The 58,914-nt window shown below is 29.5% G+C and overlaps 4 protein-coding genes and 1 long non-coding RNA gene across 9 annotated transcripts; 2 read left to right on the plus strand and 3 right to left on the minus strand.

Moving 5' to 3' along the window:
- Positions 1 to 7,330: 7,330 nt before the first annotated feature.
- Positions 7,331 to 11,442, minus strand: LOC108326359 (BEL1-like homeodomain protein 1). 4 transcript variants are annotated; one of them, XM_017559825.2, is made up of 7 exons: positions 11,289 to 11,442; positions 10,923 to 11,032; positions 10,417 to 10,513; positions 9,222 to 9,975; positions 8,648 to 9,021; positions 8,496 to 8,556; positions 7,331 to 8,393 (listed from the first exon to the last, which is right to left on the minus strand). In XM_017559825.2, exons 4-7 carry the CDS (start codon positions 9,936 to 9,938, stop codon positions 7,593 to 7,595), a joined length of 1,953 nt encoding a protein of 650 aa, XP_017415314.1. In that variant the 5' UTR covers positions 9,939 to 9,975; positions 10,417 to 10,513; positions 10,923 to 11,032; positions 11,289 to 11,442; the 3' UTR covers positions 7,331 to 7,592. The 4 variants fall into 4 exon arrangements, with proteins under 4 accessions (XP_017415314.1, XP_052730418.1, XP_017415315.1 ...); XM_052874458.1 differs by lacking the exon at positions 11,289 to 11,442 and adding an exon at positions 10,616 to 10,785 and having other exon boundaries at positions 10,923 to 11,148; XM_017559826.2 differs by lacking the exon at positions 11,289 to 11,442 and having other exon boundaries at positions 10,923 to 11,148.
- An 18,842-nt stretch (positions 11,443 to 30,284) lies between these two features.
- LOC108324884 (protein LEAD-SENSITIVE 1) lies at positions 30,285 to 32,254 on the plus strand. Its single transcript, XM_017557821.1, has 3 exons — positions 30,285 to 30,489; positions 30,638 to 30,711; positions 31,375 to 32,254. Exons 1-3 carry the CDS (start codon positions 30,470 to 30,472, stop codon positions 32,073 to 32,075), a joined length of 795 nt encoding a protein of 264 aa, XP_017413310.1. The 5' UTR covers positions 30,285 to 30,469; the 3' UTR covers positions 32,076 to 32,254.
- Positions 32,255 to 34,286: 2,032 nt separating this feature from the next.
- Positions 34,287 to 36,778, minus strand: LOC108325152 (uncharacterized). Its single transcript, XM_017558166.2, has 9 exons — positions 36,638 to 36,778; positions 36,434 to 36,553; positions 36,233 to 36,300; positions 35,927 to 36,035; positions 35,779 to 35,847; positions 35,631 to 35,688; positions 34,900 to 35,135; positions 34,704 to 34,755; positions 34,287 to 34,626 (listed from the first exon to the last, which is right to left on the minus strand). Exons 1-9 carry the CDS (start codon positions 36,638 to 36,640, stop codon positions 34,559 to 34,561), a joined length of 783 nt encoding a protein of 260 aa, XP_017413655.1. The 5' UTR covers positions 36,641 to 36,778; the 3' UTR covers positions 34,287 to 34,558.
- Positions 36,779 to 46,616: 9,838 nt separating this feature from the next.
- Positions 46,617 to 49,152, minus strand: LOC108325801 (uncharacterized). Of its 2 annotated transcripts, XR_008247749.1 has the most exons (5): positions 49,099 to 49,152; positions 48,937 to 48,999; positions 48,715 to 48,787; positions 47,021 to 47,375; positions 46,617 to 46,853 (listed from the first exon to the last, which is right to left on the minus strand). It is a non-coding gene; the product is annotated as an uncharacterized LOC108325801 (long non-coding RNA). The 2 variants fall into 2 exon arrangements; XR_008247748.1 differs by having other exon boundaries at positions 48,937 to 49,115.
- Positions 49,153 to 50,927: 1,775 nt separating this feature from the next.
- Positions 50,928 to 54,822, plus strand: LOC108326248 (receptor protein kinase TMK1). The gene is made up of 2 exons (XM_017559631.2): positions 50,928 to 53,423; positions 53,794 to 54,822. Exons 1-2 carry the CDS (start codon positions 51,053 to 51,055, stop codon positions 54,300 to 54,302), a joined length of 2,880 nt encoding a protein of 959 aa, XP_017415120.1. The 5' UTR covers positions 50,928 to 51,052; the 3' UTR covers positions 54,303 to 54,822.
- Positions 54,823 to 58,914: the final 4,092 nt, after the last annotated feature.

The raw sequence follows: 58,914 nt of genomic DNA on the forward strand, positions 1-58,914 counted from the left end.
GTTTAAATAAAATAAATAGGTATTCGATTAAAAAAAATAAGAGAAACTCAAGTTTTATATCCTTTGTTATTCCTAAGTTTTCTTTTTAAATTTAAAATACAATATTTTAATTTTAATGAAATATTTATAGGATATTTTATTTTACAATTAAATAAACTATCAAAATATAAATAACACGGGAATATAGCTATTGTCGTATTAAATTTTGGAAGTAATAATAATTAAATATAAATAAAAAAATTAAAAATGTGTTACTTAATGAGTAACCGATGAATAGTATTAGGGTTTAAGTGATGAAGTTGCTCACAGAATTTTCCAGCAAAATTTCCTCAACCGATTTACCGAATAATTGCTATAATACAATTTGTTGCCGTCACGAGATTTGAAAAAGTTTGCGTGTTTTTCAATGGGATTCATGATGGTCTTTTCCAATAGTCATACAAACTTCGTTGAAAATTTAGTCTTTCTCGCAACATTAATTCAAGTAATACAATCTCAAATTACACAAAATAATAATTATAAAATTATAGTTGGGTTCACTTTCTCTAAGAAACCATGTACAATCACTTAATATTAATCTTAATATTTTATTTCAAATTATTTTTTTAAATTTATTAAATAATTAGTACATTTCTTCTTATTTTTTTCATAAAAAATCATTAATAATTTTGTTGAAGTCTCACCTCGACTAGAGATAAGACCAACAACTTCTTTATTGTAAAAATTGAGTGATACCATATTAGAAGGTGGGTTTAAAGTCTAACTCAACTCTACAAAATCAGTTTATAAGGTAAGGTTTGCACTCACTTATAAACTATGAATTAGTCTTATATCTAGTCGACGTGGGACTTCTAACAAACATTAATGACAATATTTTTAAGAAAATCTTCTTCGACAGATTCAGAAACATTTTTCAAAAAGCCCTACTTTATGTGCATTAATTAGACATGGTTACAGTATAATCGTTTGAAAATTTAATTATAATAATATTATATTTGGATACTATTTCAATATATATAATAGTTTCAGTCGTAAAATAATCTAAATGCATATTTATCTTTTAATAGTCTAAAGTGTCTTTTAAAATAAAATTATGAGAAAGTTCTAAACTTCAAAATAATAATACTATGTCGTAATTAAGCAAAATGTTGTTTTAATAAACTTGAAACCCAAACATTAATGCGATGAAAACTCTCTTACTTTTTAACTGTGAAATTGTTTCAATATATTTAATAGTCTGATATTATAAAAATACAAAATGAATAATATTTTATATATGCTTTTTCTTTGAACCTTCTAAAATACTTTTAAAAAGTAAAACCGAGACAATAACATTGGTCTCGAAATAAAAACATATATATTTAAATATATTTGTAGATGTAATTAGTATTATAACTGATGTAAAATTTGGGTTTTGGTATATGAGAGAAGCGAAATGGTCTTGCTTATAAGAAGATTTGAGATGTATGAGTGTACTAAAAAGTTAAAATATATATTTAAATAGAAAATGGATGGATAAGATGGAATTAGGAATAGTATGATAATAATTAATGAAAAGTAAGAGAGTTGAGAGTTGACTAATAAGAAAGTAGAAATGGCGTGGCGAATGGAATAGTTATTTGATTGAAGCCGGCAAGGTGTTTGAACAAATGACTCATCGCATAATTCACTCCAAATACAACTCCACTTTCTTCTTCTTCTTCTTCTTTCAAAACTTCTCTTCTTCAACACATTCTTATCTTTTTCATACTACTTAACACTGCAATTTCCCCCCTTCAAGAATCAAAACTATAATAATTATTGCTAATTTTCTTATTATTTTTATTATTTGTACTTGAAAGTATTAAGGACTATTTCTAATAAAAAAAAACACGTTTGGCTGAATTTTATTTATTTAAATTTTTGTAGCAAGTTTAGTAATATTAAAATATTTGAGAATGGTTTTTCTTCACATAAAAAATATTACTTTTAATACAATTAGTGCTTATTATGGTGTATTGAAATAAACTAATGATTAATAATTTAAATTAGTATGCACTTAATTAACATGTTTTGGGTCTTGTTTTTATTTTCCTTGCTTATAAAAATTATATATTTTTTCTTTTTCGAGTTGTTTATTTCAAAAGTTTAAAATAACTTCAATCTGGAAATTATTTTTTATTTTCAAATTACACAATTCAAAATTATTTTTAGTTTCGGACTGTATAATTAAAATCACCTTTTATTTATAGAAATGAGTTCTAAATTGCACAATTTTAAAAAGATGATAATGAAAATTTTTATATGGAGGTGCAGAAGTGATATTTTAGAGGTGCAGGAAGAAACAGCCCTCTATTGGGTCGTTGAAAGGTTATTAAACCTAACACTGGTATGCATATCGGATTTTTATTTTTTTGTTGCGTTTTGTTTAATATGTAACTTTACAGTTTCTATTATAAAGTGTCATATGAGTTTGAATATTATCTTAAATAAAAAATTAAAAGTTTAAACAATAAATCAAAAATATCATAAACTTATTTTTAAAATTTTTTCAGTTGAAATCAATAATATAATTTCTTATACGAGTTGCTCGTGACTTATTATTATTGAATATGTTTTGTAAATTTTCATCTAAAAGACTCAATAGTAATATCAAAAGTGATTATTGGACGATTAATTAACTCACACGAGTATATGGACCAATGATCACCTCACAAATAGTTTAAATACAATTCAAGATATGAAGTAAGATTTATTATTTTAATTTATGCATAATATTAGAGCAACTCTAACCTACTCATTCATCATCTAAAACAAAATAAGAATTAAGAAACTCACTTGCATGATCTCCCATATTTCCATTGACCAAGATGCACTACAAAAGTATAGTTAGTATTAGTAATGAATGTTTAACCAATCCATTTAAATATTTTCAATGACATCGGTACCATCAAATCACTCCTTACTAAATTAAGAAAATTAAATATAAGTTTCATAATATATTTAACAATATATTTTGAATTACAACAATTAATCAAATGTGCATTTTGACACAAACTAACACCATGCAGCAAAGTAACACAAATTCCTCAAATTCAAACATCATCTACCAAATCAAAAAGACTTTAAAGTAAAGTCATTCATCATCATCACCATGTCCATTTCCAAGATCATTAGAGGCACATTTAGAATAACTCGCCTTCACCATTCCATCTTTTTTACTTTCTTTATCATCTTCCACTATACAACATCAAATTAAAAGAAAAATCCAAATTATAAATATTGTTTATGAAAATAAAAAAATAATAATGATATTTAAATTAGATAATTTATTATCACAAAAACCATGTTTGGATATCGAAGTATTGTTTTTGCATGTTCTGGCAAAAGGCGATTTTTTAATTTATTAAGAGTCTTTGAACCAATATTGAATGTAGATTCATAAACAATTATGATAATCGGAATTCATAGATTTACTATGCGGTAACAAAGAGAAAGGCGTATTAAGGAGAGAAAAAAGAAGAAAAAAGCTAAAGAACATAGGTTGAGTAAGCAGTAAATCTTATTCATAGTTCAAAAGTGATACAGGAGAAGAAATATATAAGAAGGAAGAACAGAAACAGAAGAAACAGAATAATAGAAAAAGGGTAGGCCCAATGCAGACCCAAAAGCAAACTGAGCGATTCAGGTCAATAAGACCGAACGATTCACTGAACAACACATTGAGACCGAACGGTCCATTGAACACCACAATGAAACCGAACGGTTCACTAAACAACACAGTGAGATCGAACGGTATACTGAACATTATAAGACCGTTCGGTATAGCCCCGTCGAACAGTAGTATAACCAAACGATATATCTGTTATCAGCCCCCCTTAAGCTAGGCGTAAATATTTTGAAGACCCAGCTTGGAACGCAAAAGTTGAAAAGTAGGAGGGGGTAAAGGTTTAGTTAATATGCCAGCTATCTGCATGGTTGTGGAGATATGAAGTAATTTGATCAATCCACCAGCAACCTTTTCACGAACAAGGTGGCAGTCAATATCAACATGCTTTGTGCGTTCATGGAAAACTTGATTAGAGGCGATTTGTATTGCAGATTGATTGTCACAATAGACAAGAGCAGGAGAGATGTAAGGAACGTGTAGATCATGAAGCAAGTAAGTGAGCCACTAGAGTTCACACATTGTGCTGACTAGCGAGCAGTATTCAGCCTCAAAAGAGCTACAAGAAACGATTGGTTGTTTCTTGGAACGCCATGGAATGAGGGAACTTTTGAGGTAGATAGTGAATCCAGTGACCGAACGGCGAGTATCGGGACAGGTGGCCTAATCAGAGTCACATAAGGCTTTTAGCTGAACGGTAGAATTGTGTGGGAGAAAAATTCCAGCGCTAGGGGTACCTTTGAGATATTGTAGAATATGAGTAGTAGCTTGTTGATGGACAAAGGTCGGAGCAGACATGAACTGACTGAGGTGATTGACAGCAAAAGTAATATCCGGACGTGTGCTTGTAAGGTAGATGAGTTTTCCAATGAGTCGACGATAGGAAGCAGCGACAGCATCATCAAGTGACCGATTGGTATGTATAGATGGTTGTTTGTGAACCATGGGAGTAGGGACAGGGGAGAAGTCAAGCAGGCCGGTTTCAGTAAGGAGATCCAGAACATACTTTCGTTGGCTAAGATGAATTCCTTTGGAGTTGTGTGCGACCTCAAGACCGAGAAAGTAAGTTAAATCACCAAGATTCTTTATGCGAAAGGTAGAATGGAGGAGGTCAGTAATACATTGTATTTCTCCATTATTGTTGCTAGTTATGATGATATCATCAACATAAATAAGAAGTGTCGTAATGTAATTATCATCATGTTGCAGAAAAAGAGAATTGTCAGAAGTGGAACAAGTATAATTATTTGAAAGTAAGAAATTATGTAGCTTAGCATACCATTGTCGGCTAGCTTGTTTAAGACCATATAAAGACCTTTGTAGTTTGCAAACCTGATTCGTGGTTGAAGTGGTAAGGCCAGGAGGAACTTTCATATAGACATCTTCATGAAAGTCACCATGTAGGAAAGCATTGTTAACATCCAATAGTTTGAGTGACCAACTCTTGAAAGCAACTATGGCAAGGAGAAGCCGAACGGTAGTGAGTTTGGCGACAGGTACAAAAGTATCGAAGAAATCTAACCCTTCAATCTGGTTATATCCTTTGGTGACCAGGCATGCTTTATACCAGTCGACCGAGCCATCAGAGTTGTATTTGATTTTTTAAACCCAACGACAACCAATAGCAGTTTTATTAGGTCGTAAAGTGGTTAGGACCCAAGTATTGTTAGCCTGTAGAGCATCATGCTCGGCACACATGGTAGTAACCCATTAGGGTTGTTTAGAAGCAGCAGAATAAGATGTTGGTTCAATATTAGATGTTGGTTCAACAGAAAAAGGGCAGGCGCAATGCAGGCCGAAAAGGAAACCGAGCGGTTCAGGTCAGTAAGACCGAACGATCCACTGAACAACACAGTGAGACCGAACAGTCCACTGAACACCACAATGAAACCGAACGGTTCACTAAACAACATAGTGAGATCGAACGGCATACTAAACAGTACAATACCGTTCGGTATAGCGCCACCGAACAGTAGTATAACCGAACAGTATATCTGTTATTAGAAATATTTAGCAAGTCCTAGCCATCATGACAAATATGAAAAATGTTGAGAATTAATCTTCCACTATATGATAAGCAATTCCCATTTTAACATCAATTTGAAGTTTACGCTTTTTAATATCCTATATGATAAGCCCAAAAAAAAAAGATTATTATAAATGAAAAATAAGAATTAAATTAAAATAAAGTAAACATTAATGACTTGGTAAATAAATTATAGTAAAATGGCTTGGCTTGGTGGATGTAGTAGAGGAAGATAGATCATTATGCTTATGCTTTAGAACATCTAAATTTGAACTTTTTCTAGCGTATTGAGATAAAAGCTTGTACAAATTTTTCTTTATCTTTTCTAATTTTATCTAAAAAAAATCAATCTTTTCATAAAAGAATCCCAATGTTTCCAACTTCAATCAATAAGTCAAAATTGCCCTAAATACAAGAATAATGCAATATTCTTCTCAATATTTGTCAAATTTCACCATCATCTTTCAACCATACCTCTTATAACTTCATGTTGATCTTGTATACTATCCATTTAAATACATTAGATTTTTCAAACTTGAGAAAAGTACAAGTTGGACGTAGATAAGATAAGGTAGAAATTGAATTTTGTAATTTCATCAAGTGTTTGACACAAAAACACTTATCTTTTATGTTCTTTTCCATTTCTTTTTAGATGAGCTTGTAATTGTTATCAATTAGACATAAACTTGCAAACCCTTGTTCATAAAAAAAGTTGAGTTTTCGTCTTGAACAAACATCTATAGAAAAAACACTTTATGCATCAATGTTCCTTATTTTTTTAATGCATTGTTTAAATTTAATAATTCTATTCTCATATCCCATAACATATTCTCTCTAATTTGATCTAAAGCATCACTAAGTACTTTTTAAAGTACAACACCGAAAATGAAAAAAATCTCCATCACAAATCAAAGAATTTTCTAAAACATGCTGACTTTTTATAGTTTTGAACAAAACATCATTAGTAGAAACATTATCCAAAGTAATAGAAAATATATTTTTTTCAATGCCTGATGCAAAAATTGCATTATATTGTTAAGACAATTCAAACCTAGTGTGAGGTGGAGGCAAATGGCAAAAGTTGAGAACTTTGCGCACAAATTCCAATTTGAGTCAACATAATACACAATCAAACTTATATGACCATCACTTGTGCAAGATGTCCATAAATAAAAAGTTAAACAAATCCTATTTTAAATGTTCTTCAAATCTTCTTTCAAAATGTTTTTTTTTTCTCTCATAAATATTTTCAATATGTTACTTCAAAGAGTATTTCTAGAACAAGAGTTGCATCAGGATTCAAATAACTAATCCAACTACGGAATTCTTCGTACTCAACAAACTTTGTCTTTGAAATTTCAAAAATAAAAATAATATAATATATATCATATTATGTCTAAGTTAATGCCACATAAAAATATGATAAAAAGGAGAAAAATAGAAAAAATGAATGTAACAAATTGGAAAAATTAATAATAGAAATAATATGATACATATGATCTCATAAATAAAGTTATGAAAATGATAAATGGGAACTTTTATATATAAAAGAAAAGGGTAAGTATAAGTTTTCATCCATAACAATCTACCATATTGCTCCACTTGTACCTTTTTCTTTGATTTATGTAATCCACCCAAAGAAAAGTAGGTTAAGACTTAAAAAAAGAAAGGTAATTCATGACATATACTCTCAAATCAAAGATATACTATCTTTACCAATTGAAATTTTATGACACCAACCCATCTATCCCATTTTCAAAAATTACAAAATTAATATACAACTCAAGTAAGCATATATTTTTAAAATCACCAAGCTATATCTAAGAACTCAAATGGTTCTATGCAAGGTATACACCTATACTAGAGTAAAATTCCTTCTTTCTTTACACTAACCATAATCTGTCCCCTTCAATGTCCTGTTTATGCCACAAAGTCCAGTACCAATTGTGCAGCAAACCTCTTTGGGTTCTGCATGTTGATACTCTCAAATGCTGCTGAAGAGTGAGAAGTGGAATTGTTCAACACACCAAACTGATTCGGTTGACCAATGTCCAACCCTCTTCCTAGCTGAATGTTCTGGTTTGGGAGAAAGGTTTGATGTGTTCCTGACAATGTGTCACAGTGAGGAAGACCAAGAGTGAGGGAAACACCATTACCTGAAAACCTTGGTGTGAATTCTTCAGCATCAAACCTACCAATTTCCTCCATTGGGTATTGCCCAAAACCACCTGTGAAGTTTGTTTGGCTCCCCATGAAAGAGTACCCATCCCTGCTCTGTCTCTCCTCCATTGAAAGCTGTTGCTCATTGTTGGCCTCATTGCTTTTAACATCCATGCTCATTGAAGAAGCACGATTTGGAGAGAGTAGGATTTCAGGGTTCCTTGGCTTCTTGGGGCTTCCTTGTGTGATTCCATCTAACTCTGATGACCCCATGAAACTGAATCCTGATTGATTCTTCACATTACCCACTACAGGTGCTGATGTTGATGGTGAAGTTGAAACTATTGAATTAGAAACATCTTGTTTAGAACTAGAACCTTTTGATTCAATCTCAGAGGTAGGACGTTTCTCTCGTTTCATCGCGGGATCTTCACCACTCTTGCTTGATTTCTCCTCAGACCCATTTCCATTTAGTTCGTGTTCTTTCATCTCCTCCAAATACATTTCCTCCACCATTGGCTTCCAAAGCCGAACTCGAGCATTTATGAACCAATTTGAAACCTGTTCCATTCCAATATTCCAATCAATCTTCATACACGCTCTCATTGAATCTTATTCATTCTTTTACACAATTGAACAGTTGTTGAGTAGCAGTGGTGTTACCTGACTCCTGGTAAGCCCTGTTTGTTTTGCAAGCATGTGTTTGTCGGAGTCCTTGGGGTAGCTGAAACCAGATAAGCTCAACTTGTTTCAAGAGCAAGAACCATGGAAGTGGAAATAAAGAGTTTGAAAGATTGAATTTTGAAAGTTCTTACGGGTGGAGAAAGTGTTCAAAGAGCCAAGCACGTAAGACAGAAACCGATCTCTCTGGCAATCCTCTCTGGGGTCTCCAAGCATTGTGATGGATCATACCCAACTGTTGAATAGCTCTCTGTTGGCGTAGATGATGGTCCACGTATTTCAGCCTAGAACCTTCAACTTTAGCCCCAAAACAATCCTCTTCTCCCAAACTCTTATTTGCAGCTCTGATTTGACCTGTTATAGCATCCTTCAAACATCGAAATTGCTTTGAAATTGTTTGCAATGCAAGTGCTGTGTACGTCCTCGCAGAACCAATCCCTGCAACTTGCTCAAAGGAGGATGTCACAATCTGCATCTGGTTGTGGTACTGCCTGTACCTTTGCTCCACCTTCAATTCCAGAGATCAAATCAACAAAACAATGCTACAAACCATGTCATAAAAACAAAGAAATTTTACTTGGAAGAAAGAATATTATCTCAATGATTAAAATGGAATTTTGAGTTCAATTGGAAACAAAAGGACATCAAAATTTTGTGGTTTTATTTATGCAGTCATTGATCAAATACAGAAGAAATAAAAGAGATTACCTCGTCAAGCATGTTGATTAGCTTTGCTTTCTTCATCTGAATTTCTTGTCTCTCTGTAGTAGACAGTTCAGAGCTACGTTTCCCACATGCCTCTCCGCCGTCACCACTAGCAGCGGTTGATGATTCTCCAACCGCCTTAGTTTTCTCGAAGCTTTGCTTCCCTTGTTCAACCTTAATTCCGCTGTTAACATTCACAATCTCGTCCAGAAGTTCTTGCGTGACCCTCAAGAACTTGGAACTCAAGAGAACACTCTGAATCCCCGCCATACCGCCGCCGTTGGAGGCCCCAGGGGCGGAGGATGACCTTGGACGCACCTCCTCACCGTGAAGGCTAAGTGACAGTCCCTGGGAAGCGCGTGTGGCATCACGCGCCGCCGTGCTGGGGTCAATTGTGTTCCAAAGGTTGTACTGCATGCGTGGCAGGAAGCCATGCAAGGCGGAGACGTCATGGGGCATGGACGGCGGCGGCTCCTGCGCTGCTGCGGAGAGAGGCACGCCGACGAATTGCTGAGTGTGAGGGGACGGCGCGTGAGGGAGATTCAGTAGGGAGGAGTTGTTGGCAACGGTGGCGGCGGAGTTGAGAAACAAGTGGTTTCCGCCGTGGGGTGGCGGCGGCGCGTCGGAGTATTGGACATAGTCAGGGTTCATTAGTACGAGAGTTTGAAGACCGTCAGCACCTGCTTGAATTTTGGGGTTACTTTGAAAATATGTCGCCATTGGAGAAAACTTTCTTCTGCTTTGTCACTTATTCACACTGAAAAACCGAAAACAAAACCTAGTTAGTGTCGGACTTTCATGTTTTTCAATCACATCCCAAAAAGAAAAATAAAAATAAAGATAGAAACTTCGCTCCGTAATAATAATAATAATAATAATCCCATAATAAGAACACATCACAACACAACGTAATACAGTAAAAAATAGCTAAGATAACGATCCCACAAGAACGCATCACAACACAGAAAGAAACAAAAATAACTAAGATTTTGATTAATACAGTGTCTGATTGCGATTTTGACTGTATTTAACTCATGGCACAACCGTAAGCGTAATCGTATCAACAATTTCTATCTGTAATTTTTCATAACATCAAAAATCATGACAACGATGACCAGAATTTAAAACCTCGTAATAGTATTATAGTACTCTTCCCCACATACGAAAATTAACATTCTAAGACTTGAGTTAGCTGTACCTTTCAGTGCTGCGAATCTGGTTTGGAGTGTGAATTTTGGATCAACCCATCAAACAATTCTTGGTAACGGAAGCTAACTTTTTAGCCTTCTAAGATCCTGAGAAAGTGAAGACATGGAGAAATGATGAATTACGCAGAAAACTTAACACACTTGACATATTAAGGTGTACATGAAACTGGTTTTTGGCCATGTGCATACTCTTTTTATGGCATGGTGAAGAACTTGAAAATGAAAGTGGTGAAAAAGCTTAGAAGAGATTCGGTGAGAGAGAAAAGGGTAAGGGATGGATTTGATTATTTGTATAAAGAAATTAATGAGGTTATGTGTGCACGTGGTTCATGATCGTCTCTGAACTACTTCTACTACTGCTGAAAAAAAAAAGGAAGAATTTTCAATCATAATGAACAGAGAGAAAGAGAGACACAGGACAGACGCACACATAGTCTTCACCAAAGCAAACACAGTAGAAAACATCATTAGCAGATATATGCATCAAGTTACCCACTTGTCACAATATGTGTGTCCGATCTATGTTTGTTTGGGATTTATGAGTCCCTTCACTTGCAAGAGGTAAAGCTCTGTGTCAGACTCAGATCACCTGCACTTCCACCACAGCTGAAAGTGGAATAAAAAGGAGTTAAAGAAGAGAGATGGGGTTAAAAAGACATGAGGGAAAAGATACCCATCTTTATTCATCTCATTATCCACTCATTTATTCACATTTTTCTTGAAAAAATATATTCTTTTTTAAATTTTGAAATTGAAATTAATTTCTGGGCAGCAAGGGTTATTGTCATTATTAAAGAAAACAGTGAAGTGAAACATTTTAGTATCTCTTTATCTCTGTGTGGCCTTTTATCGGGAGAAGTACCTGCGAACAAATCAAAACAGGGGAAGTTCTATTGATTTGACCCTCTCTTTTCAAATCACCTAATGCAGCCCTTGATGAGAAGCTAAGGAACTTTTGAAGGTAGAGAGAGAGAAACAGAGAGAAAGAAACTTGTTTGGGTTGGGATAAGAAATAAAGTATCTGTATATAATGAATAATGTAAACAAGGTTTGCAAAAAGTCACCACCAGCTGAAAAACGAGGAAACGTCTTCTTCTACAAAGCTTAATTAATTAATCCATTCATTGTTTAATAGTAATAATAAAATAATAATTAGAAAAAAAAAAGGAAGAAGAAGAAGATGATGGACAACAGGGTGGTGGATGGATCCAATTGCTTATTTCTCCATTAAATATCTTCTTGTCGTTTTCACAATTTCCATGTTTTTTTCTTTTCAACTTATGTGTGCATTTTTTGTGGTTGGATGACTGAGTTTGAAGATAAAGCAATTAAATTGCCAAGGAACATAAAACCAACCACCATAACACCTACTTTAATGCTTTAAAAGCTGAAAACATATATATATATATATATATATATATATATATATATATATATATATATATATATATATATATATGTATGTATGTATGTATCTGTGCAAGGTTTTTATTTTCAGAAATATTCTAAGCAAATTCACTAGTAAATTCAGAAAGAAGATCATAGAAGAAGGAGAAAAAAAGAGAGGAAAAACTAAAGCAGAGTTTGGAAAAGTAATGGGGTCAAATTGAGTGCATGCATGATGTGTGTAAGAATCATGACCATCAGCGATTGGTCCCACTTTGGCTTTTCATGCATCAAACGACCTATATCACGCCTCATCAACAGGTCTTAAGAGAACAACTGGTGTAAAAAAATGTCATATTTTTATATTATTCAATGCTGATATAATTGTTAGGAATATTTTGAGTTATTCGTGGAAATTAATCATTAATTTTCTATGCAAATCTGTCCAAATTCATCAGTGAGTATGTCTTTTTCAACTTTCTTTTACATTATCAGCAAAATTGTAATCTAAACTTAATAATTTACTTTTTTTTATGTATTTTTTATTCTCTCTATCTTTTCTAAAGGAAGAAAAAATAAGCAGAAAACCCCTTATTTCAAAATCTGTCGTACTTTTCTCAATAATCTTTGATGACTCCCAAAGACTTAAAAATTTTAAATGACATAAGCACATAGTAATTCGATCGTACACTTCTTCTCTTGGATTATATTGACTAGAATTGAAGATAAATAATTAGTAATTAATAACCCTTTGAAGTGTGAGTGAGGTAATCCCATGATTTACATAGAAAGACAGAGAGAATGAAGATATTAATTAAATAAATAAATCCAGCAAAGACAGCAAGAAAGCATTATTTTCGACATCCCAGAAAAGTTCTCAATCTCCATCACTAACTATTATTGTGCTAATGAGCAGTGACAGATGAAAGGCCTGTGATGTTAATAAGACTAAAAATTTTACAAGTTTGGGACACTCATTCATGAAGTTTATTATATTATGTAGCATATGATATAGAAAGGAAAAAGCAGTGGTAGGTGGTATTAATATGCTATATAGAGTTGGTTCTATGAATGGCCCTTTTGTAATCAAGTTGTCATTCTCGTAGAGATCAATGTCAATATATTTAGTATTAATTTACTCATTGCTTATTTCACATTTTCATACACTTGTCTTGGATTCTTTCACAAAACCTAGTATTACAACTTTTTGTTCTCACTCAACTGGGAATTAAAGAAACAGGTTAGTTTTCATCATGTACATTTTATGCAGCATGTTGGATCTTCCTAGGACACATGTTACAACCACAACAATAGGGTCTGCATGTCCTGTTTCTTACGAAATAATGAATATTCACATGTCAGAAGCATATATAGTTATCAAGCTGTACTTCAATGTACAGAATGCATATGATAAGAATCTTTCTTTAGTAGATTAGAGCAAGAGATATATATGCATCATGCCTTCATGTGCTCTTCTTTTCTTTTGCTTCTTCCTTATATATATATATATATATATATATATATATATATATATATATATATATATATATATATATATATATATATATATATATATATATGTATATATAAACAAAAAGAAAAAAAAAGTAGGTTTATTTTATTCTGTGGAAGACTCAATGAAGTTGACTGGTTTTATAATTTATGGAATATATTATTCTACTTTAAAAGTTTTCTATTTTACTTTTTCTTTCATTTCCACAATTAATATGATGGTTTTGAAAATAAGAATAAAAATGAAAATCTCTTCAATTTCAAATGTATATATCATAATTAATGAATTTATACCCTTACCCTAATGGAAATGCATCTCCTTTAAAATTAAATTGCTTTTTTTCAGCTTCACACTTTAATCTCACGTTAATTTTGTTAATAAATAAATTTTAAATCTAATTCAATCTCACGAAATCGATTTATAAAATAAGATTTGTATCTATTCATATAGTATAAATTAACCTTATCTTTAGTCAAGATAAAACTTTCAATAAATTTTTGACAAAGCTAAAAAAGTAAAAATAAAAAAAAATACTATAAAAAAAAGATATTTTAAGGTGGTACAATAATGTAATAGTTGAATTCACCAAGATTTGTGGGCGTGTATGAGTGTTTTTTCAAAGTGAGAATTAATGCAAAAGGAAACTTGGAAGGTTCAAATTCCACCCTTTGGATTAAGCAATCACTTATGCTGTATAATTGGATGCATGTCCCTTAGTGTATGATTTAGAAAAGTAAAGGCATTATAGAATCCAAGAATAGACTAAGGTGGAGGTTATCATCATGATGATAGTGACACGGAATTCAAAATGCTTTGGATATGATATGATATTCCCTAGAGAAAAAAACAATCCAGAACTATGACATGATATATTAGATAATTAAACAACTATAATTAACCCCAGATTGAAAAATAATCTAATTTGCGTCATAATCAGGTCATTGAATATTTAACCTATATCAGACACAACTCAGCCAATAAATCTCAAAAAACATGTACAACTCCTATATTGTTGTCCCCTATAAGGATTTCGATTCTGTTGATTTTTAAGTATCCACATAAATATACGTGTTACTCATCATTCATAGTATATAATATAATCTCATGCAACATAAAATATTAAACGAGCATTTTTTTTTATGTTTTTTCTAGGGTATGGTCCCTTTTGTGTGTGTCCATCAATTTCAATATTGTTATCATGAGATGGTTTTGTCCTATTCTTTTCTTACTACAAGTTCTTCTCTGAAGAAAATGACCTGAAAAGAATAGAAAACAGATAAAAAAAAGGACTGAGATTTCCTGCATAAACAATTGCATGTTGTTAGAATGTGTGGAAAAGAGACCAGGAAAAAGATAGCAAAGGTGAAATGAAACCGATATGTGTAAATAGTACGAACATAACTCATACATGTACCAATCATCAAAACCAAGATCTAGCCAGTTGCATCATCATGAAAAAATATAAAATAGGTCAATACAAAGAATGTTCTATTGAAAGCTTAAAAAAGGGACAATACATAATATTGTCAAATTCTATGTGAAATGTTGAAACAATGAAACTGTTTTTTTTTATAAAAAAAAAAACATGAGTATAGCCAAGATTTTTGCTTTTTCCTTTTGAAAAAAAAATATTATAACAAATGGTACTACAAGTTTTTTTTTCAGAAAAAAGAAAATCAAAACAAATAATAATACTAGAAATGTCACAATCCATTTACAAAGACTTAAATGAGTTAAAAAAAATAGAATATATCAGCAATCTTTTTGAAATTCAAATATAAATATAAGTTTTACATTAAGAAAAATACAAAAATTGAATGATATATAAAAGAAAGAAAATACATAAATTGAGATGTTCTTAAAGTTTTTTATTTGAATACTTCATAAAACTATATCTTAATAGTGGTGTTATATATCTTTGATTTCTCAAAAGATTTATGACCTCTCACAAATGATAGTTGAATTTAGTTGAGTATAAAATGTGTTTTCCACCAAAGAATTATAAGAAAGAAAAAGGTAGAGATTGGTGGACCCATTTTTGTGAAGGTAGAAAAGAAAAGAGTATTTGAGGTTATCTTTGGTGGAAGGGAATAGCCATTAGAAGACGTAACTATTATGATTTGGAGTGTGAGATGAAGGAGTAAAGAAAAGAACCCTAATTTTGCTACAAAAAGTTGTGGGGTCAGTTTGTACCTACCTATAACCCCACTTCTATATACCTCCAACAAAGCCCTTCTTTCACACCCACATGTCAAGAATAAAACCTCCTACTACTACTTACCCACACATTAATGTTCCAACATCACCACGTAACTCCACTAAAAGACACCTCTTTCTATTCATTTCTACATGTCTATCAAAAAAACCACATCATTTCCATCTATCACAACATTTAATCTTTCATAATATCACAAAAACATGCTTCTATCTCGTTACATACTCTTTTTCTATAATTACTTCTAGAAAAAAAATTTAAAAAAATTAGTTTTTTCCATAAAAAAAAATTAGCCTAGACAAATTTAAAAAAAAAAAGGTTATGTATAGGTCTTTCACAACTTAGGTTATACATAAACTAAACTTTGCTTATACACATCATTTCATTTTTTTTTCATTTTAGTTTTCTACCGTGTAAATGTTTATGAAAATATTTATTAAACAAACTCAATTTTGTATTGAGAATTTGTTTATATATGTATGTGTTTATGAATATCATTATTATTATTTATTATTATTATTATTATTCATGATTTAAGTCTAATTTAATATTATAAAATTAATTTGTAAAATTATGTTTTCAAATATTATATATATTTATTATCCATAATTTTGTCATACTAAAGGATAGAAACCAGATCCATGTCAAAGTTCATTGTACATAGTTTTCTCGTGGTTATTGCCCTCCATTTCTTCTTTTTCTTTTTCTTTTTCTTTTTCCTTAACTTATATGTTTCGCTTCAAGAATAAATGAAGATACATTATTTGGCCACACGAATGCATATATTTTTTCAATATACATATCTTACATAAATAATGATTAACCATGTTCAATACACAAAAGGAAAGATTAAATATAACTTTGATCCTAACATTATACTTTCACACCTATTGTTAACAAAGAGAAAAAAATGAACATTTTACTTTAAATAACTTTTAAAATAGTCTCTGAAATAATCGATTATATTATAACTTTTAAAATAATTTCTAGAGTAACCAATTACATAATTAATTATGAATAACAGTTGCGAAAAGACTATTTAATTTCTCACCTAATTTTCAAAATACACGTTTATAAATATTTAACTTAAATATAATTTCAATAAAACCTTTTGTAGATTTAAAAAAAGAATTTTTAGTTTTTGACCTAGTCTTTTACACTTTTATTTTTGTAGATTTCGTAATGTTTACCTCTGTGTATAAATTATTGTTTGTGTATTTTTTTCATCTTATTGAATAAAAAAAGTTATGATTATTTTATTTGATTAAAATAAGAAATGCATTAGTAAATATTAATAGCTAAATTAAACCCCTAAATAAATGTTGTCTTGTTAAATACTATTTCTTCCTATTAAACATACTTAATTAATAAGTTATTAACATTTTTTTTTCAATTTTTATTTTTATTGAACCCCTACTTTCTTTTACCTATAATTTTTCTAGTGTGGAATTTTGATTTTACTTTTCATTTATAACTTCGATTGTTGAAACATCAATGTGAAAACCCAATTATCTCTTCCATTTATATCTTCCTCCATATCTGTATTTCTATAACCTCATTTTCCTCTTGTTTTGATACCAAATATCTCTCGTTGTCACTGTTATTCATGTAACAACTTCCATTTCCAACTATGTTTATTGTATTATCTGCATCTGTTGCCTCTTTTTTTTGTTATTTTGTTTTCAATATATATATTGATTCTACAATTGATATAAAATAATCAAAACAAATAATTTAGAAAAAAAATATTTTCTGGTAGTATTATTATAGTAATTATATTTATTATAATATAATATCAAAGTCCATAGAAAAACCACTACTTAATAATTTACTACACTGTATATGTACTATTTTTTACACATGGTCTTATTTTGGTTTATAAATTAATAATCTTAATGAAGCAATTTAGTTATTGGTGGAGTTAGTTTCCGCTTTAGTCTATATGTTAATATTTTTATCTCTAAAAGCAATTTTCCTTAAAACGTGGAATCAACCTTAATACAAGAAAGTCAGTTATGTTAATTAATAGAATAGAATGATTGTAAAGTTAAACTTAATGCGACATAATATTACAAACTTGGTGAATTTTGGAGTCAAATCTATAAGACTGACTCAACCAAAATACTGAATTTTATAATAAATAAGATTTTAAACAACCTTTAGATTTATCCTATAACGCACCTTTGAACTTTTTTGACCATATATAGATTAACCTTTTAATTTCCTAACTTGTATAAGCTACATTTTGCAAATCTTGACTATAAATTAGATTAAAAACTTAAAAAATTTGAAATTTTTTTCACCAACAAAGCACAATTGTATTACGTTTTGTTCGGAAAAGCAGTGGACAAGTTCCGGTTATCTAGTCTTTGGTGGTGAGAACATGTGATGTGTTCTTCAATTTGGACAATAATAACTTCACATATGCTTCAATATCACACAATCACAATAACAAAATCTACCAAATTGCATCTTTCACTCTCATAATTATAGTCAGTGCCACTGCTACACACCATCCATATTTTAATTTCAATTATTTTCCCTTGTTTCCTGTAGAAGAAAAAGGAATCCCAGCCATTAATTTCATTAAGGGCATTATATAAAGTGGATACAATATCTAAGTTTAGAAATATTTTGCATCATAAGTCTTATTAAGTAGGCTTTTAGGGATGATTAAATTAGTTTTTAGAGGAAATGTATCTTGTTATATTTAGGGATAACAAAAATACTAGTATACGTGGATTAATTTACGATTTGCGGATATTTATTATGTAAATATCATGGTTAACAAGGATTTTAATATCTATTTATAAACAAATCAGATGTACTATTATATTTCTTGTACGGGTTGGTATCTATTCTTTTGTAAAAGATAAAAATAAAATTTAATTTATATTTTATTAAATTAAATTTAAAAATTTAAAATATAATTTATATTTTATTATATTAATTTAATCAAAATGAATATTTAATTTATATTATATTTTATAGTTTTTTTAATTTTATTTTAAACATTTATAAAATACTTTTTCTAATTATTCGCGAGTATATATATATATATATATATATATATATATATATATATTTAAAAAAAATTCAAGAATATTTTTTTAAAAGAGTATTTGACTGATCACGGAACGAATGTGTTAGATTTTTCTTTTGGATCGGATAATATATATAACTCAATTCATTATTATCCCTAATTATATTAAACAATAATATAAATATGAACTATTACTTAGATACTCATGATTAAAATATGTTTTCGCTCAATAAAAAAAAGTGTATCAATAGAATAAATTTACTTGAAACTATTCAAATTTAATCTAAATTAGAATTTCATATTATGTAAAAATGGACAAAAAATATATTGAGATAATTGAAATATTATGATTATCGTTATTTATTTTATAGGAATATATTCTTAACTATATATATGGCCTATGAATAAAAGGGACTATCAGTTTTTTTCTCTAAAATTTATGAAAAAAATTTAAAAATCTGCAAAACCGATTTAAAATTTTGGATTAAAAATTATGTATTGATATTTTATATAATTTTATAACTTAATGATGTTAAATCCCTTTTTAAGTAAAATATTGAGAGAGAAAACTACGAATAAGGACTTTGTAGGTCTATTCTCAAGGATAAATTTGTTCAATCTATTTGGTTTTAAAGCATGTTTGAATAAACTTTTATATTTTAGGAGTAGGATACAAGAATATGAAATGTTAGAAATAACATTCTTTTTAAAAAACTTCCATGTTTAAATGTGTATATGAACTAATTTTTTTATAAAATAATTTTATTTTTTTCATACAAAATTCCTCAAAGATTTTTAAAGTAAATGAAAAAGGTAGGTTCTTGGAGCAAAAGCCTTTGAATAAGGCACGCGTGGTTATATGCATGCATTTAAAGAGGAAAATAATTAACGATAAGTCTGCATCGTACACTGCACTTTCACACCTGACCATTATTTTTTCGTTTCACTCCCTCAAATTTCTTTTAAGTTGTCCCTCTTAAATTATAAATCAATTTTAATAATTGTTAGACACTTTTTAACGCGTATTAATATTTTATTTTTGAGTAAACTAATAAATAATAAATATATACAGTAGTAATTTTATCATATAGGTAATATATTTTCAAACAAAATGAATAATCTAATAAGGACATTGTGGCTATAGAAGTTTGAAGCTGACATCCCATTAATCATAAAGTGAAGACAATAGAAGTAAAGTGTTAAGTAACCAAAAAAAGGAAAACGAAAACAAAAGGAAGAATAAAAACTTTAACTAAACCTAAAAGAAGGTAAAACATTCTTATTTTTTAAGATAAGCTGAGACAGAAACGTGGGAGAAGAGTCTTCCACCAACAAAAACCTCATACATTGTTATATCCCCCGATAAATATCAATAATAAGAACAAATTCATAGATTTTATGGATTTTTCAGTCAACTATATATATATATATATATATATATAAACCTATATAAAAAAAATTAAGTTACACTAAAGTTATTATAGATGAGTTAAGAGATTTAAAGATCATTTAATAAAAGAGAAACAAATTGTTTCCTCTGATAGCAAGTTGAATTCAAAATCTATTGTGTCATGAAATAACTTATTATTACTATCTTTTTCTAGTTGACTTTGGACTTTTATTGTAATTTGCCATCCTCCAAAAATCTTCGATATAATTTTTATTTCTTCTTTGCTATTTCTTCTCATGAAATAATGTCCTTTTTTCTTTTAGTTGTGTTCCGTTGATTTAATATATTAGATATATTACTAATATTTTTTCAAAGTGGTTTCTTTCCATTTTGTCAACTTAATCTTAAGATTTTTTTTTATTTTTACTTTGGTTTTTCCCTTTTAGTGCAAATTTATCAATTGGGTATAATTAAATGACACAAACAGTTTGCAGAGATGTTGAATAAAGACTCTCACGGATGGAAGAAACTATAACATAATTCACCTCTTCATTGTATGTTACCTTAATATTTTGGAGCATAGCATAAGTAGAGGGTCTTTTATGTGTAATTTTTCTTTAGGTCCCTTGAAGACTACAACTTGGACATGACTGATAAATTGGTAATCATAATGTCCATTTTAAGCTACCTTGATGGGATTGCTAATTAATAAAGGATTTTTTTTCTTATATTTTCATATTTCTTTATTTATAAGTTGGGAAATTTTTTTATTCCTATTTGATATCTTTATTTTTTATAATAAAAAAATAATTACTATTTTAATTTTTATATTTTCAGCTTTGGTTCTAAAATTTATTTTTGTTTCAATCAAATCTCATTATGTGTTAAATCAATTTAATGTAGTTTTTTTCGTTAAATTTATATTAACATCATTTGAGAGGTGATTATGTGTTATACTAATAAAATAGTTAATTGTTAATTTTGTCCTCTGTTTTTTTTTTTACACAAGTGGGTCTTTATATATTGCTTAAATATAAATAATGTGATTTCTTTTGTGAAATCAATGTTAATATCGTTATGAGTGACCACGTGAGTCTAAATCGTTTTTTCTCTCTCTAATCCTTTCTTCTCTATCGAGACAATTTCACTAAAATCACCTCATTTAGATCTAAGATCGTTTACTTTGAACTCAAGATCACAATTTCAAGATCTTCAATTTTGTCTACTGCGTTATTAAAGATAAACATATGAATCTAATTATAGCTTTTGAATTAATTTATATGACCTGCAAAAACGAAAAAGAAACTACATTATCTCTATATGAAAAATATTATAACTTAATTGAATTAAAAGATAAATATACAAAAATAGTAATTAAGCATTTTATCGATTGACACGTAATCATTTTCAAACATTTTTAACATCAATTTAATTTAAAGAATCACATTGAATCAATCTAACACTGAGTAAAACTTGATTAAACCAAAAAAAAATATTACCAAAAAAATCAAAACCCAAAATATAAGAAATAAGATAAGAATTAAACCTTAAAAAAAACATATATCCTTACCTTTAAACAATCAATTTTCTCAGAGATAATTTACAAATTGTTTAAAATTCTTAGCTTTTATTATCATTCAAAGTTCTAATAGATTTGAATATCAATGAAGGATTCCATTTGTTAAAAAAAAGTATAATAAATTGATATCTTTCTATTTAACAACTATATTACATTTTTCACTTCACTCATAAATTAAACATAAATAACAACATTAAAGAACAAACTCTTAAAGCCTCAACATTTTTATTTGTTTTTGTAAGTTTAGAATTTATCATACTTTTTACATGTACAATGCAAGTTTTTAGTTTGGTTGTTATCAATACAATCTGATACACATGTCATGTATTTAAAAACCCTAAAAAATAGCAAAGTATGGAAGAGGTTAATGAGGGTATTTGGTGAGTAAAAGAAAGCTGAAGGCGAGAACATAACTTTAACACATCATATAGGACAAGGTTCCATATTTAAATTTTAATCTTTGTTTCTTGTCCGACTAAAATTGTTGTGATCGTTTTTATTTGGTCTTTGAAGTTGTAATCATAATCTTATATTATATATCTTTCTTTCCTTTAATTTTGGTTATTTCCACTTAGTACATAAAAACTCACATTTATAATTGACAAACAAATAACAATATTCTAAATTCTAAAATTAATCATGTTATCTCAACAAATTAAGATTAAAACATTATAGTTCCTAACTACCAAGTCTAAGGGATCTATACATGAAATTATACTTAAAATCCTTTTAAAAAAAGAATAACCGGCTTTGTTTTAATAATAGAATAATATATATTAATACTTTAAGTTCAAAACAACATTATTAAAATCTTAATATAATTATCAAAGTTCTGCCATTTAGAAAGGAAAATTTTAAATGTTAAAAATTTGAATTTTCAGTTTCACTACTCCATTTTCAGTTTCAAGAAAATTGTAAAACTTGTCCAATATCAATTATCCGAGAAACCAAAGAACGTGGGTTTGAGAGGATTTTCGATTAGAATATCATCCCATATAATTTAAATTTATTTTTCCGTAATCTCCACTCTCTATTTTTCAAAATATTTATTAACCTAATTTTAAAACATTTATCAGGTTAATATATAATTTTCAAGAAAAATTAAAAGCCACGTGGCAAACTGGCGTGGGCCGATCAGTTGTTATTCTCAAATCACGGATGTTAGAAGTGTGGCGAGACACACGGTAAACTCGTGTTTTTAAATTTAAAAAATATATATAAGCAAATTTTTTATATTATATTATTTAAAGAAAAAAAAGTGTAGTAATATTACTTAAATAATTAAGATTTTTAAACAAGTTTTTAACTATTAATTATAATAAAATAGTGAATGTAGTAATCGTTCAGTTTTATTTAATTAGAAAGTTCTCACTTAATAGTCGAAACTAAGATCAATTTAAAATATATTTATCTTCTTCAATTTTATAAGTATTTTTTTAATAACAAAATTGTAATAATACTTTTAGATTTCAAAGGAAATAATACTTTTGTAACATTGTTTATAAGAACAAAATCGAAATAAAAATTTATAAAGAAACGACCAACTAAATTTTATTTAATGAATATTAATTATTGAGACAGTTGATAAATATTTCACATAAATATCCTGTTGAAAAAGAGAAAGGAAGAAAGGAGAAAAAAGCGCCAGAAAATACAAAGCAGTTGGGGCCAGTGAGCGGGGTTAGGCAGCGATAAGGGCAAGGGGTCCTACGCTATGACCCCACGTGCCAACCCTTCTCCCACGCATGACATTAAAATAATGTTAAATTTATTATTAAATAAATTTCTTAAAATATAAATTTGGATGAAGGTTGTTTTGGACAGTTGTGGGAGAAAGTGGGGCCCACTGGCACTGTACACGCGTCAACCGAATAGACCACTGCGCCCTCAGGAAGATTCGCGCCCTTTTAAATTTTTCTCCGAGGTGGGACCCACCGTGGGATCCTTTGATTTCGTGTGAAGCGTGTAGCGAATAGAAGTGTCCCACTTGCGACCCAGAAGTCAATAAAGTAACCAATCAAAGGAGAGATGGCTCTATGGGTAACTTCCTTTTCTTTTCTCCTTTATTTTTTAAATATAAGTAATAAATGTTGATAAATCGACAAGTATAATATTTCAAACATCTTTAATGCCGTGGGCAGAGTAAATTATTATTTGAAGTATTATTCCTTTTTTAAAAAATATTTTTTTAAAAAATGTTTCTGTAGATTACGGGAAAAAGGTGTACATAAATAATTTTAGTTTTAATATTGCGTACCAGAACAAACTTCTAATTAAAGATTAAATAGTAAATATATTTTTGTTTCCATTTTTTTTTCTAAAATAAAATTATTTTATTATAAAAAGAAAACATTACGAAGAATAATATTTGACGAAATTGAATTTTTTATGTTTCTCTTGAAATATATAAATGAATAAATGCGGGTATATCCATAAACTTGACCCTGTCGGTTTCCATTATTAAACACGTGTCTCTCTTTGCTCCTCTGACTAACTGCCCCCTCTCCTTTCCTTTTTGTCTTTTACTCTTTTCGTTTTCTTCAATGTGGTAAGTGACAGCAGTATAGTTTGCTTTGCATAAAACTTTACTATATATTCTAGTACATATTTTATAATTAATTAAAATTTATTTAAAATACAAAGCTAAAAAGTCAATAAATGAGAGGTAAAACTCGTTAACTTTTATGATTTTCAATAAATTTTTAAATGAATGTGTTAAAAAGTTATATTGCTAACATTTTTCACATTCAAATTTTCCATAAAATAGTATTGAGTGTAACAGGGTGAATTAACTTGGAGATAATATGATCAATATATATTTAACATCACTACATTTATATTGATTTCTTCCCTAATTCAATATATTATTGACTTTCGCACTTTTTATTAATTCAAACTATTTTTGTGTTTTAAAGTTTTTTTTATTTATCTTTTATTGTTATAATTTTTGTTATTGTACCTCACATTCCTCTCGTATATATTGATATAATTTTATGTTAACCTTTTTTATATACATATAAATTAGGTCTTTTATCTTTGTATTAATATTTTGTGTTTTTTCTTAATTTTATAATTCTCTTACATAAGAAAATCTTAATCTCGTCAAAGATTATCACAGTTTTTTCAACAAACAATTTTCTTGTTTTTTTTTAATTATAAATTCTTATTTAAGTCTTTGATTTCTTTTAAACTTTACATGTATTTTTAATTTAATTTAATTTTTAGTTTTGTAAAAAGTATTCAACATGATTCCTTAGGTTAAATTGGAGCTAATATTGTTTAGAAGTGTTACAAATTCATGTAGGTATGTCATATGTATCACATCTTTTACCTTAGAACTACTCACATGTGACATGTGACATTTTAAAATAGAACATGATTCAGATTTTGACACATGATAAACTCATAATTTTGTCCATAATATTTCTAAACGACGTTAACACCAATTTAATACCAATTTAATGAAAGATATCACATTAAGTCTTTTTTTCAGAAAAATAGGAACTCAGTTGAGTAACAAAAAATATATAAAAACTAAAATAAATTAAAGACCTAAATATAATAACCAAATTACTAATTAAGCTATTTCCTTTAATATCACAATTTGTTTTATAATGTTCTATAACTTTTTAGATTGTAGAACTTGTGATAGTGTGAAACAAATCTTTTCTCCTTATAAATAGATGTCTTTTCTCTATTCCAAAATACACCTCAATTATTTATCTATTTTTTCTATATTTTTTTATTCTATGTTCTTTTCTCTTATGAGCTTGTTTGATAATACTGAATTTCTTACCAAATTTTTTTTTTTATCCTAGAGTGTTTACGCGACACATTGAAATTAAGTCCTTAATATTATAATAAATTTGGATGAGAACATGATTTTAAAAACATCAAGAGAAAATAGACTCAAGTCACTTGCAAACGAACAAGTGTTGAAAATTCAATCACTTAGAGATCCTATAAGAAAGGTTTATATGGATAAAAACATGTCACGTATTAGTTATATATGCTAACATTAAAATTGATTTTAAATCAGGTTTATTCATAAGTATGTTGTGTGAAAGTGTTAGATATAACATCACAGAGGTTACACTTTGTAGTTAAAGTTTTATGCGGTTTAAGAATTTTAGTTTCTAACAAAGTTTTTAATAATTTTCATATCTTTTATAAGTGGTTGCGTATGATTGTATAATTTGCAACATAAAATTTATGAAATAACCTGTATGAGTGATGAGTGAGGTCACTTGCATAAGCTATTGACAAAATCTTTAAAACATTCATGAATAATCAACACGTGCATATCCTATTGAACATAGTATAACAATAACAACAAGAATCGTGGAGTTGTATTATAATAAACCTCTAACACATATTTTTCGTTTATATAATTTATTATATTAACTACATTATGTTTTTAATTTCAATCTAGATCAGTTAATATAATTTTTCATACCATCTTTAATGTATTATATCTTATATAAGACCATGGGGAATGTTGTAAAAACTTGTATTGCAAAATATCACCGCGTGATCTTATTTTTTCGATGAAACATTACACCTACACTTCCAAGATCACGGAACTTGTGGTCATGCGTAATAACTATAAATTCTTCGTTTATATATACAAAAAAAATATATTTTGAAGGCAATTAATGAATATTTGAAAGTAGTTATAATTAAGTAATGTAGTTATGAGAATATTAAATTCATAATTCGGTTGTTGAAACTTCTAATTGTGTCAACAGACATATGATTATAGGTTGTAAATGGAGAATTAAGTTAGGTTTGCACTGGAACAGTTGTTGAGAGATTCCATTTCCATTATCCTTCTGCTACCAAACACTGGGCCTGTTACAAGGTCGAAATACTTATTATGATTTTCGGAAGCTTCATTGTGATATTTTTTTATGAGAAAAATCTACTAGTAAGTAAAATCTAGCCATGGATTATTTTCCTCAAGATCCAATTTATTAGCATTTAACAGTTTTACTAAACTATTTAACATTAAAATGGTGTTTAAATAAAATTCGAAACGAAAAAACATGCACAAACACATTAAATGAAATTTTAAAAAATAAATAAAACTAATATAAACATAAAATTTAAGAAAATAATAAATATTTTTAAAACAGCTCTCTTTTTTTTAGTAGAGCATGTTTGACCTATAAAAAACATGTTAGCGAAACTAACAGTTAAGTTAGTTAACATAGAACCTTTAAATTGCTAGCTTGATGTTAAAAGTTTACTAAAGTTAGTTTTCTTGTTGTGTAAAGTTTATATGTAAAACATCTGTTTCATATATATAATTATTCATTACTATTTTATATTTAAACAGTTTTTTTTAATTTAAAGATATAACAACATGCAAAATTAAAATCATAAACTTAACACGTAGAAGTAAAGAGTAATTACAATGTATATAAAGTTTAACAATTATACATATAATTGAAACACACACAATATATACATATATATATATATATATATATATATATTTTTTTTTTTTTTTAATTTTCTAACAACTGTTCTTAAGTTAGGCTCTAGACCTTAGGCCAGTTTGGCAGTTTCTAATTGACCTGGTTTTTTTTTTTTTTTTCTGTTTTTTCATTTATTTTCTTTCTTTGTTGGTGAGATAAGATAAGGACATGTGTTTTGTAGGGTTAACAGTTAAAGGTGACATTTTTTATGGAACCCCACCACCCCATCATATGACTCTATAACCTATTTCTTCTGATCTTTTAGAAAGTTGGACTTCACTAAGAAAAGTTATGAGCACCAAGATGGAAAGAAAAGAGAAAGAAAAGAACATAGAGAGAGAGAGAGACAAAGAGAGAAGGAGTCGCCTAACTATTCCAACTCCAAACTACTTTATGCTACATCTTTCTTTATTTCCACATTCTCCAAATTTTTAATTCTTGCTAAAGACAAAGGCAATTAGTGTCAAAGATTAGAAATTTATAAAAGGGTTAGATGGTGACAATATTGAAGATGTTATGAACTAGGTAATGGGAGAGTATTATAATCAAAAGATAGACAACACTATAAGATTAATTAATATTTCATATTAGAATTGAAGAACGAAATTAGGGTTCCATGAAAGATACATGAGTAGTTTGCTTTATGTCATTGGATTATGGTAAACATATCTCCAAGCATGATGAAACCAATAAACAAAAAGGGTTTTGAATCACAGTAAAGCTATGACAGGTTTCATGTTGGTGAATTTTGGTGGAGAATTGACTAAAATCCCAATATTAAAATTGAACTTGCTGCCTTTATATATGTCTTTTGTTTTTTATATATTTGGGTTTGCAGCATCTTTCATGTATGTGTATAATAAACTGTTTTATGGAATAGTGCCTCAGAAAGTATAGACAAATCCATGTCCTGCTTAAATAATATATTTAATTATTTCTTTCTATTTCCTAGCTACTTCACTATCAAGATCATGTAAATTCCTATTTCTTTTTCATTGGAAGCAAATCCTTTTACGAAGATATATTTCTATAAAAGTTAAATATTTTTTAGCCTATAATCTTTAAAGAAAAATTAAAATTTAATTTTTTATCTCAAATTTTGATACAATTTAATCCTTAAACTTTCAAAAGAAAGAAATATAGTCTTTTTAATTTAATTACGTTAAATCTTTTTTACGTGTCAAATGGTATTTCAAACTACCATAAGCTATTTATATAATTTGACAGGTTCATGTTAAATGTCAAATATCATTTATATATAATTTTAAGATTTGAAGATTAAAATATATCAAAATTTAAAAACAGAACCAGTTTCAATTTCGTATCTAAATTCAGAAATTAAAAACATTATAGATATAAACTCTTTAGAATTTCTTTTGTTTACCTTCTAACTCTATTGCAAGCTTTTTTTTTTTTCTTTTGAATGAGCATTGTTTAGCAATATCTTGGTGATTGATAGATTAACTTTTTAAAGTGATGGTCACAAGTAAAGAAAATGCATTAAAGTATAGGGTTTGGTAGAAAAGCAATATAAATCTAGAATTGTGTGTGATGGAGAATGAGGAAAACAACCAAGACAATTGTGTGGTTGGGCCATGAATCAAGTTGCTCAATTTTGAAACAATAATTGAGAAGAGAAATGGGCCCTCTGTTCCTCCTATGATTGTTTGTGTTTTTGTTGGTCAATGATGAGATTCCCACATACATGTTAGGGCAATGCTATCCTACATACTTCACACTATATCTTTCCAAATACCCATAACAAAATCATTTCCCACTTTCACCTTTTCTTCCAAAGCATAAAGCCTATCAATCACTATATTTCAATAGATAATCAATAGTCGAACCATAATAAATTAATTATATGTTTTCATTGATTATTAGAGAAGAGTTTCATGAAAATGATATTACCAAAAGTGTATTTTCTAACAGGACAAAATAAATCTTATTGGATTTAAAACCAATATACTGTATACAGTTGTTCTTATTTTCCACATAACACCGACAAAAATAGTCAAGAAAAAGCCAAATATAATAAGAAATAAATTGGCATTTGGTATAATAGGTTAAAACAAAAGAAAATATGTATTCTCGAGTAGTTCTTTAAAATATTGAATACAAACATGTACGTCAACTTCACACAAGTTTTTCCATTGCTAAAAACATAATTCTTGAATTTGTGATTGAATGTTGTTCTTGGTTTAACTTGTTTCATTATTTTTTCTTCAGTGTTTTATATCAAATTCAATATAGAACATGTTCGGAAAATTTAATAGGAAAGAAATTCGTTAATGGATGAGACGACTTATAGAAATTATGTTTTAATTAATTATTATTGAAATATATTGTATTGGCAAAATAAAAATCAAAATACATTTTTTTAAAAAAAAATTGACAAACTAGTTATTAATATTATTTACTTGCATTACTCATTATTCAAATTTGAAAATATAATAATTATTTTATGCAAATTAACAAATTTATTATTAATTTTATTTGTTTATATTAATCACAAATTTTGAAAATCTAATGATTATTCCGTTTAAATTTAATTATATGATTATTTTTAAATTGACCAAATTTAAAATGTCTGTAGTTAAATTCAACGAATAATTATTTGATTTTTGAAATTTAATTATGATTAATATAAATAAATAGCATTAATAATCAATTTATCAAAGTTAATTATTTAAGAGGATTTTATGGTTTAATTATTTTGTCAACACATAGATTTTAATCATTATTAATTATAACTGAAGTCAAATCTTAACATTTTTTCTCAATAAAATCACATCGTACAGCAGACCTGACTTATTTACCTCTATAACTTTTTCAAAAAAAATATTTTTTTATTTTGAAATTGCACTATATTGGTAAATTATAAATATATTCAACGTCATTGTCAAGTGTTACACACATGAATTAACTACTCAGATATGCCACTTTCATGATGATGCTAAGTAATGTTTGGTAAAAAAAATGTTTTAATTTTACATTTGAAAAAATATATATAAATATATGTTGTTTAATTTATAAATTACTTAAATTTTGTTTCACTCTCAGTTCCCATGTTGCCATCATTGATTTGCGTGATATTGGGCTGAAAAACCCATCCTTAAAGCCCACCTTATTGGACCTTACGCAAACAGCAAGTTGGCACATGTTGCTAATCTCAATGTTTTCCATCACTACACACGTGGACAAGTTGCACAGGTGTACAACTTCCAATAAATGAAAGCGTTATATTAGCGTGTTGTTGTTTCAAGTTTCAGCGTCTTCAACGCCATTTCAACCCTCACATTCCTTAACAGCGAAGCCATCGCCGAAGGGCACAATCGTCATTGCATCACCGTCCGTTTCTTCGGTTCCTTTCACTGTTAAGGATAAGAATCGAAGCCTCTCCCCTTCTGCTCGGAAAGGGAACAACGGTAACGGACATGGGGCTTCTCTCGAACAGGTACGCTTAATTTCGATCTCTACTACTTTGCTTCAATTGATAAACACCGTTTGGGTGCTTTTAAGGTTTCTTTATTCCGCCTTTGTTGTTGTCTGGAAAAACACGATCGGAAAATTTGTTGAATTGAAATTTGAAACTGTGGATGCAGAGTAACCAGAGAGAGCCTGAAACCAGGGGATCATATCTACTCTTGGAGGACTGCGTACATTTATGCTCATCACGGTTCTCCCTCTTCCCTTTTCTGTTTTGTTTTGGTTCAGTAGAAAATTAAGTAGGATTTTTTCAAAGTTGTTCATGATTGGGATTGTTTTACCGTCAACTTTTTGTCTGTACTTGTCCATGGGATTAAATATTATACATAACTATTCATTTTACTGTCATGATCACGGACATTGAAAACTATATGATGAGAGAATAAGGTGAAGAAGATTGTAGCATTAGATAGAGCTGATCTTAATGATGGAGATACAATTTTGAAGGTATATGGCTGTTGGACATTGCTCTTACATTAATACCATTGTATCATTAACAATGAGTGCATAAACCTTAAGTTTATTGAAAGACAATTGGGAGCCATGTAGGTAATGCAATCCAACATAATGGCGTTATTATAATTTATATGATAGTTTTGTCTTAGACCGGTGTTCCTAAAAATCTGTTTGATGATTTATGTATGATGTACTGGTTGGACAAGCCACCTAACTCTTACACTTTCCCTCCTCCTTTCCATTGTGCTCTTGTGAGAATCTCACTTCGTCATATAATATATTGGCTGTTGAGGAATAACCAATACAAAGAAATACTAAGATTGAGTTATCTTTCATCTATAAATCAAAGTGTGTGATGATGAAGAATTCTCTTGTTGTGTGTCTGAATTAATGGCAGGCATTTATGTGGGTGATGACAAAGTCATTCACTTCACCAGGCGTGGGCAAGAAGTAGGTACTGGTACTGCACTAGATCTTCTCCTCGTTAGTTCAGGACCAGCCAGGGCTAGAGAAAGTTGCCCAACATGTACAGCACCCCAAGAGGAACATGGTGTTATCTCCTCCTGCCTGAATTGTTTCCTAGCCGGTGGCGTCCTGTATCGGTTTGAGTATGCCGTTTCCCCTGCCCTCTTCCTTGCAAAAGCTCGCGGTGGAACGTGTACTCTTGCAGTCTCCGATGAAGATGATATCGTGGTCCACCGGGCAAAACATCTACTTGAAAATGGCTTTGGGTGCTATAATGTTTTCAAGAACAACTGTGAAGACTTTGCTATCTATTGCAAAACTGAACTCCTGGTTGCTGAGCAAGGAAGAATTGGACAAAGTGGCCAAGCTATTTCCATCATTGGGGGCCCTCTTGCTGCTGTTCTATCCTCGCCTCTACGAATGGTTACTACCAACGTATATGGAATGGCAGTGACAGCCGTTGGAGTGTACTGTGCCAGTAGATATGCTACAGACATTGGAATGAGGGGTGATGTGGTGAAGGTTCCAGTTGAAGAGTTAACAAGGAGATTGGCCACTGGCCTTCTGCAGGTGGTTGAATCCCAAATGCCAATGAACCTTGCTCATCAATCTCCTCAACTTGTCACTCACTGATCGAGCATCGTCTCTGTTTAAATATTCGGCTAAGATTAAAAAGCTTAATTGAATGGTATTGTGGAATTGCATAAATTATTTTGCTGGTTGAACTTGTCTTTTGTGTCTCACTAATTTATACAATTAGGACATAAATGGTGATGGGAGGGGATATCTATGAATATGGTTTGTTATTTACACATCTCATCTTAAATTCCAGTACAATTTTGGCGTTATGATGCACCAAAACTATAAGCCATATTATGACCAAGAATTTTGGGGTCAGAATGATGCACACAATTCAGAGACTTAAAAACATGTGTATATGTATCGTTGTCATTAATGTGACAAAAAAAATCATTATCATTAGTACAATATATAATTTCATATTATTGCGACTATATTAAAGTACTATTTGAAACATGTTGATCGTCAATGACGTACAAAATTATCCATAAACCTTAAAAAATGTTGTATGTAAAACAAAATGTCCTCTTCAACACTTCTCGTATATCTTTGTGTCTAAAGCTATATCTCCCAATATTTTTATGGATTTTATGGATGAATATTTGACGTAATTTTTCAAAGATAACAATTTACATAAATTAATCTATTTACATAAACATATATATTTCAATAATTCCAAAATTTTAATGAACACAACATATATTGGTATATAATAGTTGATATCACGATAATAAATAATAAATAATAATAATATGAGATGCTCTTAAGAATCTTCACGCGTATTACTGTAGAAGAATAGGAGGGGTGGAAGTTAATTGTTTATTTTTGTAGTTTTGAGGTGATTTATATAAACGACAACTATGGAGGGTGAGTTATGAAATTGTCTAAATTCTTATGAACATACATTTGATAAAACATTTGGATTTAGTTTGTCCTTATACATTTTGGTTTCCTAAGAGTTGATAAGTTTTTTTAATTGGTGTAAACAATTATTTAAGTTTACAGAATTAGTTAATAGCATTCAATACTTAATACATCAATTACAATATATTGTGCACCACTTAAATGTCTCTATTAGTGCAAAACTCTCCTTTTAATATTTTTGTAAATCTGATATGGAAATTTCAGAAAATATCATAAAATTAATATGAACATTAGATTTAATAAGAAAAATGGCACATAAAAATATTTTGGTACAAATAGTTATAATGAAATTTAATATATACACACACACACACACACATATATATATATAAATAACTAATATTTTTATTTATTGGTGACTAAAATTAATCTTAAAGTTTATAATCATTTTATTTTTTATTTTAATTGAAATAGTTAATTTTAATTGAATATTAATCACATACAAGTTATTTTGATTTTATTGTTTTACAAAAAATATTAACAAAATAAGCTAAAATTAAATAGAATTTTAAAATCATATTTGATTTTATTTAAAATTCATATAATTTATAGAATGTTATTAAACAGGGAGAAAATTTTCAAAATTAAAAACATCTTGATGTTTTAATTTTAGTTTTTAATAGACTTATGCATCAACTAAATTAGGTAAACGTTACACTTTTCAATAGTGTCTAATTTGAACTAAATATATATTCATTGAAATTAGAAAAGAATTTGTTTTATTGTTTTAATTGAAAATTAATTACATTTCATAGTTGCATATGTATTATGCTTATATACACATCTTCAAGAATTATGCAAAACAAAAAAATGATATTCTGAAATTTGTAATATTAAATATGCTTTTAAATATTACTTGTAGTTAGTCTAACAAATTCTATTATCGATTTAAAAAAGTTTTTAAGGAAAATGAATTTATATTTAATTTGAATTTAATTAAAAAATGTCACAAGATTAACATGAAAACTATATAAAAAATGTGATGCAATTTTTTTTTTATATAATATATTTATTCGCTGCTAATTCAAACAGATTTTATAATTTTTAATCACTCTAATTATTTTTATTTGAATTGAAATAGAAATAAGTTCAAATTAATTTAATGTTAATAATTATATTTTGCTTTCTTTTAAAAATAAATTATAATTATAAAATAAAACATAGATGTATGAAAATTATAATTATCAATGAGTCAATTGGTTTGTTGGGATCAGAAAACCCAAACAAATTCGAAATTTCTTATATTTTTTTTTTAAATGTACTGGTTCATTGATATGACATAATATTTCAACCGTAATATACAAATACAGCTACTCAAAATACTGTGTCTAACAAATGGACTATACAAATTTATGTGACTTCTTTTTCTAACTCTTGAACAATGATTAGTTAACCTTAAACATCATGCGCTAGATTAGATCATTGCATGCGGCTATCCAAACAAGATGAATTATAGAAACTTCCTGCTAGTATTACACTCAGAAAACAAAAATACTTCATAATTTTCTCAGACATTACTTTTAAGATTGGGGTTGGCGACCAAAAAATTCATAGGAGAGAGTGTTGACCACTACCTTTGAAATCTAGTTGGAACAATGTTCCTTGCTATGGCCTTAAACAAGCAAGACAGCATTTATACAACCATCATTTTCTGGGTTATTTGTCACCTGAGCATATTTACCTGCATCCGAGCAAAACAATATTTCAACACATTGATTTCAGTTAAAATTTCAGTCAATAATTGACAAATAATCTTACCCCACACAACTTTCCCAGCTGGTGTGACAAGACCAAGTTCACTAACATTCACCTGAAATTGCAATGTGCAAAGAAGTAAGTATCAAATTTTGATCATGCTTCATATTACAGTTATATTATATATCAGCAAATAAAAAGGGGAAGTTAGGAACATCTCAAATGCTCATATAATTGTGAATATGAAAAATATAAATACCTCAATTATAGTTCCCTTGGTCATGACACCAAGAGAAGTGTACATAGGGCCATTGGGGTTTTTCTTAACTCCAATTATTTCTAGATTGAACGTGCATTTAAGTTCTGGATGGGTGACATGAGCTTTAGTGAACCGCAGTCCTGTAGGACGAATGAATCGCTCGTACTTTGGAGGCTTTCTGGTAAAACCAGGTCCAACAAACGTAGCTTTTGTAACCATCCTCTTCCACTGCTTGGCTGAAAAATGGTGAGCCACAAACTATCAATCGTTTTTCTAGGAAGGATACGTGTACGTTTTGTCTAATACTAAAGAAATGCTTACAGTGAACAACCAGTAAGGCACATTCACAAACAACAAGAATATTCAATGATACAACTAGACTAACATGATTTAAGAGTTAGTATTTTGACTTAAGACTTAGCGACCAACAATACAAGCATCCAACCTACTCAAGCAAAGATATAGGGATTGTTTGTCTGTGTCCGTAATCAACCAAAGAAGGGAAACCGAGAAGAAAGAATTGCAAACAAGCATGACTTGCAGAAAGATGCGGACAATCATGCAAGATAACTAGTACTTGAAATGGATACTTTTAACAAATTTCACCATATAGCACCAATTAATTAACATCATAAAATCACAAGTTTGAAAAGTGAAGTTAACAATTAACATTAGCTAAATACTTGACTGAATAACCAAGGAAAGTGTAATGTAAATACTCAGTTACTTACTCTTTCTTTTACCAGTCCGGACCACTTTGAACATCTCATCTTCAGCCACGGGACGTACCTGACAAAGTGAGAAAATTTACATTGTTTAATTCCCCAAGAACGCCTTTTCCATCCACTGGAAAACAAAGAAGTATCGATGGCAATTCACCTTAGGTAGAGGAACATCCCATTTGCCAGCCTTCTCTTTCCTCTTTTGCTTAATTGTGTTGCTAAGAACCTAAAAATAGAAATCAATAAGATTACTTCCAAAACTTACAAAGCAAAACACAAAACAATCTTTCAAGACATGAACATGCCTTTGCCCTGGTCGTGTTATCACGATCCAGAAGATACGCGGGGACAGCTCCATCCTGGACATTATCATCACTCTTGCGCCTAGATGTTGACTCTTCATGCATAGCCAAACTGTTGACACAGAACAGTGATGTAACTAAAAATTTATCTCATTAATCTCTCACTCCAGAAACAAATTCAGAGATGAAAAACTACTATCCTAATCCAATTATTTAAAACTCAAAAACTAACACACAACATTTAAGGAGGAAAAACAGAAGCTAAAACTCAAAAAACAAAAATGGAAAATAAAACAAAACAAGACTCACGTCTTCTTCATCTGAGCCTTTTCAGCGTAATTTTTCTTGGCAATGATTTTTCCCTTGATACCCAGAGCCTGTTCAATTGGAATTAACAAAAATTCAAACATTAAATTGAATCATGAGTCATGGCAATACAACTACGTGAAAGTTAGCGAAATCCATTTTTTTTTTAAAAAAAAAGAAAAACAGATTAAAGGTGAAGGCAACCTTTTGGGCCATTGCAGAGCGCTTGTGAACTTGACGCGCCTCTTTCTTGCGCTTACGCTCGAAGTGATCGAGACGGTAGCCATAGTCTCTTCTGTGACGTTCTATGTAGTCTCCTTGAGGCTGCAATTACACAAACCACAACGTAAGAAGCAAAAACGAATGCAAAGGACAAAAAGAGTGTGAAATCCCAGTTGCAGAACGAACCATGGTGACGACGGGACAGTGTTTTCAGAATCTGAAAAATGTTTGACGTTAGAAAACGAGTCGCTTATAAACCCTAGGCCTACCTTAGGAGTGGTAAGCCCAATAGGTTTTTAGTTTGGCCCAATTTCAGCTGGGCTTCTTCACCAGACCACACTAATTGTCTCGAAGAAAACAGTTGTATATAAAAGTAATGTATCTATTTTATTTTAAAAAGGAAAAATATTAAACAATATCCCCTATCAAAAAGACTAATTAGTAAAACTCATGTTTAGTAAAATTCTAATCATATTGATCTAACAATAATGAAATTCAGGTGATCATTTATCAAACAACTCATCATTTAAAAGATACAAATAAATGCAGAGACCAAAATTAAAAAAAAATTACTAAGGACTAAAATGAAAAAAACTTAATTAGGAAGCATTTTAACTAATAGAGTTAATTTGTTTTTAAAACAACAAATGTAGGTCCCCTTCAAAAAAAAATTATCAATCATGGATATGTTTTCAAAATACATCTTTGTTTTGAATAAGTCATCATGTGCATGAATGATTTTATACTATGAAAATAAAGTCGTCAAAACAAGTTTAGACTTTTCGATAAATGAAAGTTTGAACTGAAGTCGTTATCTTCTTTGTTGACTTTAATGTAATTGTTTTTGAATTAAAGTGGTAATTTCTTGTGACGATTTCAGTTTAAAAATAATTACATTGAAGTTGTTAAAGAGAATAACGACTTCAGTTCAAAATCAATTATACTTAATTTATCACAAGAAATAAAGATTTAAGTTCAAAATCAATTATACTAAAGTCACCATAAGGAATGACGACTTCAGTTCCAAATCAATTATACTAAAATCGTAACGATGACTTCAGTTCAAATTCAATTATATTAAATTTCGTCATAAAAGATAATAACTTCAATTCAAAACTTTAATTTACATAGAAAACATTGCATGTTCTAACGACTTCATTTCAAAAATCTTCTACAAACAACACGACTTGACCTGAGTAGTAATATCTTTTAAAGGGAATCCATATTGATAATTTTAAAAATAAATTCACTTCATTTGGTTAAAAGAACTTAATTAAGGATCATAAGTAACAAGACAAAAATATTTGGAAAACTAATGAATATTTGGCAAGTGTACCAATCGTTATTGTAGTAACAAAATATCATCCTTTGAAATTGAATGAGTTAAGTACTAGATTATTATTCACGTAATTTTGACCAACAGAAAATCAAGTAAAATGATGAAGATAAACGAATGACGAGAATTCAATTAATATAAACAATGTTAGAGAACTGATTTCGTACACTTTCATATAAATTCCTACCTTTTTCATTTGATGTGCAAATTGTAATTATCCACTTGAGTTTATTAAGAACTTGTTTATCCCAAATTCATTAGATAGACAAACTTATCCATTGAATATTAACCCTCAGATCCTTAAGCCAGTTACAAAATTCAATAAAATAATGAAGAAACAATTATTATCTTAGTGGCAAACTAATTAGTTATGTCCAATTTCCCAATTGTGACAACATCTAATCTATTCTATTTATAATTGCAAATAATCTGCAATTTACCAATTGTGAAACTGCTCGTAGAATAAACATTAGAACATAAATAGAATACTAAAAGAATTAAAATTAACTAAACATCAATTGGAAAAGTTTAGAATTATAAACCAAAGTATAACTACATCAATCCTCTAACAAAAGGAAAATTATTTTTGCATAATGTAAAATTCACAAGAAACTAAAGGAAGGAGTGTAGAATCCATTTTGTGCTCCTCTGATCTCCGTTGTCGCTCCAATTGTCTAGTTCTCCCCATTTTTCTCTAATTCCCCTGCTTATGGAAAAATCCACAATTTGCTTATGCACTTCTCTGGTTTCAATTTCGCTCTTCTAAAGTAAATCCACAAGTTGTGAAAAAAGCCACAACTCAATTGTAGAAATTTTTGGTTTGCCTTATGTTTCTCTCGAGACAAATCCACAGGTTGTGGAAACGTTTGCAACTTAGTTGTGAAACTTTCTGGTTTCGACTCTGCATTTTGAAGCAAAATCCAAACGTGGAAACATTCACAGCTAGGTTATGAAATTCTCTGGTTTTAACTTTGCATCTTGAACATCAATTCTTTTCTAAATTGTGATTTTAATACTTAAAAATATCTACGTATAAGAAAAACACAAAACTCAAATATATAATATGAAACAAAGATAATTCAATTAGTGAAATTATGTATGCAAATTACTTAAACTAAGTCACAAATGCAATTACATTTTATTAAAAACCTCAAATAAAAAAAATGCATTTATTGGTTTTACTTAACTGTTGACCTGTCATTTAAAAGATCGCTCATCACTTAATATGTGTGAGTCAACTATAAGAATCTAACCAACAAAATAAATGATCAAACACCATATACAAAATTTTTAAATTAACGAAACACAGAAAAATTATTTAAACTTAATTCATATATCACATCTTGTATTCAAAAGGTGAAATTATTTTTATTGATACGACTTAAATTTTATAAATACATATTTACTTTAAGTTTTTTTCTATAAAATTATATTTATCTTTTAAAAGCAGAAAATAATTATTCATTAACCTACTTAATTATAAATACTGAAAAGTCTATATTATTTTACCATTTAATTTAAAAGGTTATTTAGAGAGAGGAAGATATTATTTTAATAGAAACTTATATTGAGTAGGATAATCCAAATTCAATATAAATAAATTCCGTTGAGTTCAATCCAATTTTCCAATGGACTGAATGGTGAAGATTGTTGATTCATAAACTCAATCCAACCTTACCAATATCATTAAATTATAATAATAATTATTATAATAATAATATTAATACATATTATTTATTCTACTAAATAAATATAATTTTAAAATATTAACTTATTTAACTCTTCAAACATTAAACGATATTATTTTTTTAAAGTAGTCCATGAAAATCTAAAAAGTATTTTTAAATTACATTTTTTTTATCCAATTGATTCAATTGGATCTAACTCAAATAAGGAAAAGTTAAATTGCATTATATATAAAGAAAATTTAGAAACTCAACCTAATTCAGTCCAAGAAATATTTATTGGATTTTAGGATGAATTTTTCCAAAATCCAACTCAATTTGGTATCTACACAATTATATGTGTTATATCAGTATGCTGATAAAAAACAAGTGTTATGTATCTGTATATTTCTGCAAGAGCAAATTAAAAGTTTTCTTATCTGCATAACTGCTGCACGAAAGAGGTCCCACGACATTAAAGAACCTGTCGTGTTCTTATCATTTTATTATCATTTTATTCGATTTGGATATCACATGCTGCACTCACCACACGTTTGAGAATTATAACAGGAATCTAAAGTCCAAGTAAAAATTAACCAAATAATTGTTTTTGTTTTTTTGCATGTGTCAATGTTTCTAATATCCTCAGAGAGTGTTCTTCCTTTAATTTAGAATTATATTTTTAGTATATTTGAAAACCCTTGAAATAAATTATCAAAGTATATCTAGTCACCTTTTTATGGATCTCTAAGTCATTAATTGGTAGGGTACATGAAAAGAGACTTAATACCAAAACTTAAAATAATAAGCTACTTGTTCTCATGCATGTTAAAATGAGAAAAATAAATAAAAATTATGAATGAAATTTAACTTAACTGCTATGTGTTTTAATCAATCTATATTAAATTAATGTTATGTGCCAAATGACTCTCTTTCATGGCATACCAAAAATATCTAAGTGGATGTAGTAGGAGACTCTTGCGTTCAAACTTTGGAGTTTTGTAGTAACAACCAATGATAACATGCACACACAACAGTTTCTAACATGTTACTCTTTCTCTGTTCCTTTCAGTTTGCACAACCCAATGTTATGTTATTCCACATTGTACAACTACGAGACCGTACCATTTGATTCTCTTTGGTTAGAAATTCTCTTCTTCCTAGATATTTTTAGTTTGCCTTTAATCGATACTAAATTTAAATGGCCAATTTGTCATATATGTTTGGAATTTGTTTTCATAATGGGACAAATGTAATTTTCATTATAAGTTTTGTTATTTTTCATGTAGAAATATGTATTTAAATTTATATACTATATTTAGAAATGTCAAAATAGATTTCAATTCATGAATCAAACCGATTTATCACTTATTCAAACTGAATTAAATTAAAAAAAAATTGAATATGAATCAAGTTGAATCTGATTCACTTAACTTAAAAATTATACTAACAACAACTCTTTAATACTTTTATATTGATGTTTCATAAGTTAAAAAAAAAAGCCACATGTCTCATTGCACTTGTGAATGATTGTATTGTTGAAATGCAAAAAGAAGGGCAAATAAGTTAATTAATGAAAGAAAGATGAAAAGGGACAACGAAAAATCTAGATAAGAAAACTTGGTATGAACACCTCAACCAAAGGTGGTAAGCCACAAAAAAAGGTAATTTTTTTCATAATTAAATACTCATCCAAGAATGGGAAGTGCAAGCTATATACATAATCCATTAGAAGAGGGTTTCATAACCAGAGACTTGTCTTTTTGTTCATAATTAGCCACTCAATTCATCTTTCTGGAAAGGATGATTACAACCCATTTGATGAAAGTCCAATACCAAACATTTTTCACGACCTCAACCAGGATTGGGTGCATCTAGATTAGAGAAAAGGGCAAAATGAATCAATTTTGATCTCTTTGGTCCTAATAAGTGCACTCTTAAATTCACCAGACACTACAAACAAAACAAAAAACATTGCACCAGACGATGGGTCCAACTTTGTCTGTGTTCTACCCCACACTCAAACCCACCTCAGAAGCCTATCTATTCTTTAGAATCATGATAATAATAATTGAGTTTCTGATTTATCTCCCACAATAGAATCTGTGGTATAATCTAAGAACTTCAATATAAAAAATAGACATGGTGATAAGTTGAAAATGGAAATGGACCCACATTTTTGTTCAAATGTCTGTTGAAGGAACAATGATTGGTTAAATATGTCCAATGCACTTAATATGCAACAAACTAAGGTGCTTTTTTGAGGTTTACATGCGATGCATAGTGTTGTTGAGAACGATAATTAATGTTCTAACTAACAACAATAATTTATGCTTATTTATTAGTTTATAAAAAAAGGATTTGCTTGGTACGTAGTAGGATGCTCCAAATTTATTTTAATATGGAACGACACTCTTTAAAATATGAATATGTTCATTCATTGAATATTTGTATATTGAACTAAGATGTTTTTTATTACTAACCAATGTCAAATTTAAATAAATTAGGCTAATGAAATATATATATATATATATATATATATATATATATATATATATGTACACTAAAGGGGTTGGTGAAAAGTGTGAGAGTAGTTCGCAATGAGTCACAAATTGCTTTTTAATTTGAATATTATGGTTTATATTAAAATATATTCTCAAAGAAAATAACATCATAAACATTTAATTAAATTAAACTAATCAATACAGAAATATAAACAATTTCAATTGAATAGTAATTTAAAAAAAAGTGTAACATGAATAGATAAAATTGTTCAAACTTCGATTGTAGAATTTTCAAGATTTTGCAATATTAACCTCAATTTATTTACAGACTATCGTAACAATTGTTTCCTTATAATGTAGTTTTCCCTTTAGAAAGTGCATAGATAATTGAAATGGTTTTTAGCTTCTTAAACTTTTTTCTATATATATTATCAAGAATCGAAATCCTAAAAACGTGTTTAAAGAATTTAACTATTTATCAGCGGTGTTAGATTGATGTTGTTGCTTATACTAATGATTTTATGTAAATTTATATTTACATTTTAATAATCGGAATCATTGTTAAATATATGTGTATTGTGACTTTAGTCTACAATACGTGCATAAAATATACGACTTTTTGAAATTATGTAAACCAATTATAATGTTAAAAGGGAAATCACGTGTTTTTGAAAAAAATGTGACAGATTTTTAAGCACACAATGAATAAATCAATGTATTAATTCACAGTGATCAGTTTAATTATTCTTAAACTGGGGTTTAATTGATTATAATTAACGTATTTTTCAATTATACTAAGGCTTAATAGCTTACTTGATATCTATATTAAGTGGGTTTTTTTCAGTTTAGTATCCAGTTTTAAAAGTGTATACAATGGGTCATAAAGTTGTCAAAATTGTATGAATCAAATTTCTTCCGTTAAATAGAGAGAAATGGAGTTAACTCCCAGTTGACAACGTGGCGAAGGAATCTACCCATTTTCTTCTCTCTCATATGCTTTTCTTGTAATGCTCCAACTTTTTCTCTTTTTTCTATATCTTTATTAAATACTTTTTTTCTATCTCTCATTCCTCCACAACCTCTACCTCCAGAATTATTAGAAAGGTAGAGAAGAGAAATTGAATAAACGGTGTTAGTGACCGAATAGTGTGAGTGACCGAATGGTGTAATACAATGACCAAACGGTGTGAGTGAATAGTTCAGGGTTCCAATATTTTATTAGTGTTGTTGACAATGGTGTAAGCCAATTACCGAACGGTGTGAGTGAATATTTAAGGGTTCCAATGACCGAACGGTGTGAGTGTTGTTGACCGTTCATTCAATTTCTCTTCTCTACCTTTCTAATAATTATGGAGGTAGACGTTGTGGAGGAAGGAGAGAGAGAAAAAAAAGTATTTAATAAACATATAAAAAAGAGAGAAAAAGTTGGGATATTGCCGGAAAGCAGAGGAGACAGAGAAGAAAATGTGCAGATTCCTTCGCCACGTCACTCAGCTGGGAGTTAACTCCGTTTCTATCAATTTAACGGATGGAACTTGATTTATACAATTTTGACAACTTTAAGACCCAATATATGCACTTTTAAAACCGGGTACTAAACTGAAAAAATCATTTAACATAGGGATCAAGTAAGCTATTAAGCCTTATACAAAAAAGCATTAAAATATTCATGTCAAGTAAATTAAATATATCGTTTGCAATTTAACATTGGATCTTTCCTATTTGATTAACAAAAAAAATTGATTGAAAAGGTTATAAAGCATTAGTTAAAAATTAAAAATTTTCAAAATATTAAAACAATGGGCTCTTTATAATATATATATATATATATATATATATATATATATATATATATATATATATATATATATATATATCAACTATGAATTATCAAGTGTGAGATTATGGGATGTTACATTAATGCATGTGACACCCGGGCACTGATGAGGGCGGGGAGTGATCGCCGGTGCAAGAGGCATGAAGTGCAAGGGACACTGACAAGGAGCGGCTCCTGGCAGGCTTCCAGTGGAAGGAACACATGAATGAATCGAACATACACTGGAATGAGAGGGATCTAGAGACTGTATAGGTATGGGACTATACAGTTGATAGATAACTTAAAGGGATTGATTTGGTTACTCATATCACCAAAATGCATTTGCTTTTCGGTAGCCTAACCCATAAGAACTTCATGGTTAACCATGCTTAGCCTGGAGTGGTGCAAGAGACACTGACAAGGAGCGACTCCTGACAGGATTCCAGTGAAAAGGACACATGAATTAATCGAACATACACCGGAATGAGAGCATTCAAGTTGACGTGGCGTTACACATTTTTTTAAACTCATTTTGTAATTTCATTTTGATATGTTTGACGCACTTTTTCTTAAAAGAATTGAAGAGAGAGAAATACAAAAGTTAAAATAATTTTTTTATATATTAAAATTGGTCTATATATAAATTAGTAGTGAAAGTTTTCTTTTATAGTTTTTCTATTTTTTATTTTATTCATAAACTAATTTTAATTTATAAAATAATTGGTTTATTTTTTCCTTTTAAAGAAATAATTATAAATAAAATTGAGTCGCTTGTTATATTTGAATGGTGTCAAATATATTTTTTCCAAACCTATTAGCAAGTAACCCTTAAATGTTTAATACTAATTAGTTACCTAACTTTATTAATGGTTATATATGTATATCTTCTTCATGGCAGATCTACACCATAGGATCTGTAATAACAGTAAAAAATTAAACATTCTTATTCATTATACTGTCTCTACGTTCCTCTTTCTTGCAGGTCTTCAAAGTTATCACGACTCCATGTTAGGCATGCCAATAAGTTCTCCATGGAAGATTCAACTCTTTCAATTATTATATTATGAATATATATTATGTTAATTCATTGACATCTTTAATTCTAAATATAAAATATTTAATTCTAATATAAACTATTATCTCTAATTCATTTAAAACTTCAATACACATCTTTAACAAAAATACATTATGTAAATATTAAATGTGAAATAAAATATTTACGATGATACAAAAGTAATATAATAAATTCAATAAACAAGCATCTTTGTTAAAATAAATAAACTTTAGTATTATTTTTAAAAACAAAAGTTTGATATGCTTTAATCTTATAAAACTAATGTATAATATAAAATTTGCATTGAAATATTATAAATTTACTTTAGTTTTAGTTAATTAAAATAGACGAAATTAAATGTAGATAAAATTCATGGGTTGATGTTGATAGCCTAGTGGTCCCTTTTCACGAGATCCATCACAAAAGCCAAAAACTTTCATCTCAATTAAGTCACACATGTTCTATGCCACTTATTGCCCTATGCCTAAGGCTTTTTCTTCCATATTTCTTCCTTGTCAATTTGGCACCAATATACGTGTAATGCTAAAACAAAAAATAAAGTATTTTTATAAGGAATTGAAATAATTTTATAAACCTTTTCTTCCTCTATACTTTTAAGATTTATTCTTTCAAATATCTTTTTATTTTTATCTTTTAAATATTACATTTTGATCTTGGTTCACTTCATGAATTATCATAAAATGTTACCTCAACCTTGAAATTTGTACTGAATAACCATACAATCATATTTATTATTAACATTAATTAGTTTAAAACAAAATACCATTGTCATTAATTAAATTATGATTAGATTATTGTTAATCCAAAACTCACTCTAAAAATAAATAAATAAGTAATTATATTTATTATGTATTAACTATTGTTACTATCCAACATAACTGACTTTAACATCATTGGATGGACATTAAAAAACAACAATAACTAAAACTGAGATAATATAACAATAAATCAGACAACCACGAACTCATAACTGAATAAAATTGATTGATATTAGCTAAATAATATATATATATATATATATATATATAGATATATATATATATATATATATATATATATATATATATATATATATATATATAATTTTAATAATTTTTATAAATCCACTTAAATTATGGTCTAGTTATCTAACTCGTAATTCGCGTTTAGTTATTTGTCTAATGCAAAAATAATTTTAAGGAAGAGTTAGTTGAGTTTACTAAATTGCATTACAATAACGGTAAGTGTGAAACGTCAGAACCAGCGATTTAGTATAAACGAGGCACGTGATTCCTGAAAATATCAAGATTCTCTTACATGTGCCTTTGCAAAACAAAAAAGTTTTCTTTTGTTTTGTTTTCTTCTGTATCAACACGCCAAAAACCTTAGCAAAACAAAGTCAAAATGTAAGATAAAAATAAATAACTACTTGTTTTAAATATCTTATGAATTTCAATATTTTTAATAGGTCTTTTATAAAACAAAGTATTTTATTAAGATTTTAAAATATTTTATTTTTAAATATATATCGTTTAATTTTATCATTAATTATATAACATGATTATTAATATTATTTATATATTTCCAACTTACTAATTAATTGGTATATTTTTTTCAATATTTTACAACTTGCTAATAAATTCGGTTTTGGAGAATGAAAAAAACAAAGTTAATCGATAAGGAAATCGAAGAAAGAAGAAACATATATTTCTTAATAATAACATGGGGCATTTGTGTGACATCCCAAATATATAGCAGATATATATGCAAAGACATCATCAATTTATAATATTAGAAATCAGTTAAGAGATGTACTTAAAGTATTATAGGATTACAGTTTTCCAGAATTTATTAAGAAATTAAAACTTCAAGTACTAGAGTATTCCAAAATATGTCCAGAATTTGAAACTTAAAACATAACAAGGTTCTTCAAAATGACTAAGAGAACTAAGAATTCCTAGTGAGTCTAAGCTGCAGCATCATCTTCATTTCTCTCCAATGTTGCCTCCAAATAAATCTCATCTTCCTCTGCTCACATCCAAGTGGATGATCATTGCAAAAGAAAACACATACAACAAGCACACAAACAAGCAAGGGTGAGCTAATTATATAAAAGCATGCATCATATCAAGCACATAACATACAAGAGATAACTTAAATCAAAGCAGTTTAAGGCATACATCCTAGCATGTTACCTTCTAGACTTGACTCGTCCGGACTTTAGAATGATAGTCGAGCTATGGCGGGTCCTGCACTCGTGGTGACTTATGAAACTTGGGTTCCCCACCCTGCCACACTCACGAGGTTAGCCTGTTCCGGGCCTTGAGACATACTGGAAGCCCCCAAGACTAAGACCTCCTGCTACTCCTCACCATATGGATTAATCCCTCTACTTGAGTATGATTAGCCATTGGAGTTTCAGAATGACCCCCAAGACTGAGCTCCTACTTTCATTCTAAAACACTAAGGATCTCACCAAGAGATCCTACACAGATGGAACTTGATTTACAACTTGGATCATACTTTCATCACTTTGTAATCATATACTTTCTGCCACAATCAACATATACACAATCTCAACAATATACATTACTCACCACTCACAAATTATAAAAATAACATCTTCACAATTGAATCTAAGTTAATCAATACCAAGAACCAAACAGCTCCAACTAACCCATAACAGCTCATAAAATGCATCAATTTGTACATACCTACAAGTAATATAATTATTGATTAACATTCACGTTTCAATATAAGAAACAACTATCCTTACTTTACTATATATATATATATATATATATATATATATATATATATATATATATATATATATATATATATATATATATATATATATATATATATATATATATATATATTATTAGAAGCATATCAAACTTTCTTTTCAGGCACCTATTTTGCTGCAATCAAGGCTACTCTGGATTCTAAATTAATCATAACTAACTGCCCACCCTGTAAATCATAAAGTGTAAAATGGATATTATAAATATATATATTTACATTATATTATTATATATATATATATATATATATATATATATGATACGTAACGTTATAAATATATATTTTTATATTATATTAAACTAATATATATATATATTATATTAAATATATATATATATTATATTAAATATATATATATATATATATATATATATTTATATATAGATCCTTACTTTAAGTTCCAAACACATATTGACTGATTTCCTAAAATTATAATTGACTAGAAATTAACACATGATAACTTTATGCATGTACAATCAATTTGTTTTATTTTATTTTCATCCTAGTAGAGATCTTTCTTTACCCTAATTGGTCACCGGAGAGGACCCAGATGTCTGAACGCATCAAACTCACCTTCGACGCCAGCACATATGACTAGTCACAACTGACTGGACTAGGCCAGGACTAGGCCAGGACTGCTCTATGATCAGGATGTGCCAACTCAGGTTTTTAAGGTTCCTCTATCCTACCCACAAAGAAAGACTCTCAATAATTAACAATTAATTTATTTAAATTATCTACCCTGTTCTATTATGCTCTAAATCTGAAATGCCTAATTTTAATATTTTCACTTTCTCTCACAACAACCTCAAACAGTACCTGTACATCTATTTAATACCCATATACATGTTATTACAGAACCCTTACTCCAGACCTTCCAACAAGATCAATTTCAGCCAACAAACTCATTACAAACAAATTAAATTCATCACATCACAACATGCACAATTTCACAGTTTCAGTTATAACACCCAACACAATAAAAGTCATAAAACAGTTTCACAAGAGCACACCAGTTCAACATTCATATGCATATATTTTAATAAAATAAATTCATACAAAAATAATTAGCTCCCCTTACCTGGAAAGCTTAACAGTACCACTCCTAGGAACGCTCTAGCAGTACCTCCTCACAGAGGCGAGTTTGACAACACCTATAAGCCATCAAAAATTGGTGCAGAGCACATTTCTTAGAGTTGGAAGGGACAAAGAAACTAAAGGAAAAGCTACCAGTAACAGGCAACCAGCAAGTTGCATGGCTTAGGTTCAAGAACGGTTAAAGAAAAGGGAAAAAAACACTTACCGGTCGGAATGGAAAAACGTTCGATTCAAACTGAAGCCCTTGGTGCAGCGAGCACGGAAACACCTTCAAATCAAAATTTGATCGGATCAGTAAAGAGAAAATCTAGAGAGAAGGTAGAGAGAATTTTAGGACAAGGATTTTAGAGAGAGAAAGAAAGCTGACAAAATGAAGGAATTCTGATTTTTAGAAAACCCCTTCCTAAGGTCATAGATCCTTAGCTTATGGGCTGACTGCCTCAACATAAAGCTCAATAGCCTTATTATTTTCAAGCTTTTACAATTTGTCTAAAATAATCTGAAAGATATATATCTCCTAAAACAAATAGATATTAGAATCTATGTTTGGACAATTTTTTTCATAAATACATTTAGGATGAAAAACAAAACAAAATTATTCATAGGTTAAAATTAGTTATATATTTAGACGAACTTTTTCATAAATATTTATGTGACAAAAATAATAAGATGTAAAATTTAAATTATTTTTCTCTATAAATTAAAAATATGTTACGAATAAATTTATTTGTAAAATGGTTCATATAACTTTTATTTTTTTTAACTTATGTCTAACCTAGTTTTAGTTTGAGAAGAAAGTACTATTTTTTTCTTATTTTTTCCGTTAAAAAATTTTATGAATAACACAATCGAAACAGTTGATTTGCAAAAGTTATTTTATTTTATTTTTATTATGTACATAACAATGTTAACTTATAAAAAAACTGGGCTCAATTATAGAACTTTTATCATGATTTTTTTAAAAATTTACTTTTAAATTATGAATAAAATAATTTTAATTTATAAGATAAATTTATTTCATCTTTCTTTTAAAGTTGTATGGATAACATCATCATCCAAACAACTGACTTCTAGAAGTTCTTTTATATATTTTTTTATCATTTTTATTTTTCATATATAAACTAATTTTGTCGTATAAAAATACTCATTTCAAAAGTATCAGTTTATCATCTAGGCATGTATTGGTAGGCAAGCGGTAGTAGATAAGTCCCAATAACAATATATTTATATAATAATTGACTTAAAATATATTTTTAAAATTAATTTTAACGAAGTTATTTTAATGGATTTAATTTACAACGGTATTATATCAATTGCTTTATTTATTTCTTTATAATACTTTTTATTTTTATTTTATTGACGTGTCATTATTTATCATAATTAATTGTTTTCTCTCCGCATTAACTAAATTAAGGATATACTTAAATAAAGTAACTGTATTATCTTAAAACTTAAAAGATACGATAAAACAGAATTTCTTAAAAAAACTAACCATTAAAAAAATGGATGAAGTAGCTAGGTAATAAATTTAATTATAGAGAATAAAAAAAAGACCAAGAGACACAGCAATGTCCTTCTTAGAAGAATATAGAAAGAACATTTTTTTTCTAAATTTTAGTGTCACGAATTTTATAATTAATAAAAAAAGGTAAATGGTGTATGTCCTTCTTAGAAGAATATATATTTTTTCTTCATTGTTTTAAATATCATAATTATGGTGAGCCACTCTTTATCTGTATATTATGGTATAACTTTATTATACGAGAAAATATGAATGTACATCTTAGAAATGTATAATCAAATAAGAGAGATAGAAAAAAAAAACCCTAAAGAAGTAATTGCACACGTGAAATAATTAATGTGAAATTAATTGAATTTAGTTTTAACATGGTAATTTTAACTTGCGTATTATTCGATCTGACGTGATTTTGTGAAGAGTTAATGGACTAATGAGTTTTCAAACAGTTGTTTGTTTACTTTAAGTATTTGAAAATTGCATTTTTAAATTATTTTTAATAAGAAATGCTGTTCCTTTTAAAGAAACCAGATAAATAAATAAATAAAATGTTATGAAAGAATTGTAAGAAAATGTGATTAAGAGGAGTTTAGGTTAATTAAATACCAATCTTTATTACAAAAATAGGACGTGTGTGGTGGAAGTGATTGTAATTATTAATGCAGAGACAAACATGGCCTTATAATATAACAGGAACCTCAAACTCAATCTTAATACATTGCACTCACTGTTCGGAGCTGGAGGCAGCAAGCTTCTTCTCTACGATGATGCCTTCCCAAAACGCAGCGTTTTGAGCGACGCTGCAATGGCAATGGCTCTGACATACTCTTTGCCGTTGCTCCTTTTCTCTCTGTGGACGGTGGTGTTAACCGCAACGGACCCGAACGACGTGGGGATTCTGAACAGTTTTCGAAGAGGTTTGAAGAACAAAGAGCTCTTACCGTGGCCGGAAGAAGGAGGAGACCCGTGTGGGAATCCGCCATGGAAGTACATCTTCTGCAATGGAAACAGAGTTTCTCAGATTCAGACCAAGGACTTGGGTCTGGTGGGCCCGCTACCCTCCAACTTCAACAAGCTTTCAATGTTGGAGAATCTGGGTCTGCAGAACAACAACCTCACCGGGCCCTTACCCTCCTTCAATGGCTTGTCAAACTTGAAGTACGCATTTCTCAACCGCAACGGGTTTGAATCCATTCCCGGAGATTTTTTCCGGGGGCTTCGGAGTCTGCAGGTGTTGGCTTTGGATTACAATAATCTCAATGCCTCTTCTGGTGGCTGGGTGCTTCCTCAAACTTTGGAAGATTCGGCGCAGTTGAGGAACTTCTCTTGCATGAGCTGCAACTTGGTGGGTCCTATTACTGCGTTTCTCGGCTCTTTGGCTTCGCTGGAGGTGCTGCAGCTCTCCGGGAACAGCTTGACCGGGAAGATTCCGGGGGAATTGAACACCGTTCCGGCGTTGCGGATTCTCTGGCTGAATAACCAGCGTGGCGATGGACTTACTGGGACAATTGAAGTTGTTGCGAGCATGATTTCGTTGACGAGTTTGTGGCTTCACGGGAATAAGTTTAGCGGGAGTATTCCGATGAACATTGGGGATTTGGTCTCGCTGAGGGATTTGGATCTTAATGGGAATGAGCTTGTTGGGTTGATTCCGCGTGGTTTGAGTGGGATGAAGTTGGAGCGGTTGGATTTGAATAATAACCACTTCATGGGTCCGATCCCTGATTTTGCAGCGGATAAAGTGAGTTTTGAAAGCAATGATTTTTGCTTGTCGAAGCCTGGGACTATGTGTGCGTTTGAGGTGATGGCGCTGTTGGATTTTCTTGGGGGGTTGGGTTACCCTCAGATTTTGGTTGATTCGTGGAGTGGCAATAATCCGTGTGATGGGCCATGGCTGGGGATAAAGTGCAATGGGGATGGAAAGGTGGAAATGATTATTTTGAATAACTTTAACCTTAGTGGTACTTTGAGTCCTTCTGTTGCCAAGTTGGATTCTCTTGTTGGAATAAGATTGGGAGGTAACGATATCAGTGGTAGGATACCCAGTAATTGGACTAGTTTGAGATCATTGACGTTGTTGGATCTGAGTGGTAATAACATTTCCCGTCCCTTGCCGAGTTTCGGGAAAGGGATGAAGCTTGTGATTGATGGGAATTCTCCGTTACGTGGTCCCCCAGAAGTTTCTCTTTCTCCAACTGGTTCTGTTTCTGGTTCTGGCAAGGTTGAACCTCCTTCATCTGATAAGCGTAATCCTAATCCATCTGAAGACTCTAGTCCCAATCCAAAGTCTGACAGTGTCTCTCTTGAGTCAAATAATTCCAGAAGGAAAGGATTGGTTACACTTGTGGCTCCTATTGCAGGTGTTGCAGCTGCGGCTTTTGTTCTCATTCCGCTTTCTGTGTATTGTTTCAGGAAGAGAAACGGTGTCTCTGAGAAAGCAGGGTCTCTGGTGATTCACTCCAGAGATCCTTCTGATTCGAACAATTTGCTGAAGGTTGTAATTGCTAATGACGGTAATGGAAGTGTTTCCACAGTGACTGGCACTGGGTCTGGGACTCTAAATGGAAGTGGGGAATCTCATGTCATTGAATCTGGGAACCTTGTGATATCGGTTCAGGTTCTTCGAAATGTGACCAAGAATTTTGCACGGGAGAATGAGCTTGGGCGCGGTGGATTTGGAGTAGTTTACAAGGGAGAATTGGATGATGGGACTAAGATTGCGGTGAAAAGAATGGAATCGGGTGTTATTACCAGCAAGGCCTTGGATGAGTTCCAGTCTGAGATTGCAGTTCTATCGAAAGTCAGGCACCGGCATTTGGTATCTCTTTTGGGTTATTCAGTTGAAGGTAATGAGAGGATTCTGGTTTATGAGTATATGCCACAAGGGGCTCTCAGTATGCATCTGTTCCATTGGAAGAGCTTGCAACTGGAGCCACTCTCTTGGAAGAGGAGGCTCAATATTGCCTTGGATGTTGCTAGAGGAATGGAGTATCTTCATAGCCTGGCACATCAGATCTTCATTCACAGAGATCTTAAATCATCAAATATTTTGCTTGGGGATGACTTTAGAGCAAAAGTCTCGGATTTTGGATTGGTAAAACTTGCCCCTGATGGCAAAAAATCTGTAGTGACCAGGCTTGCTGGTACATTTGGATACTTGGCACCAGAATATGCAGGTAATTTTGTATTATTTTTATTTTGAAAATCTTTTATAATAGGAAATTTTATAATATTCCCGAATTTAATCACTTTATTTTTTCTGTGACTTCTGTTGATTCTATATGCTATTGCATACTCTGTTGATTCTATATATATAGAGAGAGAGAGAGCCATACTGGGAAATCTTGAAAAGAAGTGAATACAATTCTAAACATTTCACAGAAAACAGAGAGAAATATCTCACCAGGGAGGATAGACTTAGTATGATTCTGCATGATATTATTATCAGGGACCATATCGAAACTTTTACAGACCCAAATGCATGATCCTGATGTGTTTGACACACTAAACTACACTGATTTCTGCTCTTTATATTATATATTTCAGTGACAGGAAAAGTTACCACCAAAGCAGATGTTTTCAGTTTCGGCGTTGTTCTAATGGAGCTGTTAACTGGATTAATGGCACTTGATGAAGATAGACCTGAGGAAAGCCAGTACTTGGCATCGTGGTTCTGGCATGTAAAATCAGACAAGGAGAAACTAATGGCTGCTGTTGACCCTGCCCTTGACATAAAGGAAGAGATGTTCGATATTGTCTCCATCATTGCCGAGTTAGCTGGGCACTGCACTGCCAGGGAACCAAACCAAAGGCCAGATATGAGTCATGTTGTGAATGTTCTTGGACCGCTTGTTGAGAAATGGAAACCATTCGATGATGAGACTGAGGAGTATTCTGGCATCGACTATAGTCTTCCCCTTAACCAAATGGTAAAGGATTGGCAAGAGACAGAAGGGAAGGATTTGAGCTATGTGGACCTACAAGACAGTAAGAGCAGTATCCCTGCAAGACCTACTGGGTTTGCAGAGTCTTTCACATCTGTTGATGGCCGCTGAAACAAGTTGTTTGTTGATTTCTTCAATGCACCTTGCTTTCCTTTTTCTAGTTTTAAGTTGGTCAAATACAGATCCAAATCATCGGTCTCATTTCTAGTCTCCTCAAGGTTTTAAATTGCAACTGCTGTTGCAATTTCGGAGTCTTCGAAACCTTAACATTGCAGAAACTGTAGACAAATGTGTTTGCATTGTGGTGATTTTGGTGTTAGTCTTGACGATGCAGCTACAGTTATCGTTTTATACTCAAAACCTTCCTCCTAGTTGTTCATTTTCTTCACTCTCACGTCGCTTCTTTTACTGGGGATAGGAAATAGAGAAAGTCTGTTGGTACAGTGCAGACATCTCAGCATCCTCTTTTCTCTCAGTTTTTTCTTCCTGTCTATGGCAAGTGTTTACTGTAAGTGTAGTGGTGGATTTAAGAGTTTTCATGTGTATGCTTTGTATTTTCAACTCTTATATTTAAGATTCAATGGTTGTAGATAATGAACCACAATCAATGAGAAAGCTTGTTATTTGTTCATTGATTAATGTTTCTGCTATCTTGGACATGTAAATCAGTTTGAAGAGCATTGTACGTAAAGAGCTAAAACTTGTGCATACTACAACATTCTTTCTTATTATAGACATTTTTATTTCATTTATGAAACAAATTTATCTATATATATATATATATATATATAATATACAAATCATAAGTTTAACTACTAAAAAATTAATCAAAAAGTTATTTCCACACACTGTAACACACGCAACCTTGCACTCTCTTTCTTTTCTTTCTTTTTTTCGTTTCTCTCTCCCATGCCTATGTGACTTTCTCAGCTCTCCCTCCTCTCGCAATTTCCACCTCCAATTCTTATCTATTTCAAAATATAATGTTAAATTGAGGAGCTAACAAATATGTTATATTGGTTTGAATTGTTATATTTTATGGTATGAATGAAGTTCAAGTGGTAAAGGAAATGATTTCTTGATTTTAAGAGATTTGTGATTGAATATTTTGGTTTACTTATAAATTGTATGAATGTGGTTACTTCTAAGAAGAATTAACACATATAGAGTTTGAAGTGATCTTAACTCTACTAAACACAAAGACTCATATAGAGAATGAAGTTTAGTAGTGAGAGTTAAAGGAGTTTAATATAGGGAGATTTGGTGAGAGGGAATACATTTCTTGCTAGGCTATAATAAACTAACCTTGTTATGAGAGATTTTAGACTATGCCAGAACTAAGTTCAGTCTTTGTAGTACTTAAGGTAACATGACATGTGCAAGACTTTATAAATATTTAACTTGATACATGTTATTTAGGAAATTGAGTCTAAAATGTATATGTGTTTATAAATGATTATTGTATAACATGATTATGTTTTATTTTAAATTTTTGCATTGGTAGATGTGTGAGTATATAACTTGTTAAAATTTCACTACCTTACTTTTTTTTTTTGATGATTTTATTCTTCTTACAATCAATGATTATATATTGTACATAAATAAATTATACTCTAAGTGAAAGAGTTAAGTAGTCATTAGTTTATTAATGGTTAAATAGTGAATAAATATAATTTAGGTATAATTTATAAAAAAATTATTAATGAAAGTTTTAAATTGTGATTTTTCATGGAAAAATGTAAATATATATTATATAATTATAAGTTTGATTATGCTTAATATTTAATTCGTAATAAGATGGTGGAATGTCATGCACACATATCTAAAATAAGTTCAAATAAAATTATTTTAAAAATGCATTAAGCGGAGTATTTTTAGTTTTTAATAACAACCTCAAAATTTTAGTAAATTATTTTAATATATTTAAATAAAATACAAAATTGGAAGAAAAAGTATTCACAATAACCTTTTTTCCATACACATTTTAAAATTATTTCGATTTTTAAATTTGATAACTCATGCATGAAAATAAAAAAGAAACAGTTTAAAAATAATACAAAAAAATCTATTTGTAAAAATTAGAATTAAATAATCAGTTTTAAAAATTTGTAACTGATTATCCTCACAGAAAAAAAATAGATTGAGAAAATTATTTTATAGGTTTTCAACCAAAATATTAAATGTGTTATTTTTGTAAAAAAGTGAAAGGTGTGATTTTCGTAAAAAGTGAGAGAAGTGTTATTTGAATGAATATTTATTTTTTAATATAAAAAAAATCGAAGAACCGGAACTCTTTTAAGAAAAAAGTTATGAAAGAATACTTCAACTAGATATAATTTTGACAGTTTAATTTCTAAAGCATGTAAATGATATATTTAAGGTAAATATGTTTTATTTATAAATTATTTTTAAAAATAATATTTTTAAAATAGATATATGTGTTCACTTTTTTGTAATAATAAAAACTAATAAAATTATTATTATTATTATAAAATTAAAATAATTTTAATAATTTTATTACAAATAATATTTATTTATTCTGAAGGTAATTTTATAATTAAAAGATAATTAAGTATAAAACAATCAAATCGATACAAATGATTAAATTTAAAAAAATTAGCACTTAAAAATATAAAATTGATAAAATAATTATTTTAATTTTATAAAACTTCTTGAAATGATTAAATTGAAAAAAAAATGCCAACAAAAAAGATCTTCTTATATAAATATATATATATATATATATATATATATATATATATATATATATATATATATATATATATATATATGTATAGATTCTTAGAATAATACAAAATATCTCTTTCAATAAACTATAAATGAAGTATAAAAATAAAATAAATATATAATTTAGGCAAAAGATAAAATAATATGAAAATAAAAAATATATTTAATTTAAAATAATGTTATTTAATTAAAAATTGGTCAAAATGAATTTTAAAATATTATCACAAAAATTTGTAAAATCTCATAAAATAGAATTTTAGAATTGATGGTGGTTTAAAAATAGTGAAATTCAATTATTTTAATACTAGATGGTTTTTATATAAATAGTTTGGTTATGAACTAGTTTTATTATTTTAAAATACATAATCTTTCTAAAAACTATTTTTCTAGAGTTTTCTAACTTCTCTTTAAGGTTATGTTAGTCTATTTGAAGATAAGATATCGCCAACAAGATCTTGAAGTCTAACTAATCAGTTTCTGCAAAAAAGTCATTGTTCTATTTTTTTTTTGGTTTTCTTTTCCTTTACATGTGCACCATCTGTGGTTGCATGTGTCATCTGAGTTTCCTATGTGACTCTATGCTAATTAGTGGTTTTAGTGACATATTTCAATCATGATTTTGTTGTTTGTAGGTGCAAATAATGTGCTTTGATATGTGAGAGTTGTTTGGGGTTCTATAAGGTCATTTGGTCCTTTAATAGGTAAGAGAAGCTAACTACAACTTTTGATGTTGATAATATTTTGATAAATTGTGTTGCATGCTTAATTTGGTTTGAGATTAAATAAATTGGTATATGGAGTTGTTGAATGTGAGTTTGTTGAAATTTCGCTACTAGATATCCTAATTGGAGTGAATTTGTGATTTCTGATATTGAAAGGACCTTGTAGTTGCTACTTATTCAGTGTACTTGTTTTTTATTGCTTGAATTGGTGGTATTGATGTTATTATAAGTTGGTAATTGTTGCTGAATTGTAGTGTGGTAGAATGATAGAGTTATAGTAGTTTTTGGTTTAAATTTTGGGGTTTTGACAGGTCAAATTCAAATGGAATTGTTTAAGGAATGAACTTAATATTTAAAGTTTGTTATTAGGTCATTTAAGACTTGGTTGACCTTTTACTTTATAGAAAAATATGGTTTTTAATATGTTCAAATATGAGCTTTTGAGTTGTTGGTTTGGTCGGGTGGACCTTGTTCCTAGCCAAATAAGAAAGTTAGTATTCAAATTAAGCCATAAAAATGTTTTTGAATTAATTCTAGTATCAAAAATAACAATTTGGTTATTTAGATAGGTCTTGAGTATATCTAGATCATATTTAGATGTTGTTGTCTTCTGATATAGCGTTGAGTGACATTGTGTGGTGTTGAGCACTGCCAAACCAGAAAGTCACTAGGCTCTTGAACGCTGAGCGCTCATTTTAGGTGCTGGACATAGAAAAAACTGAGAGCTAAGCGATAGTCTCAAGCGTTGTTGCAAAACTAGAGAGCTTTATGGTTTATGGGCGTTGACTAGTGGTTTAGGGGCGTTGAGCACCACTTCTTCATTGCAAGCTTGAACCCCTTTTCTCCATAATTCATTAGGCGAGCATGTCTTCTTGAACTATGACGGTAGGCGCCAGAAGCTAGCGTTGGGTGTGCCCTGTTCTCAAGCCTGTGGTTTGTTTTTGTGCTTCTGTTCCTTTCTCTTGTTGAAGTGAGTTAATGTGTATCATATGTATGGGTATCATTAGATTGATGATGCTTTATGAAATGAAACTTGAATGTTAGTATGTAGGATAGTTATTCCCATAAGATATGGTGGTTATGATGATTATGAGTGTGATATTAATGGTGAATATAGTATATGTGTTTGAGGTAGTTCCATGGATCTCGTGGAGAGATTCTATGATGGTGTTGAGTGAACTAATATTGATGTAGTTCCATGAATCTGACACTCTTAATAACTTTCAATCTCAAGTAAAGAGGGATGATTATGT

This window comes from Vigna angularis, chromosome 3 (genome assembly GCF_016808095.1).
Source record: "Vigna angularis cultivar LongXiaoDou No.4 chromosome 3, ASM1680809v1, whole genome shotgun sequence".
Taxonomy (NCBI): domain Eukaryota; kingdom Viridiplantae; phylum Streptophyta; class Magnoliopsida; order Fabales; family Fabaceae; genus Vigna; species Vigna angularis.

Coding starts and splice junctions, on each gene's coding strand:
- LOC108325152 (XM_017558166.2), bottom strand. Junction 34,756..34,899: donor CCAAGGGAACTATAATTGAG/GTATTTATATTT, acceptor TTGCAATTTCAG/GTGAATGTTAGTGAACTTGG. Junction 34,627..34,703: donor AGCTGGGAAAGTTGTGTGGG/GTAAGATTATTT, acceptor GCTCGGATGCAG/GTAAATATGCTCAGGTGACA.
- LOC108324884 (XM_017557821.1), top strand. CDS start 30,470: ATGGGGCTTCTCTCGAACAG. Junction 30,490..30,637: donor ATGGGGCTTCTCTCGAACAG/GTACGCTTAATT, acceptor CTGTGGATGCAG/AGTAACCAGAGAGAGCCTGA. Junction 30,712..31,374: donor GTACATTTATGCTCATCACG/GTTCTCCCTCTT, acceptor AATTAATGGCAG/GCATTTATGTGGGTGATGAC.
- LOC108326248 (XM_017559631.2), top strand. CDS start 51,053: ATGGCAATGGCTCTGACATACTCTTTGCCGTTGCTCCTTTTCTCTCTG. Junction 53,424..53,793: donor CTTGGCACCAGAATATGCAG/GTAATTTTGTAT, acceptor TATATATTTCAG/TGACAGGAAAAGTTACCACC.
- LOC108326359 (XM_017559825.2), bottom strand. CDS start 9,938: ATGGCGACATATTTTCAAAGTAACCCCAAAATTCAAGCAGGTGCTGAC. Junction 9,022..9,221: donor TAATCAACATGCTTGACGAG/GTAATCTCTTTT, acceptor CTGGAATTGAAG/GTGGAGCAAAGGTACAGGCA. Junction 8,394..8,495: donor CAGGGCTTACCAGGAGTCAG/GTAACACCACTG, acceptor GGAATGGAACAG/GTTTCAAATTGGTTCATAAA.